Source organism: Solea solea, chromosome 3 (genome assembly GCF_958295425.1).
Source record: "Solea solea chromosome 3, fSolSol10.1, whole genome shotgun sequence".
Taxonomy (NCBI): Eukaryota; Metazoa; Chordata; class Actinopteri; order Pleuronectiformes; family Soleidae; genus Solea; species Solea solea.
The window spans coordinates 34,739,926-34,800,873 of record NC_081136.1 but is presented as its reverse complement, the minus strand read 5'-3'; the positions used below and the strand labels follow the sequence as shown (position 1 = coordinate 34,800,873).

Sequence of the window (60,948 nt, the reverse complement as noted above, 5' to 3'; positions counted from 1 at the left end):
AAGGACCACATTTTAAAAAAAATAGTTTTTTCAAAAAGACATGTGGCCCTAATCCCCTTCCCTAGTTTTTTCATACTTAATACTTTTTATGTGACGTCATTCAGTGTAAACAGTATATTAATATATATTTTATTATTTTATTTTTAATACTTGAAGTTTTTCCCTCTGTCATGTGATTGGCTGTCTGCTGATGACGACATGAACTCGGACCGGGTTTACGAGCAGCTTCTTCACGGGGCCCCCGGTCTCTCTCTCCCTCTCCCTCTAAAAATACCCGGAGGTGTCACCGATGCTCCGGAGCTGCGGCGCCCGGGGCTCCGGTGGAGGGTCGAGGAGGAGTGGAGTGTGTGTGGGGGGGTCCTGCGTGTCCCCGCCCCCCCTCTCTCCCCCACCAACCCCGCCACCGCCCAATGAGCAGAGGCCTGTGTGTGTGTGTGTATATGGTCATGGCAGGGACATTCCAGAGAGAGCAGCTCAGTGACGCCGAGCTTTTTAAACCTCACTCTTGTCTCCGCTGCGGCACCGACACCAGCACCAAGTCTCCACACAGCTGCCAACTCCTCCGCTGCGTCCTCCCTCTCCACCTCTCCTTTTCTTCTTCTCCACATCCTCCTTCTTTTTGCTTCTTCTTGAAACTTCCCAGGAGTTCATGGCTCAGCACGGACTGGACGAACTGGATCAGTGACCGGAGCGCACGTTTTACGCGTCTTTACGCACACGCCCCTGCGACTCCTCTCCTCTTCTCCTTCTCCTCCTCCGCTTCTCCCCTTTTTCTTCACCTAAAGTTCCCCTTGAGCCTCTCCTGGAGCTCATGAACTGGATTAACTGACTCTGGATCAGTCACTGGAACGCACGCTTTACGCGTCTTTACGCACGCTCCACTGCTCCTCCTCCCTTCTCTCCCTTTCTCTTCCTTCTCGTCTCCTCCTGCCGTGATGATGAGCAGCGGCAGTTTCCTGGAGCCGCAGCTGCCGCCGCAGTTCTACCAGGGCTGCACGGACCTCGGCGAGGAGGAGGAGGAGGAGATGCCCGCCACGGAGAAGGACCTGGCGGAGGACGCGCCGTGGAAGAAGATCCAGCAGAACACGTTCACCAGGTGGTGCAACGAGCACCTGAAGGTGCTGAACAAGCGCATCAACGACCTGCAGAAGGACCTGAGTGACGGCCTGAAGCTGATCGGGCTGCTGGAGGTGCTGAGCCAGAAGAAGATGTACCGGAAGTACCACAGCAGACCCAACTTTCGTCAGATGAAGCTGGAGAACGTCTCTGTGGCGCTGGAGTTTCTGGAGAGGGAGCACATTAGACTGGTGTCTATAGGTATGAACACACACACACACACACAGAACATGATCGATATCAGTTATTGATAGGTGGACACTGTCAATCAATCACCTGCAGAAGTATCTCACATGCAGCATCACCAATTCTGATTGGTTTATAATGCACCGGAACTCAGGGGGGCGGGGCCAACATCAGTATACATTTAAATGCTGATGTTAATTCATCATTAATGTAGTTTAACATCATTTTAGACCAATATTTTACCATTAAATACAAAATAAAATCCCTTAATATGAACTGGAATCAGCAAATGTAAAAACAATAAAGATACAAATCAATAAATCTATAAACTGTTTTAAATGTAACAGTTGGCAAATACTTCATGAGTTCTTTTCTATTGTATTTTATCATAAATATAAAGCGTGTTATATAAATAATAAATAAATACATATAAATAATGAGTGGGGCCCCGCCCCCTGACACTCTTAGACCTGGTCCTGGTGTGAGATCACAGCGCGTGGAGCTGGACGTGTTTAAGGAAACAGGAAGTGAAAGTTTGACGCTTGATGCCAAAGGGAAAACGATCCAGTTTCCTCCGATCTGGTTTCACCTCCATCATCTGGACCGACATGAGCGTCTTCAGCACTCTGTGGGGACATCGAACACCAGCTAGACACAGACGCAGTCTGGTTTATCCTAGGTATGACTGGGTTTATAATCTGCTGGGAAGCCTGCGTGTGTCTCCGAGCTGCTGGACTCTGACTGGAGCAGGGTTGTCGGGGTCTGTGAGGCCTTGAGGGGGGACAGGTTCCCGTACAGGGGGGGAAGCAGGTGGGGGAGGGGTGTAGTATTTGGTGATTGATGACAGGACAGCTGAGCTCTGCTCTCCGTCCACCGACAGCTGCTGAAAATAGACCTGAGACAAGAAACAGCCGAGGTCCAACAGAGGGACGTCAGTCGAAACAAACAGAGTCACGGTGGAGACGAGATCGGACCTGATGAGTTCTGATCACATGGCGACTTGACTGGATAGACCTTAATTCACCTGGATAAATCACCTGCACCTTAAATTGATGTTCTAAACACCTGCAAAAGTCAATAAGTGTGCTTTAAGTTATTTAAAAGCTAGGCAAATCTTTGCTAAAATAAGACAGAAGAAATTAATTTAGTCAAGAAATGTACACAAGTTTGCAAGAAAAAGATACTTAAAAGTTAAGTGAACTGAAGGTTAGCTGAAAGCTAAGATAAAATAAGCTAGAAGATGAGTAAAAGTCAGTAAAGAAATATGCAAAAAGTTATAAAGAAGATACTTAAAAGGTATCTAAAAGAAACAGCCCAAAGACAGCAGCACATTAGCCAAAAACTAGCTAAAATAATAGTAATTAGTCAAAACTAAGCTACAATTAGCTAGAATATAAGTCAAAGTTAGCGAGAGTTAGTGAAGAAATATGCAAGAGTTATACTTAAAGATACTTAAAAGTTATCTCAAAGAAACAGTTTAAAGACAGCCATATGTTAGCTAAAAACTAGCTCAAAATTAGCTATAAAATAGTCTTAACATTGCTAAAAATTACCTAGAAGATAAGTAAACGTTAGCTCAAAGTTAGTAAAGAAATTTACAAAGTTAGCAAAAGATATTTGAAAGTTAACTAAAAGAAACAGCCGAAGGAGAGCTAAACGTTAGCTAAAAACTAGCACAAAATTTGCTTAAAATGAGTCAAAACTTGGCTAAAAGATAAGTAAAAGTTGGTAAAGAAATATGTTAAAGTAAACATAAGTTAGTTAAGTTAGAAAGTTAGTTTTCTGAACTCGGATATTTTAAACACCAGGTCATGAACTTTGTGAAGCTGTCATTTTTAAATCGGTTAATGAACCTGAAAAGTGATGAGTCACTGACAGATCACATGATCTCAACCAACTCATTCACTGCTTTAATCAAGTTTAGTCTGGGTTTATACTAAACCTGGTTCTGTACTAGTTTGTACCAGTAACAGCTGGTTTTGTGGTGGTTCCGGTTCTGTACTGGTCTGGGCTGGTTTATGGTGGTTCTGGTTGTGTCAGTTCTTGTGCATGTGTGTGTGTGTGTGTGTGTGTGTGTGTCAGTGTGAACTTTCTCTCTAATGTTTCCCATGTGTGTGAGTTTGTCATCACACAGGAATGTTTCACTGAGGCCAGGACAGCCCTGACACACACACACACACACACACACGTTGCCTCACTTTAGGCTCCGCCTCCTCCACAGTCGGATTCTTGGATGTTTTGAAAAGAGATAAAAACTCACTTTGAAACTGAAATTCCAGTAAAGTGCACGTTTCCTAAACAGGTTTCATGTAACGTTAGCGCCTTGTACCACGTCCAGCTGAGGCTCTTTTGCCAGGCAACAACAGTGACGTAGCAGGGAAATCCTCTGGAGACGATCGTCTAACGCTGTCTGGCTTCGGTTGAGGGCGGAGCCTAAACTAGATCTGTGTATAGAAAAAAACCTGGTGATGAAAATAACTTTTTCATTTTAATGAAATAAACACGTTTTCTTTGTCCAGTGAGAGAATTTGAAAGAAATGGAGGGAGTCAGTGGCCGAAAAACATGCTGCCAACTAGTGTTCGGAGGCTGAACTACAACATAATACCACTGTTAAATTCAGACTTTTCCCCTTTAGAAATCTGACTTTTTTCCCTTTAGAATTCAAAGTCAGAATTCTTTTTGATACTTGTGATACCGTGTGATACCGATACAGTCCTCTTAAACTATGAATCTGTCAACAACACATTTGTGCTGAGTCATTCCAGGCTCTTTCAAAGACGTAATTCTCCAACTGTGTAACACGTGTCCCACAACATGACTCAGCTAAAATGCAGTTGCTGATTTTTGAATCGTATCTCGCTCCACTCCAGTGATCTGATGACCGGTATCGTCCGCCCTCCGTCGTCATGACGACCGCGTTGAGCTGATAGCGACTGTGACTGTGAGGCCACACTTCCTGCACATCCTCATGGTTTTATCAGAGTTCAGAGGTCGCGTCGTGCAGTTGTCTTCATGCTCAGTGTGTGTGTGTGTGTGTGTAGGGGGGATCTGCTGACTGTCACCGTTTCCTCATCAGCAAAATTCAGTTTGATTCTGGACAACAAACGTTCTCTTATCCCCCCTGGAACAGATCACATGACGCGGGGGGGGATGAATGCTGCCTGTGTGTGGGAGTCATAGGGAGGGTGTGTGTGTGTGTGTGTGTGTGTGCGTGTGTGTGTCAGCTGTCGTCACAGTTGGTCTGAGGCATCTGAAGCAACAACTGGAGCTTCGATCTCTCTCACACACACGGGTTTGTGCAGCTGTCCTTGTGAGGACACGGCATTGATTTCCATTCATTTAAACGAACCAAACCCCGGGCTCTCAAACTCAAGTGACCCGGGGGCCACTGAGAGTCTAGACTGGTCAGCAGGGACCGATGAAGTGTATAAAAAACAAACAGCTGCTCAGTCAGGGTGTAATCAGGATATATCGCAATATTGTATGGATTTGCAAAGTAAAAGAGTTTGTTTTGATGTGGAAAAATAAATAGTCCACAATAATAAAGATGTATTTAAGAGAAAACAGACAGAAATGACTCATTATAACTTTACATTAAGTGGAGGGACCATCTGATATTGATGGGGGGCCACAAATGGGCCACAGGCCCCAGGTTTTTTAAGTGGTAACCCTAACCTTAACCACTTCTTGAATTTGTCGCCTCTTTTGTTCTGTCATAAACACTGACCTGGTCAGGACCAGTAGTCCTCATGGAGACCGAAACCTGGTCCTAATGATGATTTAGGACCAAGATTTGAATAGTGGTTAAGGTTAGGGTTAGTTATTATCAAGTTATGGTTAAGGTTAGTGATAAGGCTTTGTGTGGTTTGTCCTTATGAATGGATGTTAATGGAGAGTCCTGAGAAGTATAGCTGTGTGCGCGTGTGTGTTCCTGTATTTGTGGATTTGTGAGGACCAAAAATCAAATAAACCATAGAGAGTGAGGACATTTTGGCTGGTGCTCACATCTGTAAAGGTTTTTTTTGGGGTTAAGTCCTGGTTTCAGTGTGTGTGTGTGTACTTGTGAACCAGCAGAACGGGACTTTGGTGTCGTTACACACTCACAAAGAGGGGACTCCAAGTTGAACAGGGGACATTTTTCAAGTCTCCTGTTCGTCATGCTTTAAAATCATGTCTAAGACGCTCTGGTGAATTTCTTTTAAATATTTATAATATATCAGTGGGGACTTGCAAGTGTGTGAGTGTTAAAGCCCATACTCAGTGTTTGTGTGTGTGTGCCACTGTCTGTCACTTCTCAAGGTTTTCAGGCCTCCAGCTGTTGGCTTGAAATCTGCAAATGCACACTTAAGTCTTTTATAGGTCACAGGTGTGTGTGTGTGTGTGTGTGCGTGTGTGTGTGTGTGTGTGTGTGTGTGTGTGTGTGTGTCTTTAAATAGCTCTGCTTTCAGGGTTTTTCAAGACAAACAAAAACACACATTTATACAGCTGCTGTCCACCTGCTCACTGTGTGTGTGTGTGTGTGTGTGAGAGACTCATGTCTCCTCAGTGTCTTCTTCAGGATGTTGCCGCTGGCAGTTTCTTTGTCTCCCACGACAGCGGAGACACTTTGTTTTCATACTTAATCGTTTTCTTTTCCGATCCCGCAGAGAGGAAACATGTTCTCGTTGGAGTTTGTTTGTCTCTGAGCAGATTCACCCGGGGACGTAGAGGACCGATTATGGTGCGAGGAGGAATGGATTAGACTCTGTTGCTCGTCCGGTGGTGGATCGGGATTCAATAAACCCCGCCCCATTGTTTCCTGTCAGCTGTCCGTCAAATGGGCAGAGACGTCCTACAGTCGGTGTCTTCACGATGTTACAGAGACACTGACATTTAAACCCCTTTATTTCATTTTATGCCGCGTCAAATCAACCAAAACAACGACTAAAAGACGACATTTCTGATCGATGTGGGAAAAGTTTTGTTCGCTTACATTACCTTAAAAATCCAAAGTTTCCCCTTAGAGACGACTGACCAGAAGTTAAGGAGTTAGTGAAGTAAGACGAATTCTGCCGTTTGACGAGACAAGCGCCTCTTGCTCTGCTGCTGTATACACACAAACGCTCCCTCAGTCAGGTCTGATAGTTTTGCCTGACGGAGCCTGATTTCAGACAAACAAAAAGAGGCCGACTTAATAATCATAACAACAACAACAAAGATGGACAAAAGTTACAGCTTTAATCTTGGCGTCAGTGGATTTTTATTTGTCTGTTTGTGTTTTCACATTTAAATCCCCTCAGCTTTTGTTTCTCTTTACCAGACTCTCTGTCTTTCTCATAAAGTCTTAAATGTCACATTACACAGTTTCTCCATCGCCCCCTACCTCGCTCGCTCTGTGTGTACATGTGTGTGTGTGTGTGTGCGTGTGTGTCTGTTTTCCTTTTATCAGAACTCCATTGTTTCTCCTCAGCTGTTTGTTTGGTAACCGCTGGCAACAAGAGACGGTGACCACCGAGAGAGAGAGAACGAGCGAGCGAGCGATCAAAGAGCCTGTGGTGTATAAACATGTATTGTATTTATAAATGATTGTGTACATACTCGGTGTGTGTATATATGTAAAACATGTGCACTGCCCCCCCCCAGTGTTGTGAAATAAGCCCCGTTCACTCTCTCCCAGACCAAACTCCATAGAGAAAATCGCTGATTTTAACGTCACGGTGACGCAGGAGTTGTCGATCCACCGCTGCCTCCATCACTAAGTTCGGATTTGTTGTGCCGCGAATTCAGCTTTCGAAATCCTTTGTTCAGATTCACCTCAGTGACACAAAGTGACCACACGAGGCAGCAGTGGACCAGCAGCTACTGTGACCCCGTGAGCTAAAATCGCAGATTTTCTCTATGGCGTTTGGTTTAGTTTCCTGTTGGAAAAGACGTGAAACATGTTCTTTAAGTTACTGTGGTTGATGTGAGGTGACACAGCTGTGGTCTGTTAGACTGCGGTGCCATAGTTGAGCAACAAGAATCAAGTTTTTAAAGAAAGCTATGTAATAAAATACACTGTGTATTAATAAAAAAAACTGTGTCATGTATAATAAATGTAAAGATTTGTGTGAGTTAAAGTGAAACAGTAGGACACGGCTTACGTCAGGTCTTTAGGACATTTTTTCTTGTCAGGACCAGGAGTCCTTGTGGTGACCAAAACCTGGTCTGGTCCTAATGAGGCAGAATCTAATTTCTGGTTTAAGTTTAGGAGTAAGATTTGATTATAGTTAAGGTTCTGGGATAAGGCTTTTGTTTAAGGGTTTGCGTGGACACACTGCAGCAGCTCCTGTTTCCTGGGGAAAGATTACTGTGATGCTCCATCACAACATTTCCTTCACTTCCTCTGTGTGTGTGTGTACTTGTATGTATGTGTTTGTGAGGACCAAAAACCATATAAAAACTAAACTACTATTGAGGACGTTTTGTTATGTCCTCATGATGTTAAAGGTCCTTTTATGGGGTTACAACATGGTTTAAGGGTAAGGATAAGGGCTAAAGAAATGGATTATGTCTATAAGTGTCCTCACTCAGACCGCTGTATAAGAATGTGTGTGTGTGTGTGGGGGGGAGGGGGTCAGAATAACAGTCATCTGAGAATGGAGAAGGAAAATATGATTTCATGATTGTGAACACATTTTCACACACACACTAGCAGGCGGAAACTTCACATTAGTTTCTGTCAGTGTGTGTGTGTGTGTGTGTCCATGTCCATGTTTTTCCCATTTAAACTGACCTCATTCTTCAGTCCAGGCCTGAATGAAATCATCTGACCTCCCCACACACACATGCACACACACACACGCACACACACACACACACGCACACACACACGCCTCTCCACTCTAAACGGCGCTTTTATTTTGGCGAGCACACATGTCAGACGCTGCTCTCCAATTGGCTGCTGTGGCTTTGAAAAATGCTAAACCACTGGTATCCATGATAACAGATCCAGGTTCATGTCCTTGTGTCTCAGAGGATGTGTCACCATGGTAACGAAGACATTCCAACTTGTCCCAGCTCATGTGTTCTCCCCTCTGTCTGTCTCTGTCCCTCAGACTCCAAAGCCATCGTGGACGGGAACCTGAAGCTGATCCTGGGTCTGATCTGGACACTGATCCTCCACTACTCCATCTCCATGCCCATGTGGGAGGACGAGGACGACGAAGATGCCAAGAAGCTCACGCCGAAGCAGCGTCTGCTCGGCTGGATCCAGAACAAGGTGCCGCAGCTGCCCATCACCAACTTCCACCGCGACTGGAGAGACGGGAAGGCACTGGGGGCGCTGGTGGACAACTGTGCCCCAGGTAAACAAATAATTCATAATCAAAGTCGGTTTGAAGCTGATTAAAGATGTCAAACTTATATTCGGTTACGACAACGACTAACTTTCTGCGCTGCCTTCAGGTTTGTGTCCGGACTGGGAAATGTGGGATCCCAGTCAGCCGGTGGAGAACGCCAGGGAAGCCATGCAGCAGGCCGATGACTGGCTCGGAGTCCCACAGGTGAAGCTGAAATATCTATAAAATAATCAGACAGAGACTGTTTTTACTTGTGTCACTATGTATCATTACATCGAACAACGACACTTGAAAACATCTGACTTTCAACTCACTTTGACGTCCTTCTAACGTTTGCTTTTTCAGGTTATCGCTCCGGAGGAGATCGTCGACCCCAACGTGGACGAGCACTCAGTGATGACCTACCTGTCCCAGTTCCCCAAGTCCAAACTGAAGCCCGGCGCCCCCCTGAGGGCAAAGACCCTGCACCCAAAGATGGCCAAAGCCTATGGACCAGGTGAGACGACAAACCCAACACCAAACAATGAACAAAAACAGGTACAATGTGACTCACCCGTAATCCAGTAATCACTCTGTCAATTTGTTGACAAATCCATCATTTTTGTAAACGGATATGCAGATGATAAACTTATTTGTCTATATGTAATCAAACCTTCCTAAATCATCATGTCAATAAGACAGTGTCCTTTTGACTTTTTCTATGGTCCAGTTGTTCTGTCTCTGTTGCATTTCCACCTGTTTCCAGGTGAATCAGCAACAGGATCGTACCACCTGACACAAGCTGTTATCTGTTGTTTCTCCACAGCAACAGACTGACGATATGTTACATTTTGTTCAACCTTTGGGAAGTTTTTATATTTGTTAAGACGTTGTCTTTCCCAGCAAACCTGAAACACTGAAACCTTATATTTTGAGACAAGTTTGTAAAGTTGAGGTTTAACCCGATTACAAATTACATTATTGTCTCTCAGTGACACGTGATCTTTATCTATCCCTCAGGTATCGAACGTCTTGGCAACATTGTTCTGAAACCAGCTGAGTTCCTGGTCGAGACTGTGGAAGCCGGACTGGGTGAGGTTCTGGTTTATGTGGAAGATCCAGAGGGACACACTGAAGAGGTGGGGGTCACATAAGCTTTTTCAGGTCAAATGTTAAAAATGAGTTAAATAACACCTCAATGTGTATGGGTTTGTCTCCGTCAGGCCCGAGTGATTCCAAACAATGACAAGAACAGAACCTACTCTGTGGTCTACCTACCTAAAGTGGAAGGCCTTCATAAAGTAAGTAAAAAACCTCAAGGTAAAACATTGTAGCTGCATCAAAACGTCTTATTCTTCAGACTCAAACGAAACATTAATATGTGTGATGAAAAGTTCTGGATCTCCTCTTCTTTGTCTAGGTGAAGGTGTTGTTCGCTGGACAGGACATTGACAGAAGTCCATTTATCGTCAGCGTCTCCAAGGCGTTGGGTGATCCAACCAAAGTACAGGCCCGTGGACCGGGTCTGCAGCAGATGGGAAACGTGGCCAACAAGCCAACATACTTTGACATTTACACGGCAGGTACTGAGTCTTTCTGTTCCTGAACCAGTAAAATCCTGAAGAGTAGCATTCGTCTCCGTTTTTACAGTCTGTCTGTCTGTGTGTCCTCCAGGGGCAGGAGCTGGAGACGTGGGCGTCATCATTGTGGATTCAAATGGGCGCAGGGACACAGTGGAGATTGTCTTGGAAAACAAAGGGGATAGTATCTTCCGCTGCACCTATGTCCCTGTCCTGGAGGGACCTCACACCGTCTATGTGACCTTTGCTGGGCAGCAGATTCCCCCAAGCCCTTTCACAGTCCACATCTCCGAGGGTGGGTTTTATTTATGTTTGCCACAAAGAACACGTTCAGTTTTTTCCTTTTTCAAGTTTAGTTTCTGTTTTTGTTTAAATATTTTGAAGTTGGAATTGAAGGGTTGTTTGAAAACAAGCATGCACAACAGGTCTGATGGGACAATCAGGCCTTACTCCTTGTTGCCTGGGTCTTGTGGTACACTCATGGTTTTGACCTCACCATCTTGGTGCTCGACTGGTTTGTGAACAGTTAATTGGATGGATGCAGAACCTGAATGGATTGGAATTAATGAAAGGGTCTTTGGACTTGGCTGATTTTCTTGACTTGCCTTGGTATTTGTCTCTCTGTGCCATGGGGACATCCAGTTGTAACTTGAGACAGGGCTTGACTTCAGTCCCCCATGTCCTAATTATAAGCTCTTGTCTCTGAGGATTTGAAAAAGACTTTGGACTTGTTTCTATCCTAAATGTCTGTATTTGGAACTTGAATCTGGACTGATCTATGATGACTTGGTCTCTCGTTGACTCAGGACAACCAGTCTTGGCTTTAAACCTGGAAATTGGACTTTCCGTTTTGACTGAACTCAGACTTGGTTCTTGGATTTCCTGACTTGATATGGGATTTGACTCAGGCTTTGCCTTGGGAATGATTTTCCTTTTTCAGCATATGCATTCCTAGACTCGACTATTGGTAATTTTGACATTGTGGATTTGATAAACTTGAGACTTGGAATTGAACCTTCAGAGGTTGGGATTTGAACCACAGTTGTTGGACTTCCTGAACCCAAAATGGTTTCACCACTGCCTTGAGTAGTCTGCTGGTCTACTTGTCTGGTGGTCGTCTGGCCAAGTGGTCTGCTGGTCAGGCGGTGTCTGTCTCTCTCATCACTGTTGTTCCCTCCTGCAGTTTCACAGAGCCTCCCACCTCCGGGGTCTCCGGTGCAGATGGTACCTCAGGCCATCCGCACCCCACCCTCAGACAAGACACGGCGAGCCCCGCCTCCGACTCCGCCCAAACCCAGGCGACCAAGTTAGTACAGGCCAGGGGGCGGGGTTTGACCGGGGCCTGCCTGCGCTCGCCTGGTTTCCTTCCACCTCAACTCAAACCATCGCTGCCTCCACCTCTGTGTTGGGGGTTGGGTCCTCGCATGTGCAGCTCCTGCTTCGTTCTAAACAGCTTCCCCCTCCTCTTCTCCGCCCCAATCCCTGAGTGACTGTTTTGGTGGTGACCCCTCTCTGGATAACATCAGGATTAATGCAGTGATTTAAAGGGATATTTCAGGTTTTTTGAAGTGGGTGTTCGTATAAGTTACTTAATTATAGTCATGGTGTTACGCACAAGTGAAGGTGTTCAGCATTTGGAGAGTGTAAACAGTCGATCTGCTGCAGTTTGATGCAGATTTTGTGCTGTTTTCCTCATGTCTGTAGGTACAGTATATGTTGAGAAAACTCTGTGCTGAAGGAAAGGACTGTCTGGCATTGTACTAAACCTCTCAGAATATTCAGAAAACCCACGTCTTGGTTCTCCGTTTTGTTTTGTTTTCAAATATGAAGCATGCTGCACACTGTCCACTTTTTGTGACGATGCATTAGCACCTTGTGCACCCAAAATACATCCATAAATATCAAAACATATTTGCTTGTTGACCCTAAAAGTAGGTGCCTACCTCTCATTAGAGTAGTCTATGTTAATTACGTTTTACTTCATTCTATAAGATCAGTTGTAGTCAGAACTTTTTAGTGGTTGCTCAGAAACATGAAAACTCCACAGAAAGAGCAATAATTTAAACAAGTAGCTTCAAAAGAGGCAAAGACTGTCAGTAGTAATAGTAGCTAGCTAAGTTGCTATGTAAATACATGGATGTTTTATCTTTATCGCCAAACATTTTTACAAAAATATTGATTCATTTTAAACTCAAAACGAAAGCATAACTGTGATTAATCTCAATAATCTTAAACCATGTGACTAAAGAACACGTGATTACAATTGGCGTGACTTTCATATCGATCAATCCGATGACTAAATTGGTGGATCATTTATACTGTTGTCCAGAGAGGGTGTGTGTGTGTGAATGTGGCCACAGCATCCTCCAACATCCCAGAAACAAAATACTTTAACTTATTATTCAAGATATTTCATGAGAACAGTTTTTAAAAAATAATATATGTTCATTTAAATAATTATTACACACATTCAAGTTCATTGTCTTCATCGTCGTCATCTGCTTCAGCTGTTCTTCTTCTCCTTCAGGCTAAACTCTGACACTGCACATTAAACTGTATCATTATTATTATAATAATAATAATTATTACAATACTGGGTGTTTAACTGTGGTTTTAACATGTTTTAAAATGTGTCTGACGCCATTTCTGAACCTGCAGCTCTTCCTCCTCTGGACTCGTCTCCCTCTTGGCTGCTTTTCTCTTTCAGCCTCAGCAAACTGCTTCTGTCAGTGTCGACTCTCCGCTCACTAACAACGTGTGTTGTTTTATCACATCACATGATCCTCAGAGTTCAGGGCTGAGTTTTAATGTTCAGTATAATGTAGGGCCCAGTTTATCGTCTGCTCCCTAGTCTAACCAGCGTCCTGCTGATTTCCTTCTGATTGGTCCATCAGCCTCTAACCCAAACGCATGCCGAGCGTCGGGCCGAGGTCTGCAGCCCAAAGGTCTGAGGGTGAAAGAAGTGGCCGATTTTAAAGTGTACACCAAAGGAGGCGGCAGTGGAGAACTGAAGGTCAACGTGAAGGGACCAAGTAAGACGTACAGTCAATTTATAGATTTAATTCAATTTTTAATGGGTCTGTGTTTTTCACTGACGCTGTGTGATGTTTTATTTTGCCACTAGAGGGCCTTGACGAGCCAGTGAAGATCCTCGAGATGGAAAACGGAGTGTTCGAGTGTAACTACTATCCGATTGCGACAGGAAATTACATTGTAATAATCATGTGGGGGACACACAGCATTCCACGCAGGTAAGAAGCTCACAACACCTGACTCACAACAAGCACAACCAGTTCAGTTCAGATGGAAGTCAAAAAGAGGCTTCACTTACTGTTTTTAATGTTAAAACATTCATTATTTCCCTTTAAGTTTAAGTCTGTAATGACTTTTGTGAATGTGTGGTTGTTTTCAGTCCGTTTGAAGTGCACGTGAGTGAGGAGGCGGGGCCTCAGAAAGTCCGGGCCTGGGGTCCGGGTCTAGAGACCGGCATGGTGGGAAAAAGTGCAGACTTTGTGGTCGAGGCCATCGGGACGGAGGTGGGAACGCTCGGTACGTGACTAAAACCCAGATGATGTTAAACACAACATAAGTCATGATTTTTATAAAATCTATAACGTTAAAGACCTCATTTAACAGCAGTGAGTCATCAGCGTATAGTGATAAATAAATATAGAGGAATGACCTTTCTCTGAAGAGATTTAACCTATGATGTGTTTTTTTCACGGCAGGTTTCTCCATCGAGGGGCCGTCCCAGGCGAGGATCGAGTGCGATGACAAAGGTGATGGGTCATGTGACGTCCGATACTGGCCGACCGAGCCTGGCAACTACGCTGTCCATGTCATATGTGACGACGAGGACATCAAGGACAGTCCTTTCATGGCTCACATCCTCCCTGCAGCCAGCGGTGTCTTCCCAGAAAAAGTTAGATCAAATTATCAAATTCTTGACGGCTTTAGAATGATCTTGAATTTTGTTGTTGTGATTTTAATGTTGTCACTGCCTCAGGTGAAGTGTTATGGCCCTGGTCTGGAGCCCGTGGGCTGCATCGTCAACAAACCCGCCGACTTCACCATCGACACCCATGGAGCCGGCAGTGGCGAGCTGAAGCTGTACGCTCAGGTGACAAATCAACGCCTGACATGCATTTAAACGACTAATCTAATGGAACTGATGGCAGATTATGAGACACTAACATCTGATCATGTCCCTAGGATGCAGAAGGCTTTCCCATCGACATCCAGCTCACCGATAATGGAGACAGCACCTACTTCTGTGTTTACATTCCCACTAAACCCATCAAACACACCATCATCGTCACCTGGGGTGAAGTCAACGTCCCCAACAGTCCCTTCAGGGTAAAAACTGACCCACCTGCTGCATCTGTTCAAATACTGAAATGGAAGATTTGTCCCAAAACTTTCAGGAAAAACAAGGACAAATATGTTTGCAATTCAGAAAAATAGCTTTATATTGTTTACAGGAACAGATAAACAGCTGTGTTTATAGTGGCACATAGAGAATTATAGAGGACTCAGAATAAAACCCTGAGGTTCCTCACAGCCTCAGATTTGATTATAACAATTATGTTAAGTACTATTTTTGTATATTTGTTGAAAAACTGTGTTTATGTAATAGTTTTGCAATAAAGTAAAAGATGTAGTAAATGATAATAATACTAAAGTGTATTTATATTTATAGTGTAGCTCTTTTCAGGAGATGCAAAGTGAAAATGACATGTACATTTAAGATTAAGTTGAAACATAAACATTCATTAATTAACAGTTGTAAAATTAACTTAATTGAATAAAAACAAAAAAGGTTTAATGTATAAGGTGTAAGGTTGAAAATATATGTGTTGTAGATACAAAAGACATTTTATTTATTATTATAATAATGTTGATTTATGTTTAAAAATGTGTTTTCCTGTTGTTTCCTGATGTTTACTTTGCACATCAGGTGATAATAGGTGAAGGCAGCCACCCAGAGAACGTGAAGGTTTATGGTCCAGGTGTAGAGAAGACTGGGCTTAAGGCCAACGAGCCAACGTACTTCACTGTGGACTGCAGCGATGCCGGACAGGGTCAGTCATGTTTGAAGTTTTATTTATTTAATTTATTTATATTTTATACAGTTTATTGAGAGTTTATTTTTACCTGCAGGTGACGTCAGCATCGGGATCAAATGTGCTCCAGGTGTCGTCGGACCTGCGGAGGCCGACATCGACTTTGACATCATCAAGAACGACAATGACACGTTCACAGTGAAGTACATGCCACCGGGGCCGGGCCAGTACACCATCATGGTGCTGTTCGCTGATCAGGTGAGAATGGAGATGTGTGTCAGCGACCTCTGAAGACACACAAACAGACATTCAACTAAACACTGACCTTTCACATTAAATCAGGAGATCCCCATCAGCCCCTTCAGAATAAAAGTGGATCCATCACATGATGCAGCGAAAGTCCGCGCAGAAGGCCCTGGACTCAACAAGTCAGGTGAGCAGGTGTTTACACTGTATACAACATTAACATACAAGAACCATCACGTCCTGGGAACTCATCACTTGAATCCTCTCTCCTGCTCAGGTGTAGAAGTGGGCAAACCCACTCACTTCACCATCTACACGAAGGGAGCAGGGAAGGCCACACCAGAGGTTAACTTCACTGCTGCATCAGGCAAAGGCGAAACCGTGAGAGACTTTGAGATCATCGACAATCATGACTACTCCTACACCGTCCGTTACACCGCTGTGCAGCAGGTAAGACTCCACACCTGGTTCTGGTGTCCTCGCCATGTGACACTGAGTTAACTGTCCACTGTGTCTCTCTCAGGGGAACCTGTCCATCACCATCTGTCACGGAGGAGATGCCATTCCCAGAAGTCCTTTTACCATCAGTGTTGCTCCACCTCTCGACTTCAACAAGGTCAAAGTTCAGGGGATGAACAACAGTAAGTGTTTTCATTATACTGATCATCATGATTGATTATGATAAAGTCAATTTCTGACCCATCCATCAAACCACAGAGGTGGATGTGGGGAAGGATCAGGAGTTCACTATCTGCACGCAAGGAGCTGGAGGTCAGGCCAAATTGGAGGTGAGGATCACCTCCCCATCACGTCGACCAATCCCCTGCAAGGTGGAGTCGGGAACAGCCAATGAACTTCACACGGTGAAGTACATTCCCCCCGAGGAGGGGCCATACCGGGTGGATATCAGCTACGATGGAAACCCCATCCCAGGAAGTCCGTTTACAGTGGAGGGCGTCATGCCTCCTGACCCTTCCAAGGTGAGTCACTAAATGCTTGTGGCAGTCAGACATGAGTAACATGCTCCCTGGAGGTTGCTCTTCTCTTTGTGAATCCTTTACAGCCTGACAGATATTCTAACCATTGACTAAACTTCTTGAACTATTCAGGTGCGGGCTTATGGTCCAGGTCTTCAGGGAGGTGTTGTGGGTAAACCAGCACCATTTGCCATTGACACAAAGGGGGCCGGCACTGGTGGTCTGGGCTTGACGGTAGAGGGGCCCTGCGAGGCCAAGATTGAATGTCAAGACAACGGAGATGGCTCCTGTTCAGTCTCCTACCTGCCCACCGAGCCTGGCGAGTACACCATCAACATCCTGTTCGCAGAACAGCATATCCCTGGCTCCCCCTTCAAGGCCGTGGTTCAGTCCATGTTTGACCCCTCCAAGGTGACGGTAAGCGGCCCAGGCCTGGAGCGAGGGAAAGTCAATGAGGCTGGATCCTTCACAGTGGACTCCTCCAAAGCTGGAGAGGCGGAGCTCACCATTGAGATAATCTCAGACTCCGGAGCCAAAGCTGAGGTTCATGTCAAGAACAACAGTGATGGGACATACTCCATCACTTACATACCAAAGTTTCATGGCATGTACACCATCACCATCAAGTATGGAGGACAAGCGGTGCCAAAGTTTCCCACCCGCCTACAGGTGGACCCGGCTGTGGACACAAGCGGCGTGAAGGTCTATGGACCAGGAATTGAACCCAGAGGTAAGTGGCCAAAGATAATGAGAGGAGACACTGTGTCAATGGACATTTTATTACTTTATCAAATCCGTCCACACATCTGTTGAGTCACATGGCAGCTGCTGAGTCACTAACTGGATCTCTGATATGTCTCTTGTCCACAGGTGTCCTGAGGGAAGTGACCACACATTTTACAGTGGAAGCCCGGTCGCTCTACAAGAGCGGCAAGAGCCAAATCAAAACCCACATCTCCAACCCTTCAGGTGCCAACACTGACGCTTACATCACTGACAAGGGTGATGGCACCTACAGAGTGGAGTACACGCCATACGAGGACGGTAAGAAGCTGGACGTACCACTCTGTGTTTGTCTGTTTGTCTGAGAAGGTGTGGGTGGAGCTTTATGGAAGCTGCTGCAGGTTTATTACTGCAGATTTATTACTGCAAACTGTAAAGATATGGAAACAAGCTTAATTCCTAAACCAGAAAATTCCTCTGTGTTTACGACTGCTACTGTGGAGACACTTGTGACATTAAATGAATGGGTCGACTGTTTCTCTGAGCAGAGCAGGGTGTTATGAACTTGGGTAAAAATAGCTGCAGTCTGATGGTTTTCCACTGATAGTAATGTGTGACATGTTAGAGTCCAGTGCCTTGAGGGACAGGAGTTCTCAGCCTGGTGTTTACAGGAAGGTCTCTGGTTCTAACACTGAAAGGCCTTTGGGATGCCAATAAATGGAATGAAAGTTTAAATAACTCTGAGGTAAATTTCAAAGCCCAATAAGTGTGACACGTTAATTCAAGCCGTTAAACCAATTTACTGTGAATGTAATTAGCTTAGCATTAGCTCCAGGAGAATAGTCACTAGTTGTGGAGAAAATAATCCGCCGATCACTGGGTTCACTGTGACAGAGCTACTGTGGCTGGATGTCAAATTGTTGGTGTCTCTTTTTGTGGCTGCAGGTTTACATCTGATTGAAGTTCTGTTTGACGAAGTCTCCGTACCGAAGAGTCCCTTCAGGGTGTCAGTGAATGAGGGTTGTGATCCGAGTCGAGTCCGAGCCTACGGTCCTGGTTTGGAGGAAGGACTTGTCAACAAACCAAACCGCTTCACTGTTGAGACCAGGTTAGTTCTTGGTTTACTACATATTCATTCCTACAGTTTCTCGCTCTTACTTACTTTCTTCTTGCTCTCTCTCAGGGGTGCTGGCACCGGTGGTCTTGGCCTCGCTATTGAGGGTCCATCTGAGGCAAAGATGTCATGTAAGGACAACAAAGATGGCAGTTGCAGTGTGGAGTATATCCCTTTCACACCAGGAGAGTATGACGTCAATATCACCTTTGGAGGCCTTCCTATCCCAGGTGAGGAAGCACCTCATGATACCCCAGGACATCAACCAGTTGGGTTGAAATGTTTTAGGTCTTCACAAGTCTAGGAACTGCATGGCGATGTTACATAAGTGTTTGTGTTGCAGGAAGTCCATTCAGGGTCCCAGTGCGAGAGCTTGTGGACCCAAGTAAGGTGAAGTGCTCAGGTCCAGGACTGGGAAGTGGTGTACGAGCTCATGTTCCTCAGACTTTCACCGTGGACAGCAGTAAGGCTGGAGTTGCACCGCTGGAGGTCCAGCTCTACGGGCCAACTGGTAAGACCATGACGACTTGTCCCCCACCAGTGTGTTTACTGACCTCCATGTAGAAAGAAGCAAATTGAAAACTACCAAGAATTTCTGCAGGTGTTGCCGAACCTATAAGCATCACTGACAATGGTGATGGGACCCACACTGTGAACTATACTCCCGCCAATGACGGCCCATACACTGTGTGTGTGAAGTACGCTGACCAGGAGGTTCCTCGCAGGTGAGAATTGACAAGTTTAGCATTTCAGGAAGTCCTGATCCTCCAAGTAAAGGTCTAACATCTCAAACCATGTCCCCTCAGTCCTTTTAAGATCAAGACGCTACCAGCTCATGATGCCAGCAAAGTCCGAGCCAGCGGTCCCGGTTTGAATGCATCAGGAGTCCCTGCAAGTCTGCCCGTTGAGTTCACCATCGACGCCCGAGATGCTGGAGAGGGACTGCTCACAGTCCAGATTCTGGTGAGTCACTGCATCCTGAAGAACCTGATGAATGAACAGTTTTTTTTAAGCTGTGTTACTTGTGCGGCTGTGGTTTCGACTCTTTGTAAATTTTCTCTTGGGACTATGTTGATCGTAAAGCTTGAACAGCTTGAGTCAAGTGACACACAAATTTTCCAGTATTACAAGGTAATTAAACTTCCTTTCTCACTTTGTCAGGTTGCACATACAGTGACTGTGCTCCATTTCCGATGTAATATTAGGACATTGGAGATATCTCAGGGAATTTACCGTTTTTTTCTCATTGGATTTGCGTCACCACATTTGCACACTATTACACATGTAATATGCCTTAGAACCTGCCCCAAATTTAGAATTAAAAATTCAGTCACCTCTGTAGTCTACACTTTTAATTTAGCAACAGATTCTTTTGCTCCCCTGCCAAGATTCACTGCAATGAACAAGATGGTTTGTTCCACTGAACCACGTCGAAGTAAAAGAGGGAGGGAATGGGGGTGGGAGCATATGACTTTCAGTCACTTATTTGTCACCTTGCACTAAAAAAAACTTTTAGGGCGTTTATGAATGTAGGAACCAACACGTCTTCGTGGTAACTAGGACCAAACTATGTCAGAACACTTCCTGCTGATTTACAGCAAAGAATGAGGTTGTTTGTGAGGAAAGTGTTGCATAAATGATGAGGGCTGAGTCTGTGTCACTGACGCTTTAACCCTCATTCACACTCTCTATGTGACGTGCTGCTCTGCTGCCGGGCGCCATCGTGTCTGCTCACTGCTCGCCGCCGCTGCTGCGTCAGGGTCCAGATGGAAGCAGGCGCGAGGCCGCTGTGTTTGTGGAGGACTGGGGCATGAGGGTGTGGGAGAGTCATATAGTAAAGAAAACCATCCCCTTCAGTATTCTGACGAGAGGCAGTGTAAGGCCACACTCGTTCATCCCCCCCATTGCCTCACCCCCCCTCCCAGTTTGTCTAACGCTCTAACGGACACTTGTGACTAGTTAGTTCTCCACTAACTGGAGTGCAACGTAAAAACTGCCACCATCCATCCTCCTCCCTCTGCTGCTTCCTGTAGTTAGACCCTGTGTGACATGTGAGTGCTGTGAACAACACTGGTCTCAAACCAGCAGCCATCCAGTCCACAATCCAGTTACTCTAGTTTCTCCAGTCCAAACTCCAGTCCAGTGCTCAGTCTAGTCTCAGTCTAAAGTCTCTAGTTCAGTGCCAGTATATAGTTCAATGTCCAATTCAGTCACTAATCCAGGCTCCAGTCCACTCTCTATTCTTGTCTAGTCTAGTCTAGTCCCAATAGTCTGTAGTCTAATCTCAAAGCCATTCTCCAAAATATTCTTGAGTCCACTATTAGTCCACTCTCCAGTCTGGTCCAGATATATAAAGTTCATGTGTTTGTTTAATGAGTTTTTAACTCCGTGCTTGGTCTCCTCCTCCTCTCGAGCTGCCCAGAGTTTGATACAGGTCGTAAAAAACAATGTCATCATCCTGGTGTGGGTAGATTTCTGACATAGCTGAATCATGCCTTGAGGTTCTGATCAGTTCATTACTTCAGTTTTTGTGGCACATGGTAGAGACCAATGATGGGCGGTACGTCACTCCACCGCATTTACGACTAAACATTTATGCCACTAAACAAAACATATTCACACGTCTCCAGGATCCAGAGGGAAAACCCAAGAAGGCGAACATCCGGGACAACCGGGACGGGACGTACACAGTGTCCTATGTGCCGGACATGGCGGGACGCTACACCATCACTATTAAATATGGAGGAGACGAGATCCCGTACTCCCCATACCGGATCCACGCCCTGCCCACCGGGGATGCCAGCAAGTGTTTGGTGACAGGTCAGACTCCTCCCACCACCATGCCCCAAACAATCAGATTTAATCACCTGAAACTGACTCTGTTGTTGCTTTTCTACAGTGTCGATTGGTGGACATGGGTTGGGTAAGTCTGTTAGCGATGTGTTTACACCCTGTTTGTCAGTCATTATGAATATTTTAATCACCCATGTCATGGTTCGTCCTTCATCTTGTCAGGGTCAGGAATTGGCCCGACCATCCAGATCGGCGAGGAAACTGTAATCACTGTGGACGCGAAGGCTGCTGGGAAAGGTAAAGTCACCTGCAAGGTGTCGACTCCGGATGGGGCGGAGCTCGACGTGGACGTGGTGGAGAACGCAGATGGGACGTTTGATATTTACTACACAGCCCCCGAGCCTGGGAAATACGTCATCACCATCCGGTTTGGAGGCGAACATATTCCCAACAGCCCCTTCCATGTGGTGGTGAGTCACCAACCTGCAGGGACATGGGGGACAGGGGGGGGACCACAAGATATTCAGAAGACATTGAGGACAGGGAAAAAGTTTGATACCATTCACATTTGAATCTGATAAGCTACCATAATGCTTTCTTGGTACTTAACTGTCTTAATGTTTAACTTTTATGTCGTGTTGTTTTTATTGATGTAGTGTGCTAACATGCTTATGTTAGCCTGCACCTGCCGTTTTACTTTGAGTTATTAATTAATGTATTTTTGGAGGTACATAGTTAAACACTGAGTCCAAATTCATAACACCAAACTCTCGATTATTGTACCATAAACATTCAGATCAAATAATAATAATTTTTACATTTGTCCCTTTAAATTAAATTAAAAAGCCTTCGTCAAAATTAAAAAACGTGCCATGAGACACTCAATGTTCATAGTCACTGTTAGCATCAGTGTTAGCATTAGACGTTGTGTTATAAGTGTTTCCATGGAATTTTTTCATTTTAGTGTTGGTATTCTAGTGTTTATGTTAGCAATAGTGTTCTAGTATGAGTGCTACCACTCCAGTGTTTTTGTGGTGTTTTAATGTGTTTGTGTTCTAGTGTTGTTAGCATTAGTGTTAGTGTTTTGCTGTAAATATGTAGCGTCAGTTAGCATTGTCGTTGTCATTAACCCCCTGGTTCCAGTCGACAGACAGGTCAGGGAGAATCATTGAGTAACTACTCTGTGCCAAGTAGCACATTGGTTGTATAGACGAAAACACAAGGGTTTTGGTTTTAGATTTGTCTCGGCCTGTTTTTCAAAAACAGATTTTTTAAGCTTCCAAAAATGCATGTTCCTTGTGAATAAAATCAATTTTGTGTTCTCCTAAACTGGTGCTCGTGTGTACGGGCCCTGTGTGTGTAACAATTTTAATGTGTGTCTAACAGTGTGTCATTATACATATACATATATACATATATATATATATATATATATATATATATATATATATATATTTAACAGTGTGCATAACTGTGTGTGTGTGTGTGTACTTGTTCCCTGTCAGGCGAGTGACAGCGTCCCTTTAATAGAGGAACCATGTGACCAGCTTCAGTTACAGCAGCACTTCACTCCCTATGTGGGCTTCACACCCCAATGGGTACACAGCATTACACTGGATTATTTCTATTACTACTACTACTGGATATAAAAATATTATATATATAAATTATATATATATGTATACATATATATATATATATATATATATATATAAATTATATATGTATATATATATATATATATATATATACATAAATACATATATACCTATATATGTATATGTGTTTATATATATATGTACACATACATATATATATGTATATATATACATGTGTATATAAACTGTTCTTGGATCGTGTCTGTCTCTGAAGTCAATAATAACCCCTATCACTCTTAGATTATATGCTCAGCATGATGCTACATGTTCTCTGTATTTATTCTGGTCACCTGATTAATAACACGAGACTAACACACTTAAATTATAATTTTAGACTTGTCTTTGTCTCTGTGTCCGTGTCCGCACATCGGACACCCTGGACCTCTCTACCATCCTCCCGTACTTCCTCTTAATTTTCTGCCACCTCCTCTCTGGCTGATTTCCCAGAGTTCAGTATGGCCACACTAACACCCTCCACCCTTCTATGTTTTGGTTCAGGCCACTGATGACCCCATCAGTTCGGTGGATGGGATGGACCCCATACTCCGCCCCTTCAGTCTGGTCATACCCTTCACTGTGCAGAAAGGAGAAATAACAGGTGATGATTCCGCTTCTTTACCTTTACCTTGTTAACCAGTTTTGGCGTCTATGTTCCACCTTCCTCAGAGCTGTCACCTGATGTTAGGTGGGGATCTGTCTTATCAGCTTATCAGTAACAACGGCTGATAAGGCAGGTCACCACCTAACATCAGGTGACAGTTCTGAAGGAAGACGGAAGATGGACGCCGCAACTGGTTAACAAGGTAATGGAAAACTTACTGTTGTTTATAAAAACAAACTAAAAAACTAAGTTCAATCAGTCGACTTTCACAACATGGGATTCTGCATCGTTTACTACCAGACTGAACATGTTTACTTAGTTTAATTATACTATTCATCTCGTATAAGATGTGCAGTCTTTTTTATCTTTACAGTCATCGTGTATTATATGTGTAAGTATAAATACGGTTTTTCATTTAAAATTCCATCATGTGAGCTGTGACGATACTGAAGAAATTAGATAATCAAAGATGTGAATTATGGTGAAAAAGAACATTTTATCATCAAAATGTAAATAGTGATATTAACGAAGCTACAGTGGCCACCATGATGACAGGGACATGTGCCCTTTGCGAATTCTCTCCAGGTGAAGTGCGAATGCCATCGGGTCGGACCGCGTGGCCTCACATCACCGACAACAAGGACGGCACCGTCACAGTTAAGTACTCCCCAACGGAACGGGGTCTGCACGAGATGGACATCAAATACGAAGGAAACCACATCCCAGGTAATGCCTGAGCAGGACCTGATGGGGACACGAGCCGGTCACATTCTGAAGCACAGAGTGGCGTATCATCAGCGAACAGTTTGACTTTTATCCTGAAACATCATGTTCTTCTTTTGTTTTTTCTCTCCTACAGGAAGTCCTCTTCAGTTCTACGTCGATGCTATCAACAGTGGTCATGTGACCGCGTACGGACCTGGTCTGACCCACGGCACTGTGAACCGACCAGCAACGTTCACGATCGTCACCAAAGACGCCGGAGAAGGTAACAGAACTATTTCAGCGTCTGTCATTTCAAATGCTGTGTTTCTGTCCTGGTTCGGTTCCATTTGCAATGATAAAGCCCTGGAATCAGGCTTATGTTTCCACTGAGAACCTTTACTTGGTAGGTGTAGAAAGTCGGTCACCCAATGAGCTGAATCTCATGACCTTACCACACCATTTTACTTTTGGTACCCCAAGGGAAGGGTGCTGAAAAACAAAACAAACCATTCCACTCTTAAGAAACTTAGAAACCGGGTCACGTCTTATGCTTTTCTGGTTGCAGGTGGTCTCTCTCTGGCCGTGGAAGGGCCGTCCAAAGCTGAGATCAGCTGTAAAGACAACAAAGATGGGACCTGCACCGTGTCCTACATGCCCACCGCACCTGGAGACTACAACATTATTGTCAAGTTTGATGACAAGCACATCCCCGGCAGTCCCTTCACAGCCAAGATCACTGGTAACACAATTTCCTGTCCAGCAGCGTTTTTATCCTCCCAGGACATTTTAACAAACCGCCCGCTGTTGTTCTTGTCAACAGGTGACGACTCCATGAGGACGTCTCAGCTCAATGTTGGCACGGCAACAGACGTTTCCCTGAAGATCATGGAGACGGACCTGAGCAGTCTGACCGCTACCATCAGAGCGCCATCTGGAAACGAGGAGCCATGTCTGCTGAAGCGGCTTCCCAACCGACACATCGGTGAGTCGCTTGCTTACAGGCCGCGAGGTTAATGTAAAGCTAATGTTATGTACGTGCTAAAGTTACGTCAAAAGCGACGCATTCATGGTATGGTTTTCCTGCAGGAATCTCGTTCACACCGAAGGAAGTGGGTGAACACGTGGTCAGTGTGAAAAAGAGCGGGAAACATGTGACCAACAGCCCCTTTAAGATCATGGTGGGTCAGTCGGAGATCGGAGACGCCAGTAAGGTGAAGGTTTACGGTCAGGGGCTGGTGGAGGGACACACGTTTGAGGTGGCAGAGTTCATCGTGGACACAAGGAGCGCAGGTTAATATTGATGAGGATTAACTGGTTATTAAATTCAGCTATGAAACTTAAATCTTGTATTAAATTCAGGGTTTTTTTTATTGTTTGCTGTCAGGTTATGGCGGCCTTGGTCTGTCCATCGAGGGTCCCAGTAAAGTGGACATTAACTGCGAGGACGTGGAGGATGGGACCTGCAAAGTTACTTACTGTCCCACTGAACCTGGAAACTACATCATCAATATCAAGTTCGCTGACCAACATGTACCAGGTACGAACCAGAGACGCAGCCACGGCAACAGTCCTGAGGAATAATTGTTTGACTTGAAACCTCTGAAGTTTCTGGATTATCATGTCCCCACAGGAAGTCCTTTCACGGTGAAGGTGTTTGGCGAGGGCAGGATGAAGGAGAGCATCACCAGGAAGCGTCAGGCGTCTTCCATCGCTACTGTCGGCAGCACCTGTGACCTCAACCTCAAAATACCAGGTGAGCTGGGACTTCACTGTGTCCTCTGTCCATCTGCACCTGTCCACCTTTCTTCCTTCTCTTCACCTCCCTCTCTTTCTCCCACATTTCCTCTTCTTCCCCACCACGCGGCTTCTTTGTCCTTGCCGCAGGAAACTGGTTTCAGATGGTGTCCAATCAGGAGCGTCTTACTCAGACGTTCACCCGCAGCAGCCACACCTACACCCGCACTGAGAGGACGGAGATCAGCAAAACCCGTGGAGGTGAGACGAAGAGGGAGGTGCGCGTGGAGGAGAGCACACGGGTCGGAGGCGACCCCTTCAGGGACGTGTTCGGAGACTTTCTGGGGCGTGAGAGCATGAGTGGGTTCAGCGGAAGCCGGCCACCTCTGCAGGACGGTGTGTGGACACGGTGTCTCTGCATGTGTGTGAACGTCTCATCAGTATTGCATTGAAAGACATTGAAACGAATGCTGTTTGGTTCAGATTTACCTCAGTGACACAAACTCACTAAACAAGGCAACAGTAGACCAGCAACTCCTGAGTCCCCGCGAGCTAAAAACTAAACAATTTGTTTTGGCTTTGTGTCGACATCTGTCTCTACTTTAACTTGTTTCTCTTTCCTGGAGCTTCTGGTGCAGGTGCGCGTCCAACAACCACCAGTCTGTTTCTAGTCAGGACAATAAACATTAACAGATGCTCTGAGCTTGTGTTTGTCCTCACTTCTGAGACTCTGTGGTCCTTCGTATTAACAAGATATTAACCAGTGTGTGATTTTTGTGTCTTGGGACATTCAGAGACTAAAGAAACATCTGATTCCACTTTTCCCTCTCAGGCGAGGCAGGTAACCAGGAGATGACCGCTCAGGTGACAAGTCCAGGAGGAAAGACGGAGGATGCAGAGATCATTAAAGGAGAGGACAGCACCTACAGCGTCCGCTTCATCCCTCAGGAAATGGGAGCTCACACCGTTAACGTTAAATTCCGGGGCCAACACGTTCCTGGGAGTCCCTTCCAGTTCACTGTGGGACCACTGGGAGAGGGAGGGGCCCACAAAGTGAGAGCAGGGGGAACTGGACTGGATCGTGGAGTCGCAGGGATCCCAGGTGCGCTGGAAACATCTTCTTTTCATATCCTTTCTTTCCCATTTTGTTGCCGGTCTTAAGATAATTGTTTCCTGTGTTTCAGCTGAGTTCAGTATCTGGACCCGTGAGGCCGGAGCTGGAGGACTCTCCATTGCCGTAGAAGGACCCAGCAAGGCCGAGATCACCTTTGAGGACAGGAAGGATGGATCCTGTGGAGTTGCCTATGTGGTTCAGGAGCCCGGTGAGTCGTGTCATGCACCATACAAATATCAATTGCTATGCAGGCGACACTCAACTGTGTACAACAGTTCATATTGAGGGTTTAAACTCAATCAACTTGTTAATTTTGGTAAATAAGAGAAAATATTCTCTCTAGGTGATTATGAGGTTTCTATTAAATTCAATGACGAGCACATCCCAGACTCTCCGTTCATCGTCCCCGTCGCCACTCTGTCCGATGACGCTCGCCGCCTCACCATCACCAGCCTGCAGGTGAAATCATCACAGATTCACACTAAAGTCTTTGAATGGAGGCTGATGAGGTCGCTCACATCGAGAGACTGTAGACTTTATTAATTAACCTGCATCTCGTCCTTTTCCCACCATTCCTCCCCCTGCTGCCGTTTCTCAGGAGATGGGTCTGAAAGTAGGACAGGAAGCGTCCTTTACCGTTCAGCTGAACGGAGCTCGAGGTCTCATCGATGCCAAGATCCACACGCCGTCAGGAGCCACCGAGGAGTGTTTCATCACTGAGGTGGAGAGCGGTAAGATCCCAGCAACTGTTACATGGAGTTCCACAGGGCTCAACCCTGGGTCAACTGGGTCTTTGTCTGTCTGTCTTTCAGTGATACTAAATATGGAGCTCTACGCAGATGTATTACTGAATAACTGCTCCACAAATCACAATAACAATGTTTCTCACGATACAGATGACACACTGCTCTCTGTTACAGGAGGCAGAACATGAGTAGAAGCAAACCTTTTTCTTTGTCTCACTGTTTGTACAGATCAGCATGCTGTCAGGTTCATCCCGAGAGAAAATGGAATTCATTCCATCGACGTTCGCTTCAACAGCAGCCACGTCCCGGGAAGCCCCTTCAAGATCCGAGTGGGAGAGCCGGGACAGGTTGGAGATCCTGGGATGGTTTCTGCCTTTGGACCAGGACTGGAGGGAGGAACCACAGGTAAAACAAGTACATAAAATGCCTTTATTTTAAATCCAGGACTGATTATATTAGGGAATAGTCTGATGGGTGTTCATCTCCCTCCTCAGGAGTCGCGTCAGAGTTTGTAGTAAACACCTGTAACGCCGGAGCAGGAGCCCTGTCTGTCACCATCGATGGACCGTCGAAAGTAAAAATGGACTGTCAGGAATGTCCAGACGGGTACAAGGTCTCCTACACACCTATGGCTCCTGGAAACTACCTGATCTCCATCAAGTATGGCGGACCACAGCACATCGTCGGAAGCCCCTTTAAAGCAAAAGTCTCAGGTGTATTTCAAGACCAACACCACAAACCCTAACCTAAACCTGACCTTAGTCTCTGTGTGTCCCAGATCAATCCTGTAGAACCACAGTCAACATCTCGTCTATCTGAATGTCTCCGCAGGTTCTCGTCTTTCCGGCGGTCACAGTCTACACGAGACATCTTCCGTCCTCGTGGAAACTGTCACCAAGACATCGGCAATGGGCGGGGCCTTTGCCTCGTTACCCAAATTCTCCTCAGACGGCAGTAAGGTCAACTCCAGAGGCGCTGGACTGTCGAAGGCTTTCATCGGTCAGAAGAACACGTTCACAGTTGACTGCAGCAAAGCAGGTGAGGACAGGAAGTGAGAAGCACGAGTACGTGGACGTGATGCGAGTGATTCTCACTCTTTCTGTGTCTCTGTCCTTGCGTCTCCACAGGCACCAACATGTTGATGGTGGGCGTCCATGGGCCGAAGACGCCCTGTGAGGAGGTGTATGTGAAGCACATGGGCAACAGGATGTACAACGTCACTTACACGGTGAAGGAGCAGGGCAGCTACATCCTCATCGTGAAGTGGGGGGACGAGAACGTCCCCGGCAGTCCCTTCCATGTCACCGTCCCCTGAGACCCCGGACTCTTCCCGTCCACCGTGTCCGTCTAAAGACGTTCTCTGTTTTCTGTTGTGTCCGCAGCAACACTTTTTCACTGTTCATCGCATGTGACAGTAAACACACCTTGGACTCGTGCTGCCTTCAGGTGTTGTCGTGTTTACCTTCGTTCACCAGCAGAGTCTGTATGAACACCCCTCCCCCTCCTGTGGTGTCCACAACCTCTGACCTCTGAATTCACTGAAAACTCTTGAGTTCATTTCCTGCTTTTCATTTGCTAGCTGTTGGCTAGCAAGCTAGCTAGCTACACTCTTATGCTTTGTTCCATTTCCATCGGAACTTTGGATTGAAGTTACCCACGAGTTCACCATGTTCCATTTGAGAAGCCGGAAACGCAATTGTTAGCCACCGCTAGCAATATCAGTACGACGCGTACGACTTATTTACTGTGAAATAAATACGAGAAAAGTGCGATTAGCGGTAAACGTACGGGTTGGCGAGGTTGCACCGAGTTCCGATGGTGGCAAATGTCAGATTTGTTGTTGAGTTCTTTCTTTGTTTCTTTTTTTCACAATTTTTCTCTTTTCAGAGTGTTTGTTTTTTCGTCCGAACACAGGAAGTAAAGCAGGAAGTGAAGCAGGAAATGAAGCGGTTTGTGTGATGACAATGGAGCTTTTGCGACTTTATTTATTGTCTTGATTTTCTTTGACAGAAAACGTCTTATTGTTGACGAGCAGGTGGAGACGAGTTTGACTTCGATTTTTTTTTTCACCACAGGAGGAGGAGCATGATGATGATGATGATGAAGATCAGTATTGCCTTGACATTTTTTAGTGATTTTTGTATGAATGAAAAATAAAACAAATATGTTGAATGTAATTAAAGTGCTGCTGAGGCTCAAACTGATGCAATCAATCAATGACGGTTATGATTCTGTACGTCTTTATTTCCTGGAAAAACACAACATTTAATATTAAATAACCTAATTAGACTTATAAAAATTTACATTTTAAGCTTATTTACCTTAAGTTAATGTTTGCTTTACGAATCTTTTTTCTTTTATAAATCTGTAAAACACGTTTTCTCATGATGCTGGATCTGTTTGTATGTCGGGCTTCAACTAGCGATTATTTTCATAATCTGTTCATTGTTATTTTTGTGATTAATTGAGCAATCGCTTGGTCCATAAAACGTCACAAAAAGGTGATAATGTTGATTTTTGTTTCCCAGACCTTGAAATGTTGAAGTTCTCAAACGTCTTTTGTCCACAAACTGAAAATATTCACATTGAAAAATCAGAAAACTTAACTTTTAATTGTTAAAACAAAAAAACACACAAAATTGGGGACAATTAATTTAGCAATCGATTAATAATGGAATAATTGTTGCAGTTCTTTAATTGATTTGATTTAATTGCATATTTACACATTAATTCATACTCAATGTGGTCACATTTATATTATATTATATTATATATTATTTTTGTAGATTATTATTTCTGTATAATGAGACATTTACTGTTAAATATAACTCTGGACTTGAATCCCTCTCCTGCAGACTCTCTACAATGACGCTCAGTCACCAGCAGGGGGCGGCAGACTCTCATTAAAGTGACGGTGCTCAGTCATTAGAGTTAGAGGAACAGGACCACACTGAAGAAGAAGAATGATGGTGATGATGATGATGATGGTGACAAAGGTAATGAATTTAATGATGATGATGATGATGAAGATGTTCTTGTTATGTGAGGACGTCCCTTGTCTTCGTCCACCTTCGTCCTGCAGCAGTTACTCTTATTCTGACTCTGTAATTAATGAGAGGAAGAGGAGGAGGAGGAGGAAGAAGATGGCGAGCTAAATTTACTCCCTCCTAATTTAACCAGGCGGATCTCTAATCTGGGAAATGACGGCCTCCTCTTCCTCCTCCTCCTCCTCCTCTTCGTCACAGTGAGTTCCTGAACGCGGCGTCCAATCAGAGCTTGGCAAAAACTAATTAACAGTTTCCCCTCAACTTTAAACTCAGATTAGTTCATCAACAAAGAGAAATGTAGAATAATACGGATTAAACACTTAAAGCTGCAGTATGTAATTTATTATACTGACATTATTTCTTTCATCTGACACTATAAGACCTGAGTGAGGGAGCGTTTGTGTGTATACAGCAGCAGAGTGGAGGCAGTTCTGTTAAACTGGTGTTTTTAGCAGTAGAATTCACTTCTGAAACTTTTTCCCGTGGCCGATTCTTCACATTTTCACTGTATGTCATTGCTGTGTGGGTGTGTCCCTGGAACCCCTTACCCTTACCCTTACCCTTACCCTTACCCTAAAACCAGATCTCAACCTCCCAAAAAAAGCCCTTTAAAGTTGTGAGGACCAGCCAAAATGTCCTCACTTCATGTGGTTTATATGATTTACATGATACTCACAAAGATCACACACATACACCAGCGCTTCTCCATGGTGGTCCTGGTGACCTTTGACCCCACTGACCTTCAGGTAATGTCTTCAGGTCACTAACCAAATTCTAACCCTAAAACCAGGTCTTAATCCTCAAAAAGGCCTCAAATAAATTCTGTACATAACACAGAGACTAAGTCTCTAATGTAAGAACTTCATCTTCCTCTTCATCTTCATCAAGACGTCTGACAGAGTCTGTGACAGTGAAAGTGTTTGTGCTGAAGACTTGGTTTTGTCTGAGTGAACAAATCAAAACAACAACAACAGCTGGAACATGAACACAGCTGCTGTCACACACGCACGCACGCACACACACGCACGTAGACACACACGCGCACGCACGCACACACGCACGCGCACGCACACACACACGCACACGCACGCACACGCACACGCACGCGCACGCACACACACACGCACACGCACGCACACACACACACGCACGCAGACACACACACACACGCAGACACACACACACACGCAGACACACACAGGTAATTGGTTTCCATTAGACCTGAGCTGTTCTTTCCTTCCCATCATGCCGTGCAGTAGGGGGCGTGCCCTCAATTCCCCGCTGCTCGCCACACTGAGCCCGTCACTGAGGTCAGAGTGGTAATGAAGAGTGTCCATCGTAACGAGGACATCATGCCCCGCCCTCAGAGACCGCCTCCACCTCTGTGTGTGTGTGTGTGTGTGTGTGTGTGTGTGTGTGCGCTTCCTCATCCTTCACACGTTTATTAAATGTTTGTCAGATTATAATCTGATCATTGTTATTGATTTGTCCTTTGGCCTCGGACGAGTTTGACCCCGCGACCTCTGTGATCTCTGCCGTCTTTGTCCTCAGTTTACCTGAACTCACGCTGAGTCACTGAACGTGGACACAAACATCGGGACGGACGAGGAGGACAGAGACACGGGTGGAGACACAGCTGTTACCGTGTACGCATCGTGTGGAAACGTCCCGCTCCTCTGACCCGCCCACCGTCCCGGGAGAGGACGTCAACCCACAGTGAGTCACATGAGAGTCACATGACAGTCACCTGACAGTCACATGACAGTCACATGACCATCACATGACTGTCACATGACCACAGTAGCTTCATCCAAATTTAATTTTACGTTAATAAACAAAGCGACATCGTAAGCGTAACGAGAGAACACAAATGAGACGTTAAAAGTGTCTTTACAGTCTTCACGTTATTGACCACATGGACATAAAGACAGCTGTGGTTTGTCAACACACACAGACGCACACACACACACAGACACGCACACAGACACGCACACACTTACACACGTCCATCGAATGCAGAACAAGAGCTGGTGTTTAAGATCTCTGTCAGCGTTTGTCTGTGATGGATTTAGTGCCGATGGGAGAGGAAAGGCTCCGCACACGCGCACACACACACGCACACACACGCACACGCGCACACACACACACACACACACACGCACACACACAACAGTTCAGGCTTCTTGTGTCAAAGTCTTGTTCTTGTTCGTTTACATGAAACGCATCAGTCGAGTGCGCATGCGTCAACACGCGTGCAGCCTGTTGCAGTCGCTCCGTGTAACTTTCCTATTCTTTCGTATTTTATTCGTTTTTTCTCTTGTTAAACTTCTTTACTTTTAAACTATTTTATTTTATTTAAAACCCTCTATTTAATTATGCTGGTTGTTAATATTATTGCCTTTTTGCTCGCTGTGATACTGCTACAAACCGGCATCGCAGCACAACGAGTCCAAGCCGATCAGATTGTTTACTCCAGAGAACAGCTGATCGACCTGAAGCCGGCTGGCCCAGCGGACAGACCGGCAGAGGTTCCAGCGGAGCTACGGAGAAAAACGCATCGGGGACGCAGAGGAGGATTGAAACAGAAGAAAAACGACGGGTTGAGACAGCGGAGGTTAGAAAAGCGGAGATTTAAGACGTGTCTCCCCTCTCTCATCATGGGGAACGTGAGGTCCCTGGGCAACAAGATGGACGAGCTGACAGCGCTAGCCCGGAGCCAGAAGGAGTATCGGGAATGCAGCATAATGTGTTTTACAGAGACATGGCTGCACCAGGATATTCCTGATGACAACGTCTCCATCGCGGGCTTCCACACCGTACGGGCCGACAGAGACTGCGCCAAGAGCGGCAAGCGCAAAGGTGGGGGTGTCGCTGTGCTGGTAAACAACCGATGGTGCAACCCCGCTCACATCACCATCAAGGAGATCATCTGTGACCCGAACATGGAACTTTGTGCTGTTGGACTTCGACCATATTATCTGCCCAGGGAGTTTTCACAGGTAATCATGGTGGCTGTTTATGTCCCCCCCTCTGCAAACCCGACGTCGGCAAATGACTCTATTCACTCTGCCATAGCCCAGCTACAGACTCAGCACCCAAGTGCATTCATTGCTATCTCGGGTGACTTTAATCATATCACCATGGACACTACACTCCCCACATTCACACAGTATGTGAGCTGTCCCACCAGAGAGGAGAGAACCATTGACTTGCTGTATGCTAATGCTAAGGAGGCATACAGCTCCTCTCCTCTCCCCCCACTTGGCAGGTCAGATCACAACCTGATTCACCTCAAACCCTGTTATGTGCCGGTGGTGAAGAGCCAGCCTGTAACCACAAAGATCGTGAGGAGATGGTCTGATGAGGCCTATGAGACACTGCGGGGATGCTTTGAAGTGACAGACTGGCAGACGCTCTGTGAGCCGCATGGAGAGGACATTGATGGGCTCACAGTGTGTGTAACGGACTATATCAACTTCTGTGTTGACACCATCGTCCCACCGGAGACTGTCCTTTGTTACCCAAATAACAAACCGTGGGTAACAAAGGAAGTCAAAACCATCCTCAATGAGAAGAAGAGGGCTTTCACAGCTGGCAACAGGGAGGAGGTGCGAACAATCCAGAAGGAGCTGAAGGTGAAGATCAAGGAGGCCAAACAGAAGTATAGGAGGAAGCTGGAGTGGAAGCTCCAGCAGAACAACATGAGGGAGGTCTGGAGTGGAATGAGAACCATCACTGGCTTCAGACCAACCAGCAATAGAGGAGTTGGGGGCAGCATGGACTGTGCAAACGCGATGAATCTGTTTTTTAACAGATTTGACTCGGTGACCCCGGCTCATCCTCCCATGGGCTCCTCTCCTGCATGCCTGCAGTTAGCGCCCACTCCACTCTCTCTCCCTCCCCCCTCCTACAGCCACTCTTCCCCCAGTGATGGCCCCCCACACACCTCCTCCTCCCCCGGCTCCCAAAGTGACAACACTCTCCAAGACAACACCCCTACCCCTCCCCCACAGGTCACCCCCTCACTCCACATCACTGCTGACCAAATCATGAGGCAGCTGAAGAGACTCCATGCAGGCAAGTCTGCAGGACCTGATGGTGTGAGCCCCAGGGTTCTGAAAGCTTGTTCCCTCCAGCTATGTGGAGTGCTACAACACATCTTCAGCCTGAGTCTGAGTCTTCACAGGGTCCCCGTGCTGTGGAAGACGTCATGCATCGTTCCTGTGCCCAAGATACCACGCCCCAGCGGATCCAAGGACTACAGACCGGTGGCACTGACGTCACACATAATGAAGACCCTGGAGAGACTCATCCTGGATCAGCTCCGGCCCATGGTGAGACCACTGCTAGACCCCCTCCAGTTCGCCTACCAGCCCCGACTAGGAGTTGAGGATGCCATCATCTACCTGCTAGACCGTGTCTACGCTCACCTGGACAAGCCGGCGAGCACTGTAAGAGTCATGTTTTTTGACTTCTCCAGTGCATTCAACACCATCAGGCCAGCTCTACTGAGTGAGAAACTGACAGCTATGCGGGTGGAGCCCCCCCTTGTGTCCTGGATTGTGGATTACCTGACTGGCAGACCACAGTATGTGCGCCTGCAGCACTGCACATCAGACAGACTGATCAGCAACACCGGGGCACCGCAGGGGACGGTCCTCTCTCCCTTCCTCTTCACCCTCTACACCACGAACTTCAGCTGCTGCACAGAGACCTGCCATCTTCAGAAGTTTTCTGACGACTCTGCAGTAGTTGGACTTATCAGTAAGGGTGAGGAGACTGAGTACAGGGGTGTGGTGGACAACTTTGTCACGTGGTGTGAGCAGAACCATCTGCAGCTCAACGCGACAAAAACTAAAGAACTGGTGGTGGACCTGAGGAGGACCAGGGCTCCAGTGATCCCTATCTCCATCCGTGGGGTTAACGTGGACATAGTTGAGGATTACAAGTACTTAGGGGTGTACTTGGACAATAAACTGGACTGGACTAAAAACACAGACGCACTCTACAGGAAGGGTCAAAGCCGTCTCTATTTTCTGAGGCGGCTGAGGTCCTTCAACATCTGCCGGAAAATGCTGCGGATGTTTTACGAGTCTGTGGTGGCCAGTGCCATTCTCTACGCTGTGGCGTGCTGGGGCAGCAGACTGAAGGTGCGGGACGCCAACAGACTTAACAAACTCATCCGCAAAGCCAGCCATGTTGTTGGAGAGGAGATTGACTCCCTGACAGCAGTGTCAGAGAGAAGGATGTTGTCCAGGATTAGGTCCATACTGGACAACTCCCTCCATCCTCTACATGATGTGCTGACCAGCCACAGAAGCACATTCAGCAAGAGACTTATTCTACCACGCTGCACCACAGAACGCCACAGGAAATCATTCCTGCCTGTGGCCATTAAGCTGTACAATTCCTCTGTATGATAAATAACTCTGTAAATTTATTCTTATTTTAATAGAACTCTGTAAATTTATTCTTATTTTAATAGTATTCTTTAATTTTGTAATTTTATTCCTATGTTTACTCCTACTTCTTCTTATAGTTTGTAATTTTGTAATTTCCAAAAAAATTGCTGTTACAACATTTGTTACCTTTGTACACTGGAGCGCTGTGACAAAAGAATTTCCCGCAAGGGATTAATAAAGTATTTTCTATTCTATTCTATTCTATTCTATCATGAATTTTAATCATCTTCTTCTTCTCTTGTTGTCGTCGTTGTTGTCTCTGTCGTCGTTTTGTCACATGATGAGATAACGAAGATGATCATGTGATGTCTTTCACGCCTTATTATGCGACAGAAATTAAAGTCATTAATCTGCTTATGTCACTTCCTGCTGATTTTAGTTGTATCTCTGTCCTCCTGACACACACACACACACACACACACACACACACACTCACTCAGCTGAAGATGTATTCATTTTCTCACCACTCGCTCACAAAATCACCATTTCTCTGCGCCTGTCGTTGCCGTGCCAACCTGAAGTAATAAATGACTCTGCTCCCGGTCTCATTCCGAGGAGGGGAGGAGGATGATGAGGGGGGAGGAGGATGATGAGGGGGGAGGAGGATGATGGGGGGGGTGAGGGAGGGAAGTTGAGGCGTGAAATGACTGTTGGGATCATGACTGATGCCAACCTGCAGTCTGGACACATTAAAGACACATCTGTCAAACACCTGCAGGATGACAGCCAATCAGAGAGCTCCGCCTCTCATCTGTCTCCATCAGCCAATCACGGCTGAGTTCACCTTCATTTAGTCTCAAAAGTCTCGGTCAAGTCTGACGCATCAAAGTTAAGACACTGTGACGTCTTAAACTTTAGTATTAACCTTGGAAAACATGATTTTAACTTCAGGATTAAACCCAGGAACATGTGTTTTTAACCTCAGGATTAAACCCAGGAACATGTGTTTTTAACCTCAGGATTAAACCCAGGAACAGAGATTTTTGATGTTAGGATTAAAGACCATTGACACTGAGGTGAGAAGCTTTTCACAGTGTTTAATTTTCTGAGTCACTGATTTCAAACATGTTTCTCAGACTGAGACGATGAGACGTGATGTTTTCCCTTCACTCTGAAGCCGAGGAGGAAAAACATGGAGGAGAAAAAAGCAGAAGACAAAGAAGGCGACAACAATAATCCTGACATGGTGGTCACATGATCGTTCACGCTTCACAGAGCTTCTTTATTTACACCGCACAATAAGAATGGAGGCTGTTTCTATACATAGACGCATGTATGTGCAGCCTGAGGCGTCTCTCTGTGGACTGTCGCCACGGATACGCCAGGACACAGATCTGAGCTCATCACAGGAAATGGTGGAAATTGAAAGACACTCTCAAACTTAATGAAGCAAGAAGATGAAGAAATGAGTGAAAGTCCTGTTTAACAATCGTTTTCTTCTAATAGGAACAATGAAATCTACATAAAACAAAGTCACCGCGGATGTTTAGGACTGACTTTGGACGTATTCATGTCCAAGTTTGGCACTTGCAGGTGTCCAGATTTGGGACTTGTCAGTGTCCTCATTTGCATCTTGTTGTCTTGATGTCTTGGTTTGGGACTCATTGGGAGATCAGTACTGAACTGACTTTGTCTCTGACCATCAAGTCTTTGTCCCACTCAGTTCTCCTCAGTTCTCGATGTGATGAATGTTGGGGATTTATTATGTCCTCTTCTGTCCAGGTCCTCAGTATGTCTCCGCATTGTTCAGTCCTCAGTGAGATTGACACTGGGGACTCGTTATGTCCTTTTCTGTCCTGACCTGATGAAACTTGTATGAGCTGCAGGACCAGTTCCACCATCCATGGCCCTCATGGACCCCTGAGCACCCTGCCTTCTCTTTAATGACTTGGTCTTCCACTGTCCCCTGTTGTCTATGATGTGGACGGATGTGTCTCACAACCACGATTGAAAAACACACAGAAAATGTGAAAATTAAGAATCTTTATTTCCAGTGGAGTGAAGTGTCCTATCAATGTCTGTCCCTGGACCAGACCTATTATTTCACTCCTATTAGGACTGAGGACAGAGGTGCAGAGACACAGAGGAAACTGAGGACAGAGTCACTGAGTTAGGAGCTGCAGAGACAGTTGGACAGACAGCGCTGACTCGCAGTGTCCCGTCACAGCAGCAGATTAATGTTTTGACCTTTGATGCGACGCCTTCTTCCACCATATTTATGATCATTATTGCCTGTCTCTTGCAGCCAGGTCCTCCATCTCCCGGCGATGACAGGACAGAGGACGAAATTCGAGGCGGAGACACAGGAGAGCGCACACACATCTTTCATCTTGAGGAGGACGAGAAGTGTCCAAAAACAGCTAACACTGCTTCCTGACACTGGTAACCATAACAACATACCGCCGTAGCCGTTGGTGACAAGTTTAATTTTCTGTGGACATTAAGTTAATGACCTGCATCGTAATTTTAGTCAAATATTGCTCAGAATTGTTTAATCTGCCGTAGCAAAAGTTTCCCAATCCGCATTCATTCATTCATTCATTCATTCCTTGTTTTACATGAATGCTACTCGCGTATGCTAGCTGCTGCTGTTGCCATTGCCTACCATTTGAACGCCAATGTTGCTTTTCCACTACACAGTTCCAGCACGACTCGGCTCGACTCAGTTTCTTTTTGCTGTTCGTCCGACACAAGAATCATCACGAACAATCCCGAACTATAGATCCGTTAAAAAGACTTCAAAATCCCGAAAACATGCGTTAATCTCCAACATTTAGCAAAGGAAATGTCTAAAATTGAAAATGTCATTATTAAAAAGTTCATTTTGATTGATGTTATTTTGGTGTTTTAATCATAATAAATGAGGCGCAAACAAACCCAGAGAAGACGTCATGAATATTTATGACCTAACTTTGCCTTTAATCAACACAAACACGAAGAAAAACAGTGAGAAGTCATTAAAAACAGATTCTGATCCGCTCCCTCGTTCAGGACCTTGAAGGCTCCGCGCCGCGGTGCGTTCACTGACACAGCTGCCGTCAGTAACCGTGATTATCAGTGATGTATGTGAGTGTAATTCAGAGTCGGAGCTACCTCACTTAATTAGGTCACTCTCGTTTTTTAATCACCTCTCAGTCCACAGAGCAAATTAAACCTCCGTCCTCCGTCTCCTCCTCCTTGTCCTCCCACAGTCCACTCCTGACGCCCCACAAATCATGTGGCCAGTGAGGACCGGAGCATCGGCGGGGGTTTTTCCCCTCAATGTCGCCATCATCGCCCCATTAAAGTGTCAAGGTCAAAGGTGATGTGCGCACACTCTCCACTGTTAATCTCAGAGAAACTGATTCTAACTGATAAGTTTATGTAAAAATATATATAAAAACAGTAAAATAAATCTACATTTACATTAAACAAATGAAACATTTTACTACAACAAACGTGACTTTATTGTATTGTATAGTTCTCTCAATAACACACGTGTCAAGTTATTGAAATGTCAGTAATTAATTTACGAACATAAACTACGTTAAATAAAATAAACAGAAGCTCTGCAGCTACGGTCAACACAGCTAGGCTAACCACGCTAACTAGCTAAAAGCTGCCCACAGATTAAATGATTAAAGACATAAGTGTCAGAGCCATGCTATCTGCAGACAAGCTAACCGAATGCTAATGAATTAGCAGCGCTGAGGCAGACAATCACATTTTTACTGTGTTTTTTCCAGTTGCTGTGTTTAAGTGTTTTAAATGGCCTGGACTATTTAAGAGATAATAATCACTTACAACTTCCACTTAAATACAGGCCAGTTGTTGCTAAGGGGAAACTTGGGGCAACATTTGCGATTAAAACCTCCGATAAAGTCCGGAAACGTTTATATTGTCTATTAGTCGTTGTTTTAGTCGTTAGCCCTGAAGGATTTATCAGGCCCTTCAGTGAAAAAGGTCTTTAAATTCCGGGGCTAAATTCTATAATTCGTTGCTAAATTCTTTTGGTAACTTCTGCAAACACTGACTGTAGAACATCTCTACATCGTACACTGACAGTTTACTGTACTGTAATATTAAGATACATTTTTGGTTTAAACACGGTAATTTAAAAAATAAATAAATGCTAACAGCGCTAAAGCAATGTGTCGATGAAAATCGATGAATTTTGCTGTGTTAACTTAGCGTTAACTGTTATCGTCACTGTAATGTCTACTTTTCTATTTCGACTCACTTAAGCCCCGCCCAACACTAGAGGACAATTTGCCAGATTATCCTGTAGTGTGAGGGACAGACGGATGCGTCGGACGAGTTTTCCCCGATTTCAAATCGTGAGACATGTTTGATATTTTACGACTGAACAGCGTTTGTGGGCGTGTGCAGAACCCCACGACAACCAATGAGAGCGCGTTGACCGGGAAACAGATATTTACGTACTTTTGTTTCAAACCATAACTTGTACGAGACAAGTCGTGTCCGTCCTCTCCTAAACATGTCTGTTTATATTCTGAATTCACGTCAAATCACGCGAGATTCTGCGAGATCCCAAATCCCTGGAATTGTCTGTGTGGTCCTGTGTCTGGACCGGATCGTCTAATCTGTGTTTTCTCAGGATTAAGACGTTGAAAATGGGTTAGAAAGTCGGTCGTGTCTGTGGTCTCCCACACAGACAGGGTTGTGGACAGAGGCTGTCCGTGTTTCCTGTGTGAGGACAGAAGCAGAGGACGGCTGTGAGTGTAATGAACGTGTGAGTAAAGGATGATGAGGGGAGCAGCTCACAGCAGATTAGACTGTGTGAAGCTTCACTGAACCTAAATGAAGAACATTAAAAAAAAAAAAAACTTAAGTCTGAGAATTAAAGTGACTTTTAATCTGTTTGTCTCTTTGGACTTTCTGCTGACTCAGCACGTTGTTATCGCAATTCATCATCTATTAAAAGTGTGAAAGTCACTTCAGACTAATTAAAAGTTGACTTCCAGAAGAGTCACATGGGGCCGTATCAGGAAGTCAGCTCAACAAATGAAGGTATAAACCACACCATATAGATCTGTGATCTCCAAACACTGGGCTGCGGCCCTCAGATGGGTCGCAGGCAAAACTACTTTTTACTTCAGATTTATGTTTATATGTTTGAAATAACATGCATTAAATTGAGTTTCAGTTCATTTACCAAACTCCCTTTGGAAATTATTTGTTTACCATTTACCAGTGTTATAGATATTAAGGGTGGGTATTGGTACAGTGATATATTGCGATATTTTGTGTGGCAATTTTGACACCAAGTATCAAAATGTTTGACATATATATATATATATATATATATATGTATATATATACATATATATGTATATACTGTGACTTAATTATTAGGATATTGTTTTGTAACTTAAATATTGTGATATCGTATCGTGACTTAAATATCGTGATAATATCGTATCATGATTTGAATATCGTGCTGTGATAATATCGTATCACAACTTAAATATTGTGATAATATCGTGCTGTGATAATGTCGTATCGTGACTTAAATATCGTGATAATATCGTATCATGATTTAAATATCATGATAATATCGTGCTGTGATAATATCGTATCGTGATTTAAATACCGTGATAATATCGTATTGTAACGATAACGTTATGTGATATCATCATGGTGTCATAAACTTGTTTTCACTTCATTTTTCCGTCACGCTAACGACTAACACAACTTCCAAAAGATCATGTAGATGTTTTTTGTTTTTTTTATCTTTATCGTACATTTCTGTCGCTAACATCTCCTTAAAAGGTTCAAAACTTCAACCTAATAACCACTTGAACAGAAGTTAAAGGTCTAGCTCGTATTTTGTTTCTGTTTCTGTTTCTGGACATCAGAGGACAGAGGACAGAGGAGGAAGCGAGGACGGGCCCGAGTCCGGCTGCAGTAAAGACAAATGAGCTGGGGCTTAGTGTCCGGCTGCTCCGTCAGCCCGGCCGTGTCTCAGGGACACTTTGTGTCTCACTCGTCCATCTCATCAGTAGCGAGACGAGGACAATAAACCTGTCCCTACTCCCACCCCGTCCATCCGTCCGTCCTTCAGTCTGTCTCTGAGTGGCTGTTTACAATCTGCCGCGTTCACTGACCTGGAAACTGAATCAGACGTTTCACTGCTGCTGCTGAAACTTTCCCCCTGATACTTTCCCACAATCCTTTGCTGCGGAGGAGGAGGAGGAGGAGGAGGAGGAGGAGGAAACAATTTTCAAAAAGTGAAAAGATGGAAACTCAGCAGAATTTTATCTTATTTTTGGTTTTTTTTCTCCCTCGTCTGATCTGAAACCTTCAAAATTCTGTTTTGAAACTTGTGTCCTTCGGCTCGACCGCCTCGTTTCATCGTCCTCTTTTCCTTTTTATTCTCTCGCTCTTTATCACCGGGTTCACGCTTTACTGCAGCTGCACTGTGGGGCCGGTCAGCTGACACCGCTCCTCGCTCACCTCCTTATTCATCCTCTCCTCGCTCCAATCTCTCTGTCTCTGCTCGTTATCCTGGTGCTGATGATGACGGGGGGAGGAAACACGAGGAAACGCGAGGAAACACGAGGAAACGTGAGGAAACACATCATAATCATGTTATAATGGGATGGAGTTCTGGTGGTAAACAGATTACACACAGTATCAGGTTGTATTCAGATTACAGAGGCACTCAGGTGTCACATTTGTTCAGGTGATGAAGTCAGACTGGACTTAACTGTATAATCTACTGCTGCAGCTGGAGACAGCCAATCAGAGGAGAGCTGGATCAATGCTATTCAATGCTATACTCCTGCAGTGTGTGTGAGGGAGAGAGTGAGGGAGAGAGTGAAGGAGAGAGAGTGAGGGAGAGAGAGAGAAAACATGTAAATGTGTGTTTTCCTCCGATTCACACTCTCTATCATCCATCAGCCTCACACTGAATCCTGAAACTGCAGAGTTTTTTAATTAACCCTCCTCCTCCCCACTCTGCTCCACCCCTCCCTCCCTCCCTCCCCCTCTATCATCCAGGCAGGGGGAGTGGGAGGCCGGAGAGAGAGAGGCCGGAGGGAGAGAAGGAGAAGAAGAAGAATAAAAAAGTGAGGAGATAATGAGGAGATAGAGCTGGAAGCAGCAGGAGAGAGAGAGGGAGGAAGTCACCTGAGCTGATGGATGGAGAAGAGTGTGTGTGTGTGTGTGGGGGGGGGGGGGGGGGGGGGGTTGTCTGCTCATTACCTGGAGTTTCATCACCATCTACTTCCACCTGGATGTCACATTGGTCACATGACCAATGGATTAAATCTGGATCACACTTCACTAACGGGGAAACTTAAACAAGGCCAGAGAAGTTTGCATCTCATGAGGCGTTCAGGGACCCACATCTCATGAGGCGTTCGGGGACCAGCATCTCATGAGGCGTTCGGGGACCAGCATCTCATGAGGCGTTCGGGGACCAGCATCTCATGAGGCGTTCGGGGACCAGCATCTCATGAGGCGTTCAGGGACCAGCATCAGATGAGGCTTTCAGGGACCAGCATCTCATGAGGCGTTCAGGGACCAGCATCTCATGAGGTGTTCAGGGACCAGCATCAGATGAGGCGTTCAGGGACCAGCATATCATGAGGCGTTCGGGGACCAGCATCAGATGAGGCGTTCAGGGACCCGCATCTCATGAGGCGTTTTTGGGACCAGCATCTCATGAGGCGTTCAGGGACCAGCATCTCATGAGGCATTCAGGGACCAACATCTCATGAGGCATTCAGGGACCAGCATCTCATGAGGCGTTCAGGGACCAGCATCAGATGAGGCGTTCGTTGACCAGCATCTCATGAGGCGTTCAGGGACCAGCATCAGATGAGGCGTTCAGGGACCAGCATCTCATAAGGCGTTCGGGGACCAGCATCAGATGAGGCGTTCAGGGACCCGCATCTCATGAGGCGTTCGGGGACCAGCATCAGATGAAGCTTTCAGGGACCAGCATCTCATGAGGCATTCAGGGACCAACATCTCATGAGGCGTTCAGGGACACTTCTGATTAACATTCTTCTTCATGTTTAGGGACACATCAGTACCTGGTGTCAAACCAGGACCAGAACAAGGACCAGGACCAGTTCAGGGTCCTCATTTTTTTTTCAGTTTCTCTTTCCTTCACGTCTCATAGATTTTCTTTCTTCTTCTACTACAACCCCCCCCACCCCCCCACCCCCCCGCCCCCCACACCTCACCAGTCCCTCCAGTCCTCCCAGTGCCGCCCCCCTCCCCCCTTTATGTCCACATTAGACCACATCTTTTCTCTGCAGAGGGGGCGGAGCTTACACTATATATAGAAAATGGGGATAAAGGCGAAGTGATTCTAAAGCTCCTGGGAGAGAGAGAGAGCGAGGGGGGAGGATGGGGGGCGTTCATGTCCATTTAGTGTGGTGTCACCTCAGAGCTGCACAAGAAACAGAAACATAAACACAGTCTTTTCCTCGTGTCCACTGAACGAGTCTCTGACGTCAAAATGAATCAAACGTGGACCAATCAGACGACAGCTCAGGTGTCTCTGCAGAGCTTCACTGAAGTCTGGACGTGTTCCTGAAACTTTCCAGAGGGAGGCGCTGTACGCACTAATGCAAACGTCTGCAGAAGTCGACATTGACAGACGATCGATAAATAAAGATTGATACAGGATATATAGCTATATATAAAACATGCAGGTGTGTTTTACTGCTGTCAATCACTGTCATCTTCATTCATTCATTCATTCATCACACCACTTTATCTGCGTTGGACCAATCCCATTTGACATAGGGTGAAAGGTGAGGTCACATTATTGTCCACTTAACCTCTGCATGTGGTTGGACTGTTGGGAGGAACCCTGAGAACTTGAACTGGGATTCAAACCGGCGACCGTCTTGCCATGCAGCAACAGTGCGTGCCACTGCTCCGCCGCGTGACACCTGTCACATTCATTTTTATTTCTATTCATATCTTTTTTCTCTGTGCGATTTTAGAATCTGTGTTTCCGTTGTCATGGCCACGCATCATAAACCACCCCTGTATCTTTCAGGCTCGCGGGACCACGAGACAAAAACTGGATTTGATTGCAATCACTTACTCCACCTTTATTCCTCATCGGTAACATTATCACGCCCTAGCAACCACACGCAGCGCCACGGCAACCATCCGTCAACCTCTCCTTTAATGTTATCATAGTAATCAATTGGAAAGCCTTGGCAACATTTGTAACACCCCAACTACCACTTAATATACCATTAGATGCCTAACAACCGCCGGGAAACCATGGCAACAAACTGAAAAAAAAAACTTTATTGCCATTGTTATGCTCGCTTAATCACGAAAAAAATTCATTTAAGATAATTTATTTTGTTAGCGCACTGACACGGAAACCACCAAGCTGCCTTAGCAACCGCACCCCAGCAACCAACCTTTACTGCCCTGTAACCGTCCAGCCGTCACGTTTTAATGTAACCAGTTTACAACCGTCTTCAACGTGGTCATTTCAGAACTTTCCCAGAACAGTTCCAGGACATTTGTAAGATGTTCCCGAGACGTTTCCAGAACATTTTCAGGACTTTCCCAGAACCTTTCCTAGTTCCGGGACACTTTAGGGAGATTTCTAGAGCAGTTCCTCAGAAACGAGGCTCTGCCTCATTAGGATCAGGTTTTGGTCTCTGAACACATCACGCTCACAGACTGACACGTGTGTGTGTATGTGAGACTAAAATCAGCTGACCTCACGTCGTTACTTCCTGAAAGACTGCAACTGTCCTCTGAATGTGGACTCTAGTCTCAGACCACTTTAAGACCCGGAGGACGGCCCTCGAGTCAGGACACGAGGGCCGTGAGACACAGACGATTTTTCATTAAGGTTTAAGAACAAAGCACCTGAACGCACCACTGGCTCTGATCTCTGTGCCCTAAATCCTCCCGAGGGGACGATCGTCCTCGAAAGGAAGGAAGGACTCGTCCTTCAAACGGGAGACACATCATGACGGTGCACTTTGTCTCCGGCTACAATTCACTGACTCAGCAGCGAAGCAGTGTGGGGGACACTCTCTGTGGACAGATGCAGGAGACGGTGTGTCTGTCCGTCCAACAGGACAATCAGAGACCAGCAGGTTAAGGACCGCGGTGAGATTATACAGCAGATTATTGAGTTATTATTGTGTCGTTGTGTTGCTGTTGTGTTGCCGTCGTTGTGTCATAGCAGCCGATTGTTGAGTTATTATTGTGTCGCTGTGTTGTTGTTGTTGTGCTGTTGCTGTTGTGTCTCAGCAGCAACAGCAGATTGTTGTGTTATTGTGTTGTTGTTGTGTTGCTGTTGTTGTGTCTCAACAGCAACAGATTGTTGTGTTATTGTATTGTCGTTGTGTTGTTGTGTCTCAGCAGCAGCAGATTGTTGTGTTGCCGTTGTTGTGTCTCAGCAGCAGCAGCAGATTGTTGTGTTGCCGTCGTTGTGTCTCAGCAGCAGATTGTTGTGTTGTTGTATAGTTGTTGTGTTGCTGATGTTGTGTCTCAGCAGCAGCAGATTGTTGTGTTGCTGTTGTTGTGTCTCAGCAGCAGTAGCAGATTATTGTGTTATTGTATTGTTGTTGTGTCTCAGCAGCAGCAGATTGTTGTGTTATTGTATTGTTGTTGTGTTGCCGTTGTTGTGTCTCAGCAGCAGCAGATTGTTGTGTTATTGTATTGTTGTTGTGTTGCCGTTGTTGTCTCAGCAGCAGCAGATTGTTGCGTTATTGTATTGTCGTTGTATTGTTGTGTTGCCGTTGTTGTGTTACCGTCTCAGCAGCAGCAGCAGATTGTTGTGTTGCTGTTGTTGTGTCTCAGCAGCAGCAGATTGTTGTGTTGTTGTGTCTCAGCAGCAGCAGATTGTTGTCGGTCAGAGTGTGAACACAGATGAAGAAAACAAACTAAATAATAAATGTTAAAGTGAAATAAAAAAATAAAAAAAAAGATTCTGTGCAGCTTCAGTCTGAATGTGTTCAAGGCTGAACAGCAGCTGTTGCCCCAGGGGCTGATGGGAGGAGGAGGAGGAGGAGGAGGAGGGGCCTCACTTTACACCTTTGGTCTGTTTGAAAATCGACCTGAAGGTTTTTGACACTGAGACACACGAGAGACAAAAGACGATGAAATGTTCACTTCATTCACTTTATCGTTGAACATGGACGCACAGTTTCTGTCAGCGGGGGGCGCTGGTGTTACATAACATCACACACATGGTTAAACAGAGCAGTCATTATTTAATAACGCTGATATGATAGCGTTTGAACTGATGCTGCGCTTTGTCAAACATCAGCAGATGTCCCGCAGGCGGGGTCATGTGACTGTCCCCCAGCTGACTAAACAAAATGGTGTCTCATTGTGACGGCGTCTCTGGGGGACGCCGAGGAGCTGCAGAGGTGGTCAATAACGTGTCCAGAGGTGGCGAGAAAATGAGCGTCCGTGCAGACGAGGACGTTTACATCGACGTGTGAGAGTGAAGTCTTTGGGGACAGACAGAGAGACAGTGTGGAGATAAAAGAGACACGACGTGTGGAGGACTGACTGCTGATGAGACGCATGAAGGAGAAACTGTCCGTGTGGACGTCGTGATCTTTAAGGACACGTGTCCTACATGCTGTGGAGAAAGTGCTGTGTGAGGACAAACGCGTCCCCCGGGTATCTGAGAGACTCTACAGTAGCTAACCATGAAGATGGACGCTCGGAGTTCATGGATGGACGTTACAATGTGATAATGGGAATCTGACCACAGGGGGCGCCCTTGTGTTTTTTTTTTTTTTTTTTTCAACTGGGTCAACTGCGAGGCGACACCTCTACCAGAGCAGCTGTTAGCTTCAAATGCTACGGTATGCTGTCAGCTCAGCTAAAAGACTTAGCTGTCAACTGAGCTCACAGAGTACGGTGCTAGCTATCAGGTAGCGTCGTTTGCTGTCAGAGCAGATGAAGCTCAGATCAGATAGCAGTGCTAGCTGTCAGCTCAGCTAAAAGCGTAAGCTGTTAGCTAGATCAGATTGAGCTCTTAGCTCAGACAGCAGAGCTGGCTTTCAGCTCAGCTAAGAGAGTAACTTGTTAGCTAAGACCACATTTAGCACTTAGCTCAGATAGCAGAGTTAGCTACTAGCTCTTATAGCAATTTTAGCTGGTAGCTCAGAGTGGTAGCAGAGGTAGCTGTTAGTTTAAGATATAGGTTAATATGTCTCAAGAGGCTTATGTCTTTGCTCTTATGCTATGCTATGCTATGCTAACTGTAATGTAGTGTTGTTCAAAGTCTAAACACAGACATGGATTTTTTTCTTCTTCAGAGTCTGTAAAAAAAACAACACCTGACGTATTTTTGTTCTGACGTTTCATCAGCAGCAGGAGAGAAAGACGAAGGTCAGACACAAAGTGAACATCAAAGCGACGCCGTCTCCCGTCTCCAGACGCTCGGAGCGAGAGGACGTCCCGCTCGCTGAAGACATGCGGAGACACAACAACAAGAAAAGAGAAGTAACTCAACTCATCTTTTATTCTTTCATTGTTGTTTGTGTTCTTTTGAGACCGCAAGGCCGTAACCATGGTAACCACAGGTGGTCAAACACTACAGCAGGCCTACAGTGTGTTCACGTCTCACACACACACTCAAATAGTTGAGGACATTCACGGACAAAGTAAATTCCCTGTTCTTTATTCTTAACTTAATTATTTACCTTCACTGTTTAACTGTTAACCTTAACTGTTTTGTTGACTGACTTGTCAACAAAATAAAAAAAAAAAAAAAGCTTTTGTAAGTTTTAAGGACCTGCAAATGTCAACATGTCTTCACAAAGACACACAATCAGCAGTCAGAGGAGGTCTCACTCTGCTGCGAAATCAGTGAACAAAAAGACCCAGAGGAGTTCCGATCAATGAGTGTGTGTGTGTGAGTGTGTGTGTGTGCACTGAATACCATGTATGATTGATCACACACACACACACACACACACGCACACACACACACACGCACTAACTCTCTTACTGATCAGGTCTTAATTGACTCGTCGTGACGTCATCAGAGTCACACCTCTGTAGTTGTTCGACTTCCACACTGATGAAGATTCGAATGTGATCAGTCAGTGTTTTCTCCTCTTCACTCATCTGATGATGACACGTGACGCTCCTCCAACAACCTGAGCGACAGGTTCACTATGCGTAAAGGAGGAGTCACCAGGGACACGCCCCCAACAAAGAGAGAGAGTGTGTGTGTGAGTGAGTGAACAGTGGTTCTCAGCTGCTCCTCAGAACGAGCCGCGTCGTCTCTGCAGGTGAACATCACTGTTCTCCTGCTGTGTTTCAGTCCAGTTCAACTCGGTTCGGCTCGGCTCGGCTCGGTCCTCCTCTCCTCTCCGCTGCAGGTGTCGGAGCAGCAGCAGTCAAACCCCCGGGACGCTCCGGCGGTTAGAGCCGGAGTGCAGTGTGCCCGTGGCGGCTCGGTGCAGCTCCGTGTCCCGCTGCTGAGCGCGGGATTGTCCGGGTCCTAAACTTGTTGCTGCTGGAAGAAACGGTTCTGATCCGAGGATTCGGATTATACCCGAGTCTCCAGTGTGTCTTAACTGGCCACGTGTGGATTTGTGTGTTTGTCTGATTCTTTTTTGGGGGCTTTTACGCGTCAGGTTTTGTGCGTAAAACTCCCTCCATCTGTTGCCCCGGCTCTGAGTCTTCCCTCCGCGAATGTGCGCTCGCCGCTCCGCCGCTCCGTGAACCGCCTCTGACGCAGCAGCAGCAGCATGGCAGCGGGGGTCGCGGCGTGGCTGCCTTTCGCCCGCGCGGCGGCCATCGGCTGGATGCCGGTGGCCAGCGCGCCAATGCCGCTCCCGCCGCAGGAGAAGCGACGCGGCAAAGACGCGCTCATCATGTTGAACGTTAGTGGCTCAAAGTTCCAGACGTGGCGGGACACGCTGGAGCGGTACCCGGACACTCTACTGGGCAGCACAGAGCGGGACTTCTTCTTCCACGAGGAGACCAACGAGTACTTTTTCGACCGCGACCCGGATATTTTCCGCCACATCCTCAACTTCTACCGCACCGGGAAACTGCACTTCCCGCGCATGGAGTGCATCTCCGCGTTCGACGAGGAGTTGTCGTTCTTCGGAATCATCCCGGAGATCATCGGGGACTGCTGCTACGAGGACTACAAGGACCGGCGGCGGGAGAACCAGGAGCGGATCCAGGACGACGAGGAGAGCGAGCAGAACAATGATCTGGTGGCCGCGGACTTGAGCTTCCGGGAAACCATGTGGCGCGCCTTCGAGAACCCTCACACCTCCACCATGGCGCTGGTCTTCTACTACGTCACTGGCTTCTTTATCGCGGTTTCGGTGATGGCCAATGTGGTGGAGACGGTTCCATGTGGGCTCATGCAGAACCGCGTCAGGGAGGTGCCATGTGGCGAGCGGTACGCGTTGGCCTTCTTCTGCCTGGACACGGCGTGCGTCATGATCTTCACGGTGGAGTACCTGCTGCGTCTGTTCGCCGCGCCGAGTCGCTTCAAGTTCATCAAGAGCGTGATGAGCGTCATCGACGTGGTGGCCATCATGCCGTACTACATCGGCCTCGTCATGACGGACAACGAGGACGTCAGCGGTGCCTTCGTCACACTCCGCGTCTTCAGGGTGTTTCGGATCTTCAAGTTCTCGCGGCACTCAGCGGGACTCCGCATCCTGGGCTACACGCTGAAGAGCTGCGCGTCGGAACTCGGCTTCCTCCTCTTCTCGCTCACGATGGCGATCATCATCTTCGCCACCGTCATGTTCTACGCCGAGAAAGGGTCCAGCGGCAGCAAGTTCACCAGCATTCCCGCTGCCTTCTGGTACACCATCGTCACCATGACAACGCTGGGGTGAGTACCGCTGGCCCTTTAAGTGTGGGTGGTTTTCTGGGGCGGGGCTCAGAAAATGGGCGTGGTCGAGGGAGCACAAGTTGCAAAAAAAAGAGGAAAGTCTGTTTTGTGTCTCTGACCGTGGTGCTGAAACAGACGCCCGTGTTTGGTCACGTGATTCTTGTGTTTCCTGTTCTAATGTTTGTATCAGCCAATAGGAACGCTGCTGACATCATCGGCAGCGTTATGTTTGGTCCTTTGTTGGACAGATAGGGGACACATGTGGGACAAAACCTTCATAACCTTCATGACAAAAAAGTCAGGAATTCTCTCCCACACCAAACCCCATATAGAAAATCAGTGATTTTACATCACAGCACACGGAGCTGTTGATCCACTGCCGCCTCCATCAGTAAGTTCAAATGTCTTATTTTGTGTCTTCAGAGTTTGAAATCTTCATTTAAATTTACCTCAGTGACACAAACTCCTTAAACGAGGCAGCAGTAGAGCAGCAGCTCCTGTGTCCTCGAGAGCTAAAAGTTCTCATTTTCTGTATGGACTTTGGTGTGGGAGAGAGAGCTGTTTACTATAAAGACTTTTTGTAAAACAATAATAAAAAAAAAAAGACGTGTAAATGTATTTATTGAATGAAAACATTGTAAAGCGTCTCTGTGGTGAGCCAGCGTCTTTGTGTCTCTGCCGCCGTCCGTGTACAGACACAGGAAGTCGAGTTTCACTCTGACGAAACATTAGTTCACACCTGCTTCAGCAGGTGTGTTTACACACAGAGACACACACACACACACACCTGCTGCTCAGGTGTTATGTAACCACAGGGAGGCGACGGTGTCGTGTCAGACATCTGTTATTGTGTGACAGGATCCAGGTGAAAGAGAGAGACGTTTCAGTCATCTGCGATACACAGTAAATCTTTATATTAAACATATATACATTTATCTGTCCCGCCGTTTTTACCAAATACACTTCCTGCACCAGTGGATTGGGACTGAAGACAGATGCGCACAGTTGAGGACATTTGAAAACAGCTTTCTGAAGATAGCTGAGGACGTTTTGAAGACTATTGGAGACCAGTCGAGTGCTGAGGACAGTCCAAGACTGTTGAGGAAAGTTTAGGGCTGTTGAAGTCAGTTAAGAACAGTTGAGGACAATCGAGAACATTTAAGGACTGTTGGGGACAGTTAAGAACAGTTGAGACAGAAACAAAGTGGTTTCGGACTGCCAAAGACAATTGAGAACGGTTAAATGACTGTTGAACAATGCTGAAGACTTTTAAGAACAGTTGAGGACAATTGAGGACTGTGGGGGACAGAAACAAAACAGTTAAGAACAGTTGGGGACAGTTGAGGACCACCAAAGACAATTGAGGATGGTTAAAGGACTGTTGAACAATGTTGAAGACTAAGCACAGTTGAGGACAGGTTGAAGATGGTTTGAAACACAGCTGACGGTGAGAGGACAGTTGAGGACACGTCCAGCGTCTGGTCGTTATCATTAAAAGTTGATATAAAGATAAACGTGAGACGAGGCTCACGCCTTCTTTTGTCCACCACGAGACACTTAATCCTCACAATGTCTACAAGGGTTTGATGTGTGTCCACGTCAGGATCCAGTGGCTCAGGTGGCGGGACGCCAGGACGAGACGCTCTGCGTGGACAGGAAGTGGTTAATAAAGTTCGGGGGCGGGGGGCGTAGACAGTTAATCAATCACAGATAACATGATGCAGGTCAGTGAATGTGTGGGACGGTCGTGTTAATGCAGCTAATAAAGTCTGTCACCACACACACACACACAGAGACACACGCACACACACAGAGAGACACACACACGCACACACACATTATTTTAATGAGGTGTGTAATGAAGCCTCCTACAGGAGCAGCCGAGCTGAAAACATGATTTTTGTTGTCAGAGGAATTACCCACGGTTCCTGAACGCTGCACCTATTTAATTCCGAAATGACCCTTTTAATGAAGGGACATCGCCGTGACAACACGAGACAACGCCGTGACAACACTGTGACAAGCGCCGCGGCCTCGTCAGAGCAAAGCTGCTGTCAATCAGAGCAGAGAAAAAGTAGCTTACAAAGAGTCTGAGTGGCTAAAGTGAGAGGATTTCCATATTTGGAGTCATGAAGTGAGCAGGTACCACGCCCACTAAACACGCTCCACTTTCCGGTGAGCTGTTTCCAAGCAACGTCATGTGACTCAGATGCTTTTTACGCATAGTAGTGACATCATCAAAGTGTCAGCCAGTCACATGTGAGTGTTTCTAGAATTGACAACAGTAATAGTTTGTCCACACTAATATGAAACCACACCGTTTTCAAATTAAAAGTCTCACTTTCTGTTTGTCCACACTAATATGAAACCACACTGTTTTCAAATTAAAAGTCTCACTTTCTGTTTGTCCATACTAATACGAAACCACACCGTTTTCAAATTGAAAGTCTCACTTTCTGTTTGTCCATACTAATACGAAACCACACCGTTTTCAAATTGAAAGTCTCACTTTCTCTGTTCCTGTCACTCCACATTAAAAACAACGCCATGCGGTTTCCAAAATAAAAGTCTCAGTCCCCATTTGTCCACACATGGTACTAAAACAATACCATGCATTTTTCAAAATTAAAGTTTCTGTTCTTACTTGTTCACACTAAAATGCTGTTTTCAAATTAAAAGCCTCTGTTGGTCCACACTAACAGAAAAAAATACACTTTTCAAATTAAAAGCCTCTGTTAGTCCACACTTACAGAAAAAACACGCAGTTTTCAAAATAAAAGTCAGTTTGTGTTAGTCCAAACTGAAACAAACCATATTTTTCAAAATAAAAGTCAACCAACAATGTTGTCTTTTATTGACATAAAGCCTTCATCATCATCATCATCATCATCATCAGATGAGGTGAATATTGTGGTCATGGGTGTGTTGTGGTTTTGCTGACATCAGCTAAAATAGAGAGAGAGAAAACTGTGTGTGTGTGTGTGTGTGTTATGAATGGATTCACATCCTGCTCTTGATCTATGAATCCTGGCTCCGCCCGCCGAGTCATTAAATCACAATCACGACAAGGCAAAATCAATTTCTGCTGACTCATCACAAATAAACAGAAAGTTAAAAAAATATAAAGTCTGAATTTCACTGAAATATTTTTTTAAACTATAACTTTATTGAAAGTCATTTTCAGTGACAGTGTTGTTTTTGGGTTGAACACCTGTACAACACACACACACACACACACACACACCTGATCACCTGACATCACGTGTCACCCCACACCTGTGGGGGGCGTCACCCGTCCTTGAGTCTCTGGATCAGGTGTCCTCCCTGTACATGCTCCCTGTGTGACCTGATCTCCAGTCAGGATCCGGTGGCTGCACCTGTCACCTGTGTGTACCTGCGGGCCATGTGACCTGTGACCCCGCCCCCCTGACGAAGCATCCACACGTGTAGAAGACAAAATGTCCCGCAACACGTGGAGGACGTAGTCCTGATCCAGGAGCCGCAGACATGTGAACATGTCACATGACCTGTGTGTGTGTGTGTGTGTGAGAGATCACCTGGTCACAGAAAGTTTTTCAAAATAAGAGTCAAACCACACATCATTTCCACACTAAAACATTACCATGCAGTTTTCATAATAAAAGTCTCGGTCTCCATTAGTCCACAGTAACAGGAAAACCACACAGTTTTCAAAATAATAGTTTCAGTTCCTGTTAGTCCACACATTAAAACAATATGCACTTTTCATAATAAAAGTCTCAGTTTCTGTTAGGCAACACTAAAACAAAACCATGCCGTTTTCAAAATAAACATTTCACATTTAATTTTTTTCCATCCTCTTTAAAACACGTCCCCACAGTTTTGAAAATGAAAGCCTCAGTTCTTGTTCATCCACACTTTTGTTTCTTTTTAAATTATTTTTAAAGTCGCAAGTCAAAAGTTGTTGTTTTTTTTCTTCCTCTATTTGTTTTTCTATGAAGCTGAGACAGAGTGAGACCTCCCGCTCTGCGTACAGCATCGCTGTTTCATCAGTTTACGTTGGATGTAAACTATCAGCGTGTTTGTTTGTAGCTGCATAAACACACACACACACACACACACGAAGACAAAAAGGTAAATTGGTTGCTGTGGAAACAGCCTGGACCTGGGCAGCCGATTGGCCCTAAGCATGTTAAGTCTGATAAAGGCTGTGTGTGTGTGTGTGTGTCAGAGCAGATTGCACATAAACAGTTTGGACGAGTAACAGATGAAAATTGACTAAAAACCATCAAGTGTGTGTGGGGGGAAAAAAATCCACATTCCGTGTTTTAATCCTGAAGTTAAAGAAATAGTTCCGTTTCTGTTTTTTTAATGTGAGGTACAAACGTATCCAGCACTGACTGTGAGCGCCCCCTGCTTCTTACATCTTACCATTACACTGGTTTTTGTGTGTTTTTTTTTTTTTTCTGTCACTTTGTAAACACCTTCTCTCCTGCACCAAACTCCATAGAGAAAATCAGCGATTTTAGCTCACAGGGGGACACAGGAGCTGCTGGTCCTCTGCTGCCCCGTGTGGACACTGGGTGAATCTGAGCGAAGTATTTCAAAAGCAGTATTTACACGACGACACATTTGAAACTCAGCAACGGAGGCGGCAGTGGATGGACGTCTCCTGTGAGCTGTGACGTTAAATCGATGATTTTCTCTATGGGATTTGGTGCAGGGAGCGTGAGCCGTTTAGATTTCACTGCTTTATCTCCTTTATTCTTCACATCAAAGACTTTTTTTATATGTTTTGGGTTTTTTTAGCTTCATAAAACAACCAAAAACCTTAAAAAACTTGTGTAAAAACAAAAGCAAAAGAAAGGATCTTGATATGTTAAACTTTAAAGGTCTTCGTAACACACGATTTCTGTTTTTTAATCTTCCTTGTGTGTGTCTATGTGTGTGTGTGTGTGTGTGTGTGTGTTATGTAATATGAGTAGACGAGCAGGTGTGGAACAAAGAGGATAAACTCGCCCTGTGTGGGATAGAGTGACACACACACACACACACACTAGCGCGGCTTCATGGGCCCCGTGTGTCAGTCGAGGCTCTAGAAGTTCAGGAGGTGTGGTTCTCGGGGGTTGTCATGGTAACCGCGGCGGTTTTATTGTTGTTCTGTGGTTCTGATGATGATGATGATGATCTTCCTCGCTCTCTGCGTTCCTCTCCTCTCGTGAACCGGATCCGTTCCGGCCGGGCCTCGGGATAGTCGTGGTCCGTTGTTCGTTTCCACGGCAACAAGCAGGTCACGCGGGGAGCAGCTCGGCCGCCCGACTCCGGTCAAATCACATTAAACCATTAAATCCCTGGCTTTTCTTTTTTTAACGTGATTCATTTATTATACACGAGGTTGAATCACATATTTGCAAACGTGACGTCGACGTATGTTGATCAAATATTAATGAGAGCACCTTTAATGTCTATGTGTGAGGTTTTAAGGGCTTTTTAAAGGGTGAATTTCCTCGTAAAAACTCTGAGGATAGCCTTTAATGAGCCTATGAAAAAGGCCGTAATGTTTTAGCTTAGTTAAGCGCAAGTCTCCAGGTTTAAGTCATTATTTCTCCTTAAAAAAACTCTCAAACTTAAACCCTGGATTGAATCCATTAAAAAAAGAAAAGACCATAAAGACGCAGTGTAGATGTTAATGTTACTGTGTTGCGTTCCCAGTCGTCGTGGCGATAAAGACATTATCATGGAGATAAAGACCTGCTGTGAGCTGCAGGTAAATCTCATCTGTGGGAAAACCGCCGAGGTGAAAACTGTGGGATTGAGGGGTTTTTACAGAGGCAGGCGGCGGCCTGTGATTGGACGACGGGGGTCACGTGGTGAACGCGGAGTTCAGACGAAGGATGGAGAGGAATCTGGAGGATCAGGAGGAGGAAGAGCAGGAACGTTTTAAATTTATGACAAAACAAAACGTTTACCTTCAACAAAGTTAATGCCTTTAAACTCCCCTTATGTCCTTTATAGTTGATTTTTAAGTGTGTGTGTGTGTGTGTGTAAGGATGCAACTAACAATTATTTTCATAATTGTTTAATCTGTCGATGATTTTGTCGATCATTAGATTTATTGTTAAAAACACCTCAAACACATCAATCAATCATCAAAAATCATTTTTCTAATCAGTTAATAATCGATGAGTCATTGCAGCGCATTTGTTCACTTATTTGAATTAATTTTAACTGTTTATTCACATTTTTAGAGGTTTTCCGTCCTGAAGGCTGCAGTTAATCCCTCAAATATAATCCCTTAATTTATACAGGGATTAATGTGAAGCTCTCACTTTGACTTCAGGTAAAAAAAAAATAAGGTGTTTTGAATTTTAATGAAGGTTTATTGAGGTCAAAAGGATTTTATTTTCCTAACCCTGTTTCTGACTTATATTCGACTCATTTGCGACTCATGGATTTGTTGCCGACTTGTTTGTGACTCGTTTGCGACTTATGGATTTGAGGCGGACTTATGGACTTACGGACGACGTTTGATTCCATGGCGACCTGTGGTGCACCGTACCATCCTCTGTTGGTTTATTATCGTCACATGTCGTAGTATGTAGCTAACGCGCTGTACCCATTAGTGTGTGTGTGTCCTGAGCAGCAGAGCGTGAATTGTAAACACTTTTCTTCTGTATCACCACTGCGACCAGATGGTGCTGCATGAAGACCGTCACCAAGGTGACCGTGAGGGCAACGACCTGAGAGAACTGACATCCATCACACACACACGTGTAACTTGACCCTGACCATGTGACCTGATGTGGTGTGAAGTCAAGAAGCATCGACTTGTTTTTGATTCATTTCATGTGGAATCACCTCGCAGATGTTTTCACCGTGGTTCCCTGGTCACACGGTCCACTTTGACCTGGTGCTCAGACACTGAGAGACAAAGTCACGTGAAGGCAGTCGTGTCATCAGCGTATTTATCTGTGAAGATGTCGCTAAGATAAACACAAAAATCTGAATCCAATCTGGATAAAACTTAGTGTGAGAGTAGAGAACCTGATCCTGCATACACATACCAAATTCCATTTAAATCCATTGACTTTGGACAGAGATATGTAATACTTTGTTTTACAGTTTTGCCCATTATGAGCGGTAGGAGTTCCTGGAAAATGCGATCATTTTGGGTACAAATTTGGGTAAATTCTTACTAAATTCTAATGGGAACATACTTGGGTGATCACCTACACATCAGAAAGAAAATATGATCCATAACTGCACACAGGAAGTTGCTAACAGAAGGACAAACTAACAGATTCAGTTAGAAAGTGAAGGGGCTCTGAAACGCTGCCCTGAGGAACGCCACACATTTAGTTTATAAGCATAAGTGAAATGATGTTAAACCTTACAGGTTACATGTTTGTCAATAATTTTCAGTTACGTCATGCCAATCGATTCTAACTCTAATTCTAACCCTTAAACCAGATTTTAACCCCCGAAAAGGCCCTTTAAAGATGTGAGGACCAAACAAAATGTCCTCACTCCCTATGGTTTCTGTTTTTTGGTCCTCACAAAGATACAGATACAAGAACACACACACACAGTGAGTTGATAAGTTAAGCGTCTCTGAGACTCAGTGATAAGAGACGTTCACTGACTCTGATAGTGCTGCAAAATCAAGTGGTGCTCTTATTGTCTTTAATGACACACACACACACATGAAGTTACACTGTTGGGGGTGAAGGGGACAGAGGGGAGTATTTGGGTTTCCACGGCGACAGCAGCATCCCTCAGGCTCACCATGGCGATTAAAACTTGCAACACAATCAGCTTTATTTCCTTTGCCCAAATTAGGAAACGGACGTAACAAACGACAACAAAGACGCGGAGAAGAGGAAGAGGAGGAGGAAGAGAGGGGATTTAAAATGAGTGAGATTCATTTATTGATGATGAAACACGTTTGAATCCGTGTCTCGCTGTCGTCGCGTGCAGCCACTGATCTGATCGCTGATCCTCGCGTGTCGCGCTCTGGTGGCGGTCTGTCATGTGTGGGCGGGGCCTCTCGCTGCGATCTCCTTATGGTGAAGATGCTGTGGGCGATCGTGTGTGTGTGTGTGTGTGTGTGTGTGTGTGAAGATGTTCAGAGGAGGATGGTATCGTCGCCTGAGGACACACACACACACACAGACACACTTCAGCTCACTGATCTGTTTACAGTGTGAAGATTTGTTGTGGTTAAAGGGGACAACACGACATAATTCTGGTATTTTAGTCCCTAAATAAAAGACCTGTCTTATAAAATCCATGTCAGCTTAAGTCAGTCTTTTATATCTTAGAATGTTAGAATATAAGTCTTTTATATCTTAGAATGTTTTTCGCCTCTTTATCTCACTTTTTTCAAGCAGGAAACAGAAGTGAGCGCTGATTTCTAAACCGCTCATTCTCCTGCACCAAACCCCATAGAGAAAATCATCATTTTTAGCCTGTGGCCATAATAGAGTCGTGTATCAACCACTGCCTCCGTCAGTGAGTTCAAATGTGTTATTTTTGTCAATTCTGTGTTTGAAATCCGTCTCTCAGACTCACCTCAGTGACACAAAGTGACCACACGAGGCAGCAGTAGACCGGCAGCTCCTGTGTCCCCGTGAGCTAAAATAGCTGGTTTTCTCTATGGGGTTTGGTGTGGGAGAGTGAGCAGAAAAGTCTGTCTAACAGCGAGATTAAGTCGCAAACATATTCTGCAGTTGTCGTAAACATGAGCGGGCGTATATATTTTAAAGGGTGGCCCCTGTGTTTAATCTGCTGAGTCATGGTTTCATGTGCCAGTGCTTACTTACATACAAGCACACTTAAAACAAATGGAATAGCCCTTTAATTAATCCTGTACACAATATATGAAATACATCAACAATACGGTCAAATAACATCCAATAATCTGCCGTGAAATGAAAACATGAACATGAATGAATGAAGTGAATCAAATAAAATGACCTTTTTTTCTTCTTCTAATCCGTCTCTCGACCTTTCGCTCGCTCACAAGCTCTTCTTTTATCTTCCTTTAAGCTCTAAGAGGCAGCGCGTGTGTGTGTGTGTGCATGTGTGTGTGTGTGTGCGTGTGTGCGTGCGTGTGTGTGCTTGTGTGCGTGTGTGTGTGCGTGTGCGTGTGTTTTCCCTGCAGGGAGTCCGTCAGCAGATCCCGGATCAGAGCGCTGCTCATTTATCTGAGCTGGTTATTTATAGACACTGAGACTCGCAGCTGGAGGAGGAAAAAAAAGAGCGGATTCATCCTTTAACATCAGACATCAACACCCAACTAATCTGTTTATCCATATGTTTGATTGTTTAATCGGATTAATCGCCTGTTTACGTCTGAAAACGGCTCCTTTTAACTCAATTAAAACAAAACAAACACACACACGACCCAGCGCTGTCATGTGACCTCTGACCTCTGACCTGAGGCGGTCCTTCGGGAAAAACAGCTAAAACTTTTCTTTATACAGATCAAACATGTGCAGTAAACGTTTGTTTGCTGTGTCTTCGTGATGCGTTCAGGGACCGGACACTGAGTCTGTCCTCAGAGGACAGCAGGACAAGACTCCACAACAACTGTCCCGCGTCTCACAGTCGTGTATTAAAGAGTGTTACACAAGTATTCATAGGGACTCTTATGACCGTGTGTTTTAAGGGATTAATTAAGGTAGTTTTATGAGATTTGTTTGTGTTTTCAGGGATTATTTCAGATTGTTTTCATGGATTTGTAGATTTAAAGGGATTTGTTGAGGGTATAAAGTCATAATTGTGGGTGATTTCAGGGATTAATTAGAGGTGTTTTCAGGGATTTGATTCAGGTTTTAAGGGATCAGTTAAGGGTGTTTTCGGGAGGTTTGTAGCTGGTGTTTAAAGGGATTTTCAAGGATCATTGAGAGATGTTTTTAAGGGATAAATTAAGGTTGTTTTCAGTGATTTGTTGATATATTAATATAAAGC

General features: G+C 45.3%; 2 protein-coding genes across 6 annotated transcripts in view; both read left to right on the top strand.

Annotated features, from left to right (window-relative positions):
• Positions 1–460: 460 nt before the first annotated feature.
• On the top strand, positions 461–29,872 carry flncb (filamin C, gamma b (actin binding protein 280)). Of its 4 annotated transcripts, XM_058624416.1 has the most exons (49): positions 461–1,317; positions 8,380–8,628; positions 8,729–8,826; positions 8,968–9,118; positions 9,622–9,740; positions 9,825–9,902; positions 10,022–10,184; positions 10,276–10,476; positions 11,365–11,487; positions 13,076–13,213; positions 13,306–13,432; positions 13,594–13,730; positions 13,910–14,103; positions 14,188–14,301; positions 14,394–14,537; positions 15,139–15,262; positions 15,342–15,502; positions 15,587–15,677; positions 15,768–15,940; positions 16,014–16,131; positions 16,208–16,470; positions 16,600–17,197; positions 17,338–17,511; positions 18,136–18,298; positions 18,374–18,534; positions 18,648–18,815; positions 18,906–19,029; positions 19,111–19,267; positions 20,935–21,124; positions 21,204–21,227; positions 21,320–21,567; positions 22,603–22,695; positions 23,254–23,353; positions 23,942–24,082; positions 24,216–24,344; positions 24,627–24,800; positions 24,882–25,043; positions 25,148–25,351; positions 25,446–25,598; positions 25,692–25,814; positions 25,946–26,191; positions 26,628–26,897; positions 26,980–27,117; positions 27,253–27,368; positions 27,508–27,640; positions 27,884–28,060; positions 28,150–28,368; positions 28,487–28,693; positions 28,783–29,872. In XM_058624416.1, the coding sequence occupies exons 1-49, from the start codon at positions 936–938 to the stop codon at positions 28,968–28,970; spliced, it is 8,328 nt and encodes a 2,775-aa protein (XP_058480399.1). In that variant the 5' UTR covers positions 461–935; the 3' UTR covers positions 28,971–29,872. The 4 variants fall into 4 exon arrangements, with proteins under 4 accessions (XP_058480399.1, XP_058480401.1, XP_058480400.1 ...); XM_058624418.1 differs by lacking the exon at positions 11,365–11,487; XM_058624417.1 differs by lacking the exon at positions 22,603–22,695 and having other exon boundaries at positions 462–1,317.
• Positions 29,873–49,438: 19,566 nt separating this feature from the next.
• Positions 49,439–60,948, top strand: part of kcnd2 (potassium voltage-gated channel, Shal-related subfamily, member 2) — a 21,090-nt gene continuing 9,580 nt past the window's right edge. Inside the window, exon 1 of one of the 2 annotated variants that reach the window (XM_058625735.1) lies at positions 49,439–50,997. In XM_058625735.1, the coding sequence (XP_058481718.1) occupies positions 49,886–50,997 (1,112 nt within the window). In that variant the 5' untranslated portion in view covers positions 49,439–49,885. The remainder of the gene's footprint in view (positions 50,998–60,948) is intronic. The other variant, XM_058625734.1, reaches the window with a different exon arrangement.

Coding starts and splice junctions, on each gene's coding strand:
- flncb (XM_058624416.1), top strand. CDS start 936: ATGATGAGCAGCGGCAGTTTCCTGGAGCCGCAGCTGCCGCCGCAGTTC. Junction 22,696..23,253: donor TGGGCTTCACACCCCAATGG/GTACACAGCATT, acceptor GTTTTGGTTCAG/GCCACTGATGACCCCATCAG. Junction 25,044..25,147: donor GCTTCCCAACCGACACATCG/GTGAGTCGCTTG, acceptor GTTTTCCTGCAG/GAATCTCGTTCACACCGAAG.